This window comes from Pholis gunnellus (assembly GCF_910591455.1).
Source record: "Pholis gunnellus genome assembly, chromosome: 14".
In the NCBI taxonomy this organism is placed as follows: Eukaryota; Metazoa; Chordata; class Actinopteri; order Perciformes; family Pholidae; genus Pholis; species Pholis gunnellus.
In genome coordinates this window covers 10621690-10693778 of record NC_136541.1, presented here as the reverse complement: position 1 = coordinate 10693778, position 72089 = coordinate 10621690, and the positions used below count along the sequence as shown (strand labels likewise).

The 72089-nt window shown below is 40.3% G+C and overlaps 1 protein-coding gene across 1 annotated transcript; it reads left to right on the top strand.

The window, feature by feature from the left end:
* Nucleotides 1-11502: 11502 nt before the first annotated feature.
* On the top strand, nucleotides 11503-58103 carry tmtopsa (teleost multiple tissue opsin a; the record flags this gene model as incomplete). The annotated part of the gene is made up of 4 exons (XM_079173335.1): nucleotides 11503-11875; nucleotides 19551-19879; nucleotides 45206-45439; nucleotides 57822-58103. 4 exons carry the CDS (start codon nucleotides 11503-11505, stop codon nucleotides 58101-58103), a joined length of 1218 nt encoding a protein of 405 aa, XP_079029461.1.
* Nucleotides 58104-72089: the final 13986 nt, after the last annotated feature.

Genomic DNA, 72089 nt, shown 5'->3' with positions numbered 1-72089 from the left:
TGAGTGGGATATTCCTTTAACTTTTAACCTCAAGTAGTTTCTTCATTGGAACATTATGCTCTGTCAACATATTTCATGAGTTGCGAAACAGTGAGCAGACTCCCAATATCACCCCAATATGCTTTTGCCATCAAGTCGAATAACAACAGCGCTCATTCAGAGGCAACGTGTGGTGTTGACAGTGTCTGTGCAGTTAGTAAATTATACATCATCCAATTATGCGTATTGGGGTATAGTAGAAACAGTACTGGATGTATTTCAGTCAATAAATGTGTCAATCTCCCTCTTTTATTATTGATGTGGCGATGGGTGGTCTCCAATCCATTTTCTATTCATTTGTTCATATCTCCAAAAGCCATTTAAAATGCATAACCTCCAATGTCGATGGTACATATCTGGTGATGGAGGCTCTTGACCACTAGCTGCTCCAGTTGAGCTCCTCAGTGACTAACAGTGAAGACTGTGTTTCACGGATGTAAAATGTGTCTCACTCATATGACTTTTTGTATTACCTGGTCTGTTATGAGGGTGGGTGCATGAGAGGGGATATGTGATAAAGTCAAACATACCATAACACTACGTACAGCAGAGTTAGACATTCAACTTTTTGCTTTATACTTTGGCTGTTAAGCCTTCTGTTCAAGGCCCATGTGCAGTTTACAATGACAACGGGGGCAAATGAACCATCAGAAGGCTTAATAGAGGTCATGAAAAGTCACCGAAACTTGATAAAGGTATCACTTTTTATGTTTAACAAGTTTATATTGCATATACTTTGGACATGTTTAGAATATATTTATCCATTTATTTGATCTTTTATTTGAATCTCCCTCTCCCACTTTATCTTACTTATTAATTTATTCCTCATGAATTAAATTACGAGGTTTTACATTAGTGTTGTTGTTATTCCTTGTTTTAATGTCTGTACAGAGATGTGCGTACTGTATGTGTGTAAGGATTTTTAAGTTCTGTAAAATGACAATAGTAAAAAAAAAAATGCTTTGTACCTTTTAAAACAATGGTCCGTGACCAACAAGGATAGACTGTTTTTGGCTTTTAACAAAACAAAGCCGAGCGTTGTTATGATATGATTATTAATCTCGGCACCCAGCTGGATTCACATCTCCCCTGACAAATCACTTCATCCCTTCACTGCCAAATAACAGAACAGCACTGTCAGTAATTTCACACTCCTCAGTAACCCTCGTGTTTATTAAATGCCATAGCAGCTCCCTCTGGTAAAATTATGAATAAAAGCGTCACATGGACGCATCACAGATTTGTGCATTCTAAGCTTGTTGTGTTAATAACTGCTGTTGATCGGTGATGTTTGCAGGCACAAACTGAGAGGGAGCCCTCACTGCGCATCCATTTCATTACTTGGCGTCTCATATTGCCAGTGACAAAGAGTAATGACTGTCAGATGAAAAGATGATGCTCCAGGAGCGACACAGCTCCCATGAGGGTGTAACTGAAACATGTGCTCCTTCATGCCAGAAGGCTCACTTCACACACACACATACACACATATATCCCTGATGAGAAATTGAGCGCTTTGTAGCATTTTTATCGATTTACTGGTTCCACAATAGTAACATTTCATTTAAATGTAAAGTATGATTGCGTTCAGTTGTGGTGTGTATAGTGCTGACCCAGCACAGGCACGGAGGCCATCCTGCTGCCAGGTTATTGAAGGAGACAAAAAACACATCCTGTAATCACTCCAGTTTTAACTTGTCTGTTTGTGTCAGCTTTATACGTTTGACAATAAACTGACATATTGCAGCCTGTGTGAGGTTTACGGCTTAAACAAACTCCACCTGCTTTCTAAGTTCATTGCTTTCTCTGAATATTTTCTGCTACTCAACAATGTACGAAGCCACCAGGGAGCGACCAGGATCACAACGTCTTTTGTCCTCGAGCAATGAAAGCAGACAACAAAGCATTATTGTACAGTGTTGAGCACTTAGTAAGATGATAAATCTCCTCTGAGATCTTTACGCCTTTACATCTCTGCAGTAATTAGCGAGCGTACACTCAGCTTTATTGTGAAAAAGTAAACTGTAATGTTTGCCATTCAACACACATCCATCTAGTTTGCAAGCATGTGATGCATGCTTTTTGCTTATTTCCTTTGTAAAGCATTTTTCTTACTTTAAAAAATAATGTATTCTAACATAACTCTCCATCTTACACACACACACACACACACACACAAATGCACGCAACCTATTGAGCTTATTGAAAAGATGCAATCACACAGATCTCAGTGTTCCTTGATTTACTTGCTGTAGATTGTCACTTTATAGCACACGTGACAGATCATTTGAACTGAAAATATGTAATACTCATTGGTCATTAGTTATTATTTATTGATCATTCTAACAACTCTGTACCTCAATAACAATGGAGAAGCAAAAGAATGGCGGCAGCATTCCACAGTTATCATCAATCCAGCTGTCGATTATCTATCTATTTGTCAAAAATATCATAAAACCTGAAATGCTGGATTACTTTAAAAGCAAATCTTCCTTTAAACATCTATACAACATTATGAAATGTAAAAACAGATGGACCGATAATGTACTGAACTGATGAAGACAGATGTAATAAATCAATTTTACATCAGTCAGCTGGACAACAGGAGGTTGAGTGATTGGGAAACGGGCAAAGCAGAGCTTTTTGTGTCCTTGCATCACTCACAGTTTCTAAAGGACATCACTATAATAAGTCAGGTGGTCACATTTCACAATCCAGATCTATAATTTACATGCCAGACCGTTCTTCAACAGCTAACACTCATCAGGAATAAGCATTTAAAGGCCACGTTTGTATTTCGTACCTCGTCCATAACGTCTTGAGACACTTGCCCCCGGGTGTCAGTAGGTTGTGGGTGCAGGAATAATGCTGCTGCTCCACAGAAAATAAAAAAAAAAATTGATTTAAAAGATTATTAAACAATCTGATTCTAAATATGATTCTTGAAAAATGTCAGAACGATACCGAGTCAACATGAGTCGGCTTTCTTTGAATTTAACAAGACTCACTTGTTGGATTATTATGGGGTTATGCAACATACGAGGACAATGAGGCTCGATGGAGGTGTTGGTTTGGATTTTGAACAAACGATAGGTGAAAAGAAATCTATGACAATTAGGGGCTCTTATTTAAGATCCTGCATGCGTTGTGTTACTTCCTCAATGTTGCATAAACAACATAATACAGACAGGAGTTTCTAATCTAATGGAGGGATCAATCCTCAAACTGCTCCCTAATAAGTAAGCTCACAGCTTATGAGTTGATAGGTGGACCAAGAAAGGGTTACAGGGTTCAAACCTGGTTAATAAATGGCAACGGCTCCAAAGGGTTTATGTTTTTTCAAAGCGTCCTTTGAAAATATTCTAGCTGACTTTGGTGGTAACAAGATTGGCTTGTATATCTACTGCTGCTGCTGTAAAACAGCTATACAAAGGTCCCCAGTGTGGCATTTCTGACATTATCACTGCTGACACCATACTTTCATTTTTACCCAGAGAGGCTCAACTGTTAATAAATAGGAAAAGCAGTGACCTGTGGACCAATGAGGCTGTGCAGACAATGCAATGGTGCTTTGAAAACACTGATAAGGGGAAAACAGCAATTATTCTGGACCCTTTTTCAATTTGCATACAGACACAGCAGAAGAGCAGAGGATGCTACTCTAACACTACTAAGTTTTGTAAATATCTGGGACTGGGTAAAACACATGCCCTCCTTCTATTTGAGGAATTTGCCACCGGATTGGCATTTAGCTTGTATAGCAAGTCTAACTTTTGTGAGAATAAATAACATTATTCCTTTATAGTGTTATAAACTTTTCATCCTTTTACAGATGAAAAGTTGAATTTATAAGCAATAAAATGCACCATTGCATGAATACATGAAGGGGTTTTGCTGCAATACTTTCAGCACTGGAGCTGAGAGCATCGGAGCAGCCAACAGGACCGCTGCCCTCCATTTCCACCATGCTTCTTTATTTCTGTTACAGTCAGTGTTGCCGTTCAGTGGTGTTGGTCACTTTGCAACAAGATACTGTTATTAAATGCTAACAGCCTGCCATGCTGTAATAATCCTGTGTTGCTCTATGATGCAGGAAAAACATCACTTTTACCCAAAGATTTTAGGCGCTAAAATGCTAAATGACTATTTGGCATGTGGCATTATCCCTAACTGTCTTTTGTACCTCCAGTGGACACTATTACGTGAAATTGTCCCGCTTTAATGCAAGGTCACAGCATCGACAAGCTGACTGAGCAACAGGTGAGTGGCTGTGCCGACCTACGTCTCAACAGAAAATATTATTGATTTGGAGAAGCTTCATGAAATAAAAGTTGGCTAATAATAAAAAGTAGTTCAATATATATTCAAACAGGTCATCTGTTTATTTGAAAGATTACAGCTACATTGCCAGAAATACAGTGTCACATTTGAATACAAAGCTTTTCTTTTGCTCACACTTTACATGAAATAAGTAAGGCAGAGAACATCGGAAACTTCAACAGCATGCAGGTTATAATCATAGTGTGAGAAGGGAAGAGTGGGTTCCTCGCTTTCATTTGTTGTGTAGTGTCCAGTGGAGCCATATAAAGCGAAATGTTTTTTGCCTTGGTCTCTGGCTATAAATGGCTACAATTATCCCACAATGCACTCCTCATGTTACGGGATGGTTTTGAATGGAGCAGTTATTTCCTTTTCCACATTCACTATATTATAGATAAATGCATAGATGTATCTGCAATGGTTAGACAGCATTAGTGTGAAAAAGACTAAAAGTGCCGTCATAAAAAGGTGGTGAAGTCTAATTATGTCTTTTATACATTTGACTAGTAGTTACACATACATACGTTTCATTTTGACATAGTTCCATATCGTAAAATCTCTAGAAAAAGCACTGAAAGAAATATGTTTTGATGAAGCATGAAAAGACGTTTTCCTACGATTATCATCCAAAGAGGCACTCAGCGCCGAGTGCTTTTAGCACCTGGTCCCTCGCAGACTGTAAAGCAAGCAGCCTTTCCTCATTTAGTTGTTGGCGACCTGAAAATGGGTTTCATTGACAGGATCTATTTGACACTTCAGAGGGGTGATCTCTAAAAAGGTTTTGATGACAGAAAACACAATGTGCCGTCTCGTGGGGTGAAAGGTGAGAGGATTATAATTAAGACACAAAAAAACCACAGATATTTAAAAGTGAGAGAAAATCAAACGGTGTACTTTTTCATTTGTATCATCAAAAACATGCTCAAAAACAACTTTTATGTCATGCATGAGAGTGGATTGAATTCTCCTATTACTTTTAAAAAAGTGTGGGAATAACACTAATAATCACTATTATCTATTTCCCTCCCCCAAAACATGTCCTTAAGGACATTTGAGATTCAATTGGACTCACTGAAAGTAAAATGTTTTTCACTGGCAGAGTCACTAGAGCCTGTCCAAACAAAGACCCAGTGACCCAGTTAATGTCCCAGTGATGCCGCCACCCATGACATGATACAGCAGAGATACATATACTTAAGTGACCATTACCAAGACAATGCCTTGTTTTTTTCCCCCAGGCATTCTGACCTGTGACCTCTGTGAAGAGTGGAAAAGGTTCACACCAACATTTTTATACAAACACTGGGCGATGCTGTTGATGGAGGATAATCAGCCGCTCATCAGTAAACCTTTAATTATCTGTCCGATTAATCTGCCAGGTTTGTCCTTAAGACGAAATCACAGGTGTACTTTGATCTTCCTTGTGTTGGTGTTCTTACATTTCTAGAAACAATAATCAAAGTGCCTGCTTTATATACTGAGGAGGCTTTTGTTCCCAGTTTCATTAAGCATGAAGACTTCTCCATGCTGCTCTCCCTTATCCTTCAGTCAAACGTATTTGACATTGAAATAGATCGTATCATTTTTCAAGATGAAACTGCCAATACTTTGTTTTGCCAAGCCACATTGACCCATGGCTCAGTCTTGAATCCTGAATTAAAATTCTTGTTTTCTGTGAAATATGTACCACTGGTTTTCAGAAAACTAAAATTCTAGTCTTCCACAACTTATACTCTGCTTTCAACAGGGTACAGTTCACAAAACCAACCAGACAGTCTGATAATGATCAATGAACAACTCTAAGAATGAAGGGGACAAGATGAAGGTCTCATGTGCCTTACCAGCAGACCAATACATATGTTAAAATAGATTTATTAAAAGATCTTTATCATAAACTATTAAAATGTTAACACAAGCTAATCGGCATCAGCTGTTTTATACAAACGATACCAGCTTTTGCAGCAAGTTGATATAAAATTGATGATGTTTTTATCCCAGTGTGCAGAGTGCCGCTTGTGCCCCTCAGGGGTTCACCCTCTGGCAGGTGTGACCGTGCCAAGACACTCCTTACTCCAGGGAGTGAGATGCACTTTAACGGCAAGAGGAAAGGGTCAACATTCTGTTTAACTTCTATTTTTACGACTAACCCTGTTAGAAAATCAATGAATCCACAAAGAAATCCAATAACGTGGACGCATACACGCCGTATGTCCTTGTCTTCTTTTACTGATAGTCTTGAGCCCCGAGAGGGGTGAGGAAAAAGAAGGGCTGCACTTGCCATTGATATGAGCACACATCAATTGACCGGCAGAAATACATATAGTGAAGTCACATTTGAACATTTAATAGTTAAATAGTCAAATATTTCTCTCAGGAGTTGGTGGAGACCGAAAATAGAGAGTGAATATTGGATTTACATTTGTCAGGTACTCACAAACACAATACCTTATATCAAATATGGCAAATACGTATTAGACCATTAGAACTCAAGGTCCACTATATAGCATTCTGTGGCTCTTTTTAAATGCATCTCACAGTCTACTTTAGCGACTTGAGTTTGCTCATTTGTCATAGTGGAGTTAAGATTTCTTTTTTTTTTGTCAAACTACTGTTTTCCAAAGTCAAGAATGAACTTTTACACTCTACCATTAAATCATTGCTCTACAGTAAAACTAGTCAAAATACCCCCCAGAGTTCATTTAAAGACTTCTTCATATTCTAAATATTCTAAACCTGGAGTTGGGGAGAGACGTGCGGGGATTCATGCACTGGATTCGACACCTGCCAGTCTGCCACAAGATGCTGTGTGGCATTTTGAATCAACTCTCACCTGCCTCTCACAATTTATTCTCAGACAGCTTTTTCCTCAGCACCCCTCCCCACGACTCAGCTAAGATATATTCTTTCCATGTCATGACCGGCTGTGTGTGGAGCATTTAAAGCATGGGGGCTCGAGTGTCACACGTGTCCTGATAGGGGCTGTGGCGGAGCCGCCTACTAAATCTGTGGACAATAAATCTATATGATGCATGGCACCGCACCTCATCTCATCTGAGCTTTCTTTAAAGCCTCGGGCATATTATTAAGAAGCAGAGCGGCAGTGGCCCCGCTCCCAAGGTCAATGTCAGAGGGGAGGGCAGCGGTGATGGAGGAGGAAGGGGGGGGGGGTCGGGGGTAGTGGAGGATGCAAATGTGACTGGGGTTTTAATTACACTTTCACGAGAGAAAAATGTTGAATAACAAAAACATGCTGTAGCAAACCCTTTGACATGGCGGTAAAACCCTTCATGTTTGTTGACCTTTCGTTCCTCTTCCCACATCTCTCTCTCTCTCTCTCTCTCTCTCTCTCTCTCTCTCTCTCTCTCTCGCTCTCTCTCTCTTCTTGACTCTGTGAGATGTCATTGTGTTTTCCGTCTCTGACAACATTGCAGTTATTGGAGCACTTGCATACAAAGATCTACTGTACACACTCTCCCTGCGTATTATTTAAATGCACGGTCGCAATACCTGCTGGTGACACGTTAACCTTGAGTTGTCTACTCAGCATAATGTCGACACACAAACAAAGCACCGACCAAGGCCTCCAAAATCCTTCTGTGATGCACACATCAATTGTACTGATTCCAGGCCTGGTACTCAAACAGTGACAGTCTGGAAGAGGAAATATAAAGATTTATAGAATCATACAGATACAACAACGAATTGAGCCCAAAAAAAAAGAAAACAAACATCACCTGAAGTCAATAACTAATCCTGCTCACAAAAGAGCTGCACTTACCAGCGATCATTAAAGTTAGTGCGTAGTCGTATCAGGTTGGAAGAACTCAATGGCTGTGGTAGACGATGTAGCATGTTTGCAACTTGCAGCTTTGCTTCCAACATACCAACCTGATTCTATTTCCCCAATTACATAACCATCCGTATCAAGAAATGGTTTATTAGGCAGACTATACATTAAAGTTCGTATGTGTGAATAGCAGATGTACATTTTCTTTAAAAAGCCAAATGTAATGTGCACTAAAGCATAGACATCTAGCAGCTCTGACCAAAGTGCATGTACAGTTGTTATGTACTGACTTTTATGACTAACATGTCAGCAGCAGGTTTGTTGTATTGTTGATGTATATTCTTAAATCTATTGATGCTACTGTATGTTGGGTTAGTGGATGTGAGTGCCTCTGACTTATATCTAACTAGGGGTTGGATGGGGATTAAACATGTCCATTTCTGTGTTGAGCCTCCTTGGGGATACATTCTTTCAAAATACAGTAAAATGACAACGTTTGCTTTGCACGACCACCATACGTGACACAGTACCACCACTTGCACATGTGCAGCTATCAACAGTAAATACTGCTTGCTGGGCTACAACTTTTTATAACGATCAAGTCTAATAAAAGACACAACTTGTCTGAGAGACGAGGAAAAGTTTGGAGCAACAGGGTAACTAGTGATATCCCCAACAGAGAAACAACGAGCTGTGGAGATGGGGAGCCACTGCTGGAGGTAGTGAAGCGAGGAGGATATGACATTATGAAGTCCAAAAGCTGCTGCAGCCACATCTCAGAGAGTATTATAAAGTGAAAGAGTCTCACGTAAAGGATGATAGCTGAGCAGAGACTCCACATGTTTGAAAATATAGAGTCAAGGCTTAATGAGATGTAACTGGGGGCTGAATCTATGGCTATAGCAGAGGAGACTTCATAGAGTAATCGCAATAAACAGGGTAAGAAATGCAGAAACACAATACATTTTAGTGAAAGAAAATTGGCACACTGACGGCTTGTGAGTCATCCATCCATTATCCTTATCTGCTTATCCTATTCAGGGTCATTATTGTTTGTGAGTTCATTCTAGCACATGTTGTAAGTTGGACCAGATGGGACCTCACTGTGCACATGGAGGGCAGATCTGGGTCGAATGAACCAAGTTAACAGGAAGAGGAATACATTGGATAATAACCATAAAACAGTATTCTGGTTGCACATTTTCTCTGATTTACATGTAACATAGATTCTCTGTGTTGCCCTGCTAACCCCATTTGTATTTTCCTGAACATCTCCCCAGAGTGCAGCCACTGAATTGACCTAGAAACCCAACGAAAATACCAACTGCCCGGTCCCACTGAGATGATTGCATGGAGGTGGTATTCACAATAGAACCCAAGTGTCTTAATTCAGCCCAATTACAGGTACGACTGTATATGGGGAAGATGTCAGAGTAAATGTCACTGGACAGTTTCTACGGGTAATTACCTCGCTTCGGTGGGACAAGGGGGTTATTTGGTGGGAAGGGATTAGAACAGACCATAAGGGTAGGAGTTCGCCACGCATAATTAAGAACACTGCTTTAACACCAAATGCCAGTGTTTGATACAAGGAATTGCATTTTAATACAGACTAATTTCTGACATTTTGAACCCTTTTCTTTCTTGTTTTTGTCGGATCCTATTGTGGGTGTCTGTGCTGCATTGCACAAGTATGGCAGCAGCAGACATATACACAGAAAGCATCTAAAAGAGACTTGAACTTCTAAGGTTCAGCACAGGGTGAGCTATGTGCAAAGAGATAACTTCTCTCAGCCTGTGCTGGAATATATGGACACCATGAGGGTAGATGCCTGACACTCATCATGTTTTAGCAGTTCGCTGCTCCTCATTATTCCAGTCCGGAAATGCCATACCCTGAGTATATCTTTTCAGTGGTGGCAGATGGAAAAAATGATGATTCTATTTCACAGATAGAATCATCCAAAACAGAAAAGAAAAGCGCCATCGGAAAGCAGAAAGCCTATTTAAAATTGATTTCCTCTGTGGAAAAAAAGCAGCTTACATGTCAAATATCCACACCTCTATATCCATCTATGACAGATTGCAAAGTCCCTTGAGGCAGATTTGTGATATTGGGCTATGTAAATACAGTTGACTTGACAGCCCAGAGTTGTGCTGAGTTTACCAAGTGTTACCCAATGCTCTAAAATGACCTCATCCCCATCTTCTGGTCGAACCAACACCAAATTTAGTCTCCTGGAAGTCTCATCATTCCTTGAGGCTAAATCCAGACAATGAGTCAACACCTCATTTCCTTGAGCCTATAGAAACACAGCAGCACATTCTTAGGACTTCCCTCTGTGCCAAATAATGACCACTGGACTTCCTATTAATCTAAACTTCAGACAGGTGTGGAGGCTATAACTCAGAACTCTTCATATATTTTGACCTGTGAGCATCGTTAACTCACTTGGTGAATTGTATTAGTTGACTTGTTTGCATATTTATTGCTATATTTAGGGCTTGAAACGAAGAAGTTCATTTCTGCACGCAGCAATTTAAATGCAGACGAACTATACATTTGATTAGTGGAGCAGCCACTGCTGGTGACTCGCTCCTCAGAGAATGTGTTCAGCACCAAGGACAGCGCCACGCATCAATACGTGCTCAGTGGACTCTAAAGCAGGACTAGGAGAGAGACTCTGAAACTTTGAGGTGGACTTTCTTCTTCTTTTTTTTTTTTTTTTTTTTAAATGGAGCTCTGAGCACAGCGGGTTGACTTTAGCGTAGTACATTAATTGAGCCACATGATAATCGTCCGATTGGTGTGCCGCAAGATTTACATGCTGCTCTCTTCCCCACGGAACCACCAAGGTGCTCCGCCCCCCTCCCCCACCCCCGCAGCCCAGACGTCAGCTGCTGGAGAGCGGGCTACAGTGATTTAAATACGGACAGAGAGGAAAGGTGCCTGTGTGAGAGACAGGAGCTTCTCTGGGAAGAGTGTGAGTGTGACATACAGTGGAGCAAAGACAAACTAAAAGTGTCTCTTTTCTTTTTCTTCCTTTACATTTCTAACAGCCCCCCCCCCCCCCCCCCCCCCTCTCTCCCTGAACTGAACAAAGTTTTGACATCCTCACAAACACGCTTTTTATTGTCCCACATTCCTTCAGCTCTGCTTTTTTCCCCACTTGACATCTCTTACAGCAACAAGTGTTGCTGGCTACCGGCGACCGGTTTTCTTTACATTGTTTTTTTTCCACACACGCACACACAAACACACACACACACACACACAGGAAAAAAGAGAGACATGTCAACGACATATTAGCTGCCGTTCTGTGCGCCGCGGCCACCCAGTGTGGCACAGGACTGCGATGATCGTGTCCAACGTGAGCCTGAGCGGCTGCGCAGGGGTCAACAGTGCTCTGTGTGCCGCAGCCGGGGAAGGGCACCCGAGGGGAGGCTCATACCGGGCCACCCTCACCCCGACAGGGAACCTGGTCGTGGCTGTGTGCCTGGGCTTCATCGGCACTTTGGGACTAATGAACAACTTGCTGGTGCTCGTGCTCTTCTGCCGCTACAAGATGCTGCGGTCGCCCATCAACCTGCTCCTGATTAACATTTCCATCAGCGACCTGCTGGTGTGCGTACTGGGGACACCGTTCAGCTTCGCCGCCAGCACGCAGGGAAGGTGGCTCATAGGAGAAGGCGGATGCGTGTGGTACGGCTTTGCCAACTCCCTCTTTGGTGAGTAGAAATGCGGAACCTATAGGAGGCGATGATCATACGTTTTGATTTTGTTACATTTGTAGATTATTGTATTTAAAAAAAAATGTATTTCAGATGTGGTTGTGAGTGATGGTGCGCGTTGTATGTGTGGCTCCTTCCCGGAGCACGCTTGTCAGAGTACATGATGTTAAGCTTCATTTCTAAAGTGGGAATTAAAGATTTAGAAAAATGAGGGGAAAAACCATTTAATAGATATTTCCTTATCACGCCTGTTGCGATGTGCACGCTGCGTCTTTATGGTCTCATTAAACTTTCAGAGAAACGCATGAAAACCATTGTAGCCAATACAAATCGAACAGCAGATTCGGAAACATCAAACCTATTATTCAGTCAACTGATTAGGTTTTTATCTCTCTGCATAATTGAACAATGCCTTTTCTTCCCCTCAAGCTTTCTCTCTTTCTTTCTCTTGATTTTGGATGTGCACATCGTGCAGTCGGTCATTACAGAGATCGTTAAGGTCTTGGTGAAGGCGCGGAGTGTCTTTTTATCCCGTTTGCGAAAAAACGTACGAGGTTCAGTGTAGAGCGATGTTGCGGATCACATACTTACATCGATCCCATAATAAATCATGCACGTGTAGGTTTTGTCCGAGTTGTAAAAAAAAAAAAATCAATCTTGTGTGGCTGAATTCATGGTGCGGTACAGGTCATTATCTCCGGTTGGGGCTGCATGACAGACTGTTGAATCCTTTCCAACACAGCAGCACGTGCATGCATTTTAATGGCATACAATTGCGTATTTAGGGAAGCATACTGTGTGCTTAGCGCTCCACTCAGTTAGTCATTTGTTCAAATATCAGTATAGGAGCTCTGGAAACCTGTCATGCAGGACTGTCAGTGTGATTTGGCTGCTGCACGTATACTGTAAATGAAGCAATGTGCAGCCCGCTATTAAATGACCACTAAACGCTTGTTACCATAGTTGAGTGTCTGTGCTCGAGGCAAGGGAAGCCTCATCACTGTTCATTTATGTGGGGATACGACCTCAGTCCACGAGCAGGCGATGGCAGGTGCAGCAGCAGCGTTTGTTGCAGAATAAAATCACCCGGGGAACATCTGTAATGAGGGAGGGGACTCTGGTCTACATTGGCTCAGCAGTGCTGATATCGATGCAAATGGGGCAGAATGATGCAACTGAGAATAAGGCACTCACTCTTTCAGCAGGAACGGGCCAGGCTGGGATGCTGAGGGGGGGAAAAAAGCTTTGTGTCCATTTTTGGAAGGCCCAGGGTGCTACGTAAAAGTTGCAATTAAGGAATTTTTTTATTAAAAGGAAAATTAAAAAAACATTTGTTCCCCCTAAGAACTGCATCCATCAAAGCTTCAAATGAGTAGTTTGGATGGAATAAGTTTGATGCTAAACTCAAAAGAAGACTAATTTGCAGAATGAACATGAAATGCTCTTCTATCATCAGGAGCAATCGGCCCGATGCCTGATTTAAAGTTATTTAATGAACAGGCTTTCTTGTTAGTCCCATTAAGTGCTTTAAAGCTTTCTAAAGCATCAAAAACCTTTGAAGGCCAGGCAGCCAACAGTCCAGATTCAATCAAAGTGCTTTTTAGAGTCAAATCAAGATTTCAAACTAAACACTTTTAATAATTGTTGCAGAATTTCAGACAAAAAAAAAAATACAGACAGGAAAAGAGATGTAGTTGGTATTTTGACGTCAAAATTCATTGTCATAGTCATTGTTTGGTCGCAGTCAGATTCATAAGCCCTCAGAGTTCTCCCTGTTCATACTGAACAGCATGCTTGACTGAGATCAGATGTCAAAAGATTCAATCTATATGCATATCATATCAATTTCCCTGCATCAGAAGTGATTCTATTTGTATAGATAGTCAAATTATAACTGACAACAGACAGCACATTTTAATACTCTCTCACGCTGTCATTACTTTATAGCAATAGAGCCCACATGAAACATAAGCACTGGTATCCATGTCAGCTTCTTTTAAAAATGAATTCCTAAAGTTCACTGGTCATTGGAATGAAAATATGACAACTTTGTAAATGGCTTTAACAGGATAGAAATACAGCATCTTATGAAATGTTTTCAGCTTTTCAGAAACAGAGACTTCCACCTGCCGCTACAGCTGCACAGTGACTGCACATTGCACGCTGGATGCCTGCAGTCAGCAGCCGTAGCTTTTGTCTGAAGTTTGTATAAAGGGCTCATGAATCCTACAAAAGGTTACCTCTCACTCACTTTATCTCTCCCTCACTTCACTGCATCTGTTTAAAGCCTTGCTGGAGCACTTTTTGGTAGCCATGCACCCACAATCATAGTACACAAACTAAGCATCAGGGCTTCTGATACCTGTTGTAACTAAAGATTTTGAGCATTTTGGCCTTGTCTACAGGTTCAATATCACCTGTTGAGCCATCTCCAACTGATGTAAAAGTGACAGTTCACCCCAAAAATTAAAAATACATATTTTTCTTCTTCTTACCTGTGGTGCTATTTATCAATCTAGATTGATTTGGTGAGAGTTGTAGAGTATGGAGATATTGTCCTTCGAGATGTCTGTCTTCTCTCCAATATAATGATGGCACTAGTCTCTTTTCGGAATTTAAGACACGGTTACTCAAGATAATCCACAGACCTTGAAATAGTTCCTATGAAACTGCCATGTAGTCCCATTATATTGGAGAGAAGGCAGATATTTCTATGGGCAATATCTCTAAAACTAGGCAACTCACACCAAAACAATCTAGTTTGATAAATAGCACAGGTAAGGGGAAAAATATGTTTTTTTGATTTTTGGGTGAATTGTCCTTTCTAGAGAAAGACATGCATATTCATATTTCCTGGTTTATGGGTATTTTCATGCAGGCAGAGTGGAGCTGTCTCTGTCTAAAATCAATCAATCAATCAATCCACACAGACCTTGTTGTGAGCAGTTTCATGTTCATAGGGACTATTTTCTTTAAAACAACTCAACCTCAAGCAACTGGCAGCCCAGCGGGGCTCCCGGCCCCTTGGGCCCCTATAGGCCTATGTCTGTTAGGCCAGTTAAGTAATCCATGCAGCAAAGGAAAGTAATAAACACTTTGACATTACAATCAGCTAGTCAGATTACTGCAGCATACAAGTCCCCCCCCCCCCCCTGCTTTCCTTGATTTACTGCTACAATTTTCACACAGTATCTTCAACTTAACTGAATTTAATTTTCCTTTTCTTAAGAGCGTCTTGAAAATGTCATACTTTTAAATTGAAAACAGACTCACAAAAGCTACTTCCACTTCCTCTGGGATAAGTTGACAATTTCCAAAACAGGATTACTTTATTTCAGTCACATGGCGGAAAATAAAGCGACGGTTTCTCAGTATCTCAATGTACTCTGATTGTATCCCTTGTCTCGTTAACCCGAGTGTTATGTCGAGATTTAGCACCATCTGAAGATGAACACTGACATCCACAAGGAGCCAATTTATTAAAATCTGTCAGACAGGACTTTGGCTTCTACCAGCCAAAAAAAGAGCAGGAGGAGAGACAGAGTGAGAGTGTGCGAACAAGAGATCGAGACAGAGAGAAAGAGAGAGAAAGAGAGAGAGAGAGAGATGGCTCGAAGACATCATTAGAACCTCCATTGGTTATGGAGGAGTAATTCCTCAATGGGCTCATAAAAGCAGAGTAGAAGAAAGAGTATAAGGGAGGGTCATGGAAAGGAAAAGTGCTGGGTGCAGCTATGACAAAGTGAAAGTGTCAGTCTTCACCAAATCTCTAAAAAGCTTTTCTGAATGATCGATGTTCCTTCAAATTAGAGGGTATAACTGTCAATGACAAAAGACGTTGTTGGCTTGGTGTCGGGACATTGTATTCCTGCTCCCTCATGACATTGCTTTAAACTTTTTGCTTTTAGCACATGACGTCTTAGATATTTGAATGACTGAACAATTGACGATCCACTGCTTTGACTTTATGCCAAGAGCACAAACTGAAGACAATTTGTGCAGACGCGTGTGTGTGTGTGTGTGTGTGTGCGCACCATTACAACTCAGCCTGTATTTTGTCCTATGCCATCAGCCTCCTGGCATCCATTTAGCCGCTTCACCTCTTCTGCCCGCCTCTTTGCATTTTCCTCACTATCTCACTGAACTTTTATTGTCTTCTCATAACGTGGAAGGAACAGGAGAAGATCTTTATTCTGTCTTTATTTAACATCGGGTCTACGTGTTCCTGCATACTGTTGGCTGCCTCCTCCTGCCTCAAGTGGACTTTGCACACAGTCACTGGATTAACCTTGCACTGCTGGGCCCACTCGCTGCATACTTAAGTTAGATTGCCCTCCTGCACGTATGCTCACACACGACCTCAGCGCAGATGCGGGCACAGAAATGGATGAACAAACACAAGGGAGAGGAAATGCATTTTCGTCCATGTGCATCATGCAGGCACAGGCAACACCTGGCCTGTTTGATGTTGATTTGTTGCGACGGTAAGAAGAAGTCTCAGTGGGGGCAAAGCAAGCAGAACAATGCTGCTCCACCATAAAGGTCAGAGTGAGCAGGCCAGCTAATGAGTCAGAGTAATTCATAGTCTTAGAGCAGAGACAAGAATATGTTGTGGGTGATGGGTGTCTGTTTAAGTCGGACATCAGTGTGAATGATCAGCTTAGTACGTGTGGATAGTACTTTCCGAAGCAGTCATCCTTACTGTTGGTCAGACATTTGCAATCTGATCTCTTTTTTTCACCTGTTGGTGTTGTCACAGTGGTGCTGTATCCCTGTGATGACTGAGGATTTGTAGAGCTAACACAGCTTCATTTGATCCTGCGTTTTTCATTCAAACTGTCTTTTCTTGGATGTACGATATCAGTGATACCGATCAGGATGCTTTCAAACAGACGACAGACAGAAACAGTGATCGGACATCACAGAGACAGCAGAGCAAAGATGTTCCTTTTTTTTTCAATTTCAGACATTATCAGATCATATTTTTCATTTTAGAATATTGGATTCAGCTGCTGCCTTTGATACTGCCTGAGGACTAGAAGATGGATGGAAGGTGATGCGTGATTTTAAATGGTATGAAGCTGTAAAGTTGTTCGGGTGTCTTTCCCTAGATTACATTGCCTCTAATAAAGACATTCACTATTTAACAAGGGAAATAAGAGGGTGGACATGTAATGGGATGAGCCGATATCAAGTGATAATCAAGTTTTCAAATCAAAGGCGATAAATCATAATCAACGACAACATTTATGCAGAGCCTAATGGCAAAAGGTTGTTGTCAATTGGCGCAGCAACGATGATTGCCAGAATTGAATTTGTATGCCTCTGTGCGTGCGTCATTGAGGAGAGAGGCTAATTTGCTTTTGCAGTTTTGAGAAAGTGTGATTTGATTTGGCTCTGTTTATACTATATCTTATCAGTCTGTCATCTCAAAGAAGAGCTACACCACATGCTCCCAATGTGGGTTTTAGGATGGAACTTACTTATATTTGATACATCAGGATATTTAGGGGTGTATTATCTTGCTCACATCATTAGTGATGCACCAATCCGATCCACTAGAAAGGATCGGTGGATCCGATACTGACCTTATTAAGTGGTCCCAGTATTGGCCAGATGTGGCCGGTCCACACTAAATCCGTTTTCTTTGTCAATATCACTTACAAATTGAGTGTCTTTGCTGTAGTTACATTCATACTGCCTCGCCAGACTGTTGACTCTTAGTACAGGTGCAATCCTTGCCGTCACGTTACCTCACATACAAAATTACCCCAGTGAGTACAACGCAGTGAGGTACATAGATCTTGCATTTGGAAAATAAAAACCCTGGAATCAAAGCTATTCTTTGTATCACTGTATATGGTTGACGTATATTGGAATTATTGATTGAAAGTATTACCTGCACATAAAGTTTGCTTAGTTGTCATTGAACTGTAGATGGTGAAACGTTCCATTATTCTGAGCACTTTTAGGACTAGTTGGCTTTGATCTGCAGATGAAAACCATGTGATGTGGTCAAAAGCTCCAGAGTGAGTGGGTAGACCTTGATGAGACTTTGTTTTGTTTTTTTCTTGTGAGAAAAGTCTGTTTTTAAAAGTTTGTTTTTAGTCCCTTTACTCAGTGGTTAGGTCCATTTCACCAGTGAAAGTTAGCTATAGCAGCCGCAGGGCAGTGTCTACGGATTCCTGCAGCTTAATATAACTGATACAGAATGTTGAGTGAAACATTGATTGGTACTATACTGGAGATGTCCTGTTTTCTGTGGCCATGGTTTAAATGTATTAACCTATCAGAAGTAATCACAAATCAGTAAAAATATGTCTGCTCTAAAACATACTGGAGTAAAGGCAGCTTTTATTAGATTGTGGTTCAAGTTAATAAGCGTTGCTATTGCACAACACCCGTGTTTAATGATACCTTGCTGTAAAATATCACTAGGATTTTAGCTTGACATCTGCCAGGCCACCTGTTGTGAGAAGAGGGTCCTCCTGAGTGCAGACACAGAATAACTCGGTTGAGATAGGGCAGCAATGAGTAGGGTTAAACGCGCCCTTTTTGTCAAATGATCTGAGAATTATGTTTGGGATGGTTGCTATGAGTCAGTCAGCTGAGATCAAACAGAAACACAAGAGGGTTGTTGTAAAACTGTGTTGACTTTGAAATATTGCAGCGACGGAGCTAATAAAAGCTAATAATGAGCAAAGCAACCTGAGCGCAATATCTGGAGGCTACAGACAAGCATGCCGGGCTGTGCCAAAGAGACTCAGTCAGGGGTACGTGCAGTGGGTTCAATGCATTTGCACACCGACCGACACAAAAACATTCTGCAGAACCATCATCTTCAATCACAGAGCTGAATTAGTTTACAGCATGTCTTACTGGCTATAACTACCCCCCCCCCTCCTACATTTCCTCTCAAATCCTCACCTTTTCTCTTTACCCATTGATCGTGCTGGGTGGCCATGGTATTGGCACATTGAAAGGCCTGGATCGTCTACTTAAAAAGAGCGTCCAGCTCAGCTTCGCTTCATTGCAGCTGAAAATCAATGGGCATGAAGCACTGCCTCGTGGCTCGTAATGGCTTCGAAACCAAATAGCAAACAGGATAAAAGACTGAGGGGTCAACATGAACACTGAGTCATTGAGCTCCAGGTTCTTGCTGCCGCGCCTCTGACCTACTGAGAAAGAAAAGGAATGAAAGATAAGAAAGCTTCTCAAAATATTCTGTGTTGTGTGTTTCACCGCATTGCTTCTGTCGTGCAGAGACACTACAGGTATTGCATGACTTACAGCAGTGTGTATCTGCTGCAAGCGCCGGCGGCTGAAATACTTGATGATTTCACAACCACTTTTGCTGTAGTGATCATTTTATGAAATCATAACATGTCCTTTGGTTTAAGTTAAATTAAGCTCCTTTTAGCTGCAATTTTCTTTTCAGAAAGCGCTTCATATCACAGTTGTTCCTCGCTAGAATAGATAAACATTTAGACAGGCAGCGCATTTTTGTCTCTATTTGATGGCCCCGTTAAATGTGAAGTACAGTAGTCAGGGTATAAAAAGAAAGAACACACCTGCACAGTGTTGTGTATTGAATTGAACTCCTGTTTCTACATGCTGTGTGACTGAATCTATACATACCTCTGTATGTGTGTGTGCCCTGTCTACCCTGTAGGCATCGTCTCCCTGATCTCCCTGGCTGTCCTCTCCTATGAGCGCTACAGCACCATGGTGGCGCCTACAGAGGCGGACTCCTCCAACTACCATAAGATCTCCATAGGGATCACTTTGTCCTGGGTCTACTCCCTCGTCTGGACCATTCCGCCTCTCTTTGGCTGGAGCCAATATGGCCCAGAGGGTCCCGGGACCACCTGCTCTGTCGACTGGACGGCCAAGACGGCGAATAGCATATCTTACATCATCTGCCTGTTTGTCTTCTGCCTCATTGTGCCGTTCCTGGTGATCGTGTTCTGCTACGGGAAGCTTCTGTGTGCCATCAGACAGGTGAGGAAATATGGGGACGGGGAAGGACTCCACGAAACCTTCAGTACTTGCACAAACAAGTCTAGTTCCTAAAAAAACTAAATAGAGCTAAAAGGAGAGTAAATATTGGCTGAAAATAAACAGCTTTGCCAAATCAACTTAATATGTTGTAATAAGTCAGTGTTGTGTTTAACATTCACTCTTGTTGTTGAGCAAATGCATCTAAAAACTTACAGTGCTCTGTCCACTCTGTTCTTTGGTAGTTAAACCTTTTTTTTTGACAGCTGTGAAGCAGTGAACCAAAACCTGCAGCTGCATTCAAACGGCTGTTTTATAGCAAAGGCAATTACGGTTATGAACCATAAACTGTGGTTTTATCGCACTACAATTATCATCTGTGCTGTCACTGCAAGTCTATCAATTCAGACTCTGGGAGCTGCATTTTGATGGTTCACATCACACATTACATTTGGTTCACACATTTATTTAAATGACTAGATTTAAATGAACTTGTCTCAAAGAGAGCATGCGCCGACTTTGTATGAAACAATGTGCTCACGAGCTCACAGTGACAGGGAAAATATTGCTTTGAAACAGTCATGATTTGATTCCGTCAAATCCTTTCTTCGATTCTGCCATCAATCAACTTTGGTCGGTTGTACACCTCTTCAGATAATTAATTCCCACCACTCTGCATCCAATTATGGAGAAACAAGCGGCATTCATGCAAATCTTGGGTTTATTCATCTAATCGTTCATTCATGCCCTTGTTAAATAAGCAATGTCAGAGCCATCTTTTAAAAATGTGTTTTTTTCCACAAATGTTTGCATTTATAATTAGATAATTCTTTGACCCAGAGTATAATATTTGTCTATACACACATGAGGCCTACACATACAAAATGTGGTGCTTTTTTTTCTGCATTTAGAATTTTACCACAACTTAAAAGTCACACATGTGAAAAATGAACACACGCCTCCCAATTCGCGAAGGGGCGTAAAAACATTCGCTTTTGGTAGCGAAGCATGCATCTTCGGCAGCCGGTGGGTGCTCACCTGCATTCACGGATGTGTGACTCTGCCTTGATATGTCAAAACCACAACAGTCAGAAAACTACAAAATGCCATCATAATAAAAAAAATCTATGCCACACTGTGCTTTGCTAATAGTAAGTGTAGGAAACGTTATAAAGTCCTATAGGTTCACCGTGATTCCTACAAATTCTGAGATGCAAAATAAATACATATGTATATGTTCATTAAATATTAAGCAGTAGATGTCTTCTTCAAGTGAGGATAAGAGATTATATACTGAATTTTTTGGAGGATTTGCCCTTTCCACCATGGCTGTGAACTGTGGCATGAGGTAACCAATGTTTGGTTTTTCGCACAATGTCCCACACTTAACGACTGGATGAATATGAGGGCAGACAGTGTGGAAGGCAGTGCTCTCTCTCTCTCTCTCTCTCTCTCTCTCTCCAGGGAAGCCTCACATACACACACATACATAAACAAAAACACTTTCACACAGTTTGCATGAACAGGTCCCAGAGCATTATTTATTTTTCCAGGATTACAACTCGCTCAGACTGTGATCCTCCTGTCTTCGGCCTTTTGTACGGTTTTCTTCCTTTTTCTTTATAACTTTGCATCAGTTTGTTTCACTTTGTTCTTCTTCTTTTGTCCCCTCTCACACTTTATCTATTTGCTGTTTCCTCATCAGAAAACACACACACACACTTCTTGTATAGATTAAGAAGAGGCGAGGGAAAGTAATAGTGTTCAGTACTCTTTCTCTCTCTGTCATTGTCAGCCTTTACCAGCCTTTTTTTTCAACTCCTTCCAAACTCTCTTATACATCTATTATACGTCTGCTTCAGCTTCGTTGCCCCCTTTTTCGTCCTTTATCCCTTCTTTGTTCAGGAGTACAAGTGCATCCCTTATCTTTGCTCATTTTAATGACTGGCCGTGCTCTTCGGAGTTGTTCTTCTCCTACTGACAATGCTGTGTAATGTAAAGGCTACAGTTCTCCTGTCACATTATGTAAAAGAAGTTGAGCAACTTGTCCATAGAAAAAGTTAAACTCCCCTATCTAATAATGTGCTGCTCAATGGAGCAGTTCACATGGGGAAGACTAAATCAACTTTGTGTTTGTTAATTGATGTGCTTCACGTGATTCACTAAACATCTGACCATCAGAGGCAAGACACAGAGAGAAGGTATGACGTTCAGTTTGATGTGGCTCTCTTCATCATATGTGACGTCAATGAGAACATGAGGGCATTAAAAAATGGTTATTATTATTATTATTATTATTATGACAATGGTTTGATTTAACTCATAAATAAATATTGTGTTGGAGCAATTCCCTGGCACTTAAACTGGAACATGCACATGTATCAAGAAAACAGTGACCTACAAACACAATCAAAATTGCTATATTTATGTGTTAAATTAACAATGAATTAATTAAACAACAGCTGTTATCTTCAGGATGTGTAAAATTGGCTACACCTTATTAAATGCTTTGTGTCCAGCACATAATTAACTTGTTTAACAAAAGCAGTTATAAACTGCAGGGAGTTGTGATGGAGTCTTCGTATGTAGGTATAAGGGACAGCATGTTGTGGTGTAGGTGGTTATGGCCTGGGTTGGGATTAGGAGGAATACGTTACACGTCCTCTTTTTCCTTTTAAAAAGAGAGAAACAGGACCATGTCACTCCATCAGTTTGCTTTACCAAGGCAACAGCTGAATTTGGTTTTGTGCAATTTCTGTGACTTCAATTGCTGGCAGACCACCAAATTACACACCATCCAAATCACCATCTGTTATGCATACTGTTTGATTTAATACTGGAATACAAATCTGGAATATAAATCTGGAAAAGTAGTTTCTGGCATTTTATCAGCGATTATAGATGTCTCAACCAAAGCAGATGTGCAGCACAATTTAGTGTAAAGATATCTCCACATACTGTATTATTCCTCATTCCTCAAAAGGCTAACTGATTTGTGTGCGAGAACATCTGACTGATCGTCCCTGAGAGGTAAGCACAACATACTGTATATAAGAGGATTTCATTCGTCGTTATGAAGTCTAATCAGGTGCAACATCCTTGTTTTAAGTGACACAAATTGCGCAACAAATGGGCGTAATTTGCAGTGCAAAAACACAAAGACATATTATACAAAACTAGGCTATATTTTTTGTATGATGTCCTTTGAATTGCCTTTACCCACTTTTATATAATTTGGTTACCTCACTTTATATTTCAGATGATATCAAGATAATAAATTGCTTAATTCATTGTGTTGTTGACAGAGGTCAGAAAGCATAATTCAGTGGTTGAAGTGATGACCCATGGGTTTGATAAACTGGGTTGGATCGAATCATGAATCATCAGAGCCATTAGATTTTAGCCTCTTGTCCAGAATCTTTCCTTCAATTAGCCCTTGGTTAAAAGTCTTTGGTTTGATAACCAGCAGCTCCCTCACTTGTCTCAACATCTTTACCCTTGGTCGGAATTCATTATATGACTCATATATCCCTGCAGATATCTAGCGATACTCTCAACTGCTACCATATTTCCCCAACATACCGTTGGCTCTGTGACACAGATATAGAGCTGGAGAGAGGGAGAGCGATGAAGATATCAAGGGGAAGTGAAGGAGGCAGAGAGATGAAAGGAGGAAAAGGAGGGGAGGAGGGGGAGAGAAACAGACTGTGACTGCTGGGGTCCTAATTTTGTTCGGGCCCACATCAGATGCACCGACCTTGCACCGGTCATGAGGTAATTTCATTGGTCACGAGCAGAGTTTTTTTTGCCCAACTTCCACACCTGCTATCATACTTTGCAAAAATAGGCAGGGAGTGCACTAGAGGGGGAATTCAATGCATATTAGGTGGTGCAGTTTGGATTAGGAAATTACACTTGTGCCTCCACCTACTTTGCTGGCATCCACAAAAGTACAAGGGGTATAAATCACGGGAGTTTTATCACGATACCATATTATATCGATTCTTGGGACAACGATACGATATTTTTTTAAATCACAAAGTCTGCCACAATGCGATTTTGATACGATTCAATTCAGGAACCTGCGATCATCATGAGACGATATCTGCCCATTTAACACAAACGGATACATCAACTCACAAAAAGCAATTGCAATTGTTTACTACTGGGCTCTTCCAGACTTTGTTAAAAAAAGAATAAAAATAAACCTTTTTTTTGGAGCTCTTGTTGCTGGTCGATAATGGTGAGGGGCTTGACTCTACAGTGAGAATATCTGGTCCACCCTAAAAGGTCAGCCCACCTTAAGTAAGTCTGAACTGATGTCGTGGCTTATGTCGGGGCAGGCGGCAACTTCCGGCTCTGAAAAGTGAAGCCAATGTGGAAGTGTCTTAAAACCTGCATTCTCTCTACTGGCCTTCAGGGGGCGACACCTCTGGTTGCAAAAAGAACTCTGATTGTATGGAAGTCAATGATAAAATGACTACCTCTCACCTGATTTATTTCCTCAGTAAACATTGCGAACACAAGTTTATAGTCGTAGTTGTTCAATACAGCATGATGTTATTTAGGAAGTTATGGTCCCATTTAGTGAACAATAGATCATAAAGCAGAATACGCTTCAGGGTGGGCTTACTGCGATTGACAGTATTAGGGATACCTCTTAGTATAACACAGGAAGGGTTTATGGTCGGGTATAAGAGTGCATCAGTTTTAGCAAGGTGTACCTAAGAAACTGGCATAAGTGTATAAGCGCTCACACTGGTTGGTCTTTGTGCCTTTTCGACGGGGAGCGAGATCTGAGGCAAATGACAGCATGAACCTCAGCATGTGTTACAAACCTGCTTGGCTACATGTGTATCTGGAAGGCACACTACTGTCTACACTGTTTCCGACATTTCACAAAGAGTGATGTCTTCCTGGCAGATTCTTTCATTTTAATTGTTTTAATTACGTTACCAAATTGCCACAGTGAAAGGCTCGTCAGTATAACACCAGATCTGTCTCTCCGATAACGTATTACAAAAGAAATCTGTCGCTCACGTCCAAATGTGCCGCTTCAAAAGATTATTGTCTTTGTTTATTTCTTTTTTCACATTAGGCCTGATGTTCCTCACCACAAAAATGTGTGACTAAAACACACACCACACACACACACACACACACATACGCCAGAAACATGACAGCAACGAGAAGGAGATACAGCTGTGAAAACACTTCTTAGCAACCCTTGGGATGAAAATTGCCATCATGCTTGCTTGATACGAGCTCGGTGGGCGAGTGGCGAGATGCTAGAGGTTACAGCTGCTATTCTGCAAAGGGAGCTGAGCGCTTAAAACACAAATTAGTTCTCAGTCAGACTGGCTGCAGGATGAGGCCCTTGTTCTCTTTGTATTACAAGTGCCTTGTCTCTGCTCATTGTCTTGCTGGGTCCTTGGTTTTTCTACTTGTTTTTCTTCTTCTCTACATTCCCTTTGCCCTCGGAGCATCCATCTCCAACTCTGTTTCCCACTTTTGACAAGTCTCTGGGCTATTATGCTAATCTTACTTGTGCGTGTTCTTCATACTCACTCACATCTCCACACATTCTTATCTGATTGTCCATATCAGTGGCTTATTATTCTGAATCGGTGCGTAACACACAGTACAATGGCTCATTTCACTGTCTGCAGCGACTGCTTCAAGCTTTTTTATTTGCCTTTTTACTCTTTTCTAAGCCCTCTTCCTCCAATTCTCTTTCTCCATCTCGCTCTCTGTGTTCCCTCTTCCTATTTCTCTCGTTATTTGTGCAAATACAACAAGCAAAACAAAACGAGGTGGGAAGCCTTTGTTAGGAATGCTGTGTAAATCATCAAATGCTCCATTTGGTCGTGGGTTCACAACTGAAAGAAAAGCTGAATTTCCAGTAGAGTTAATTTGTCTGCTAGGCTACAGAGCAAAGAAAGCAAACCACCAGTGAGTGTTACATTCTTTGGAGATTGTATGGGATGAACCTCGTTTGTACCCATGTGTCTCAGATTGACCTGCTCAGTGAAATGGGTGGACAATACGACCAAATTCTTCTATTACGGTACATGCAATTTTACAATTTTACATTTCAAGTACTTGATCTCTGACATCTGCCAACCCCTCACTACCAATCCGTGGACATGATACAACCACACTCAGCCTGCACTTAATCCAAGCTGTGAAACTCCATCAACTAGACCTTGCTGATACTTTAAATGATAACTTTAAATGTTTTCTATCCCCAGATGTTACATTACAATTTTAGTTAAGTATATATATCATTCACATGAATACTTATTAGTAAACATAGGAAGGACTTTCATCTAATTACACGTCATGTTTGCCGTGTATTTGCCCAGCGAAACCACAAAGTGTGTTGCACTACACTTGCACTAATTTACACTGAAAGCACGTGCTGCCTTTTAGCGAGCAAACCTTTAAAAAGCAAGGTTAAACGAAACGCCTTCAAAGTTGCAAGACCCCTCTTAATGCAGCTGGAGGATGCATCGTTAGTTTAATTCATAATTCAGGTGTGCTCATTTGATGCCAGCCCCAGAACCACTACTTTTACATAATTTATGAAACCTGGAAATTGGGTGATATTAAAGTGTAGAAGTAATATACTATAACCCGTTTTTATCTCTAGTTCAGAGAGAATGTCCCTCATTGACCTTTTGCTGAAACAGGAGCAAGATAATCACTCACAGTGGTAATATTTGAGACACCGTATTGTTCACTGCACTGTTCCCATGGTTTTAAAATATATAATTCAACATCTTAACCCATATATTGACTCTACAGGACAAAAGGCAAAAGGGTGAACGTTTTGAAAGAGAGGAAGAGCTACTTTAATGATCCATACATCTCAAATGTCCATATTGTTTTAAATGAAACAAAGGCTTTCCTGTGTGCATTATTGACCCAGTAACGTTAGTTACATGTTGTAATTCTATGAGTATATAGACGTGCAGACTCTCGTACGTCTGCACGTGCAACATATAAACTCTGTGCAACCATAGTTGCGCTCCCAATTTAGATTAGCATGTCTTTAGCATTTCATGAAAGAGGGCCTTGGCTAGTGGTGTAAAGGACCATCGTCGAGGGAGGATCTGTGATTCGTACAGATCCTCCCTCACGGTTCGGCACGCATGTGAACTGCGGATTAATTACACAGTTTAACGTTAACCATCACAGTGTGAAATAAAGTTTTACTGACGATATATTTAATAAAATATATGCGATCAGGACATCGGCGTTTGTGCTTTTCTAGTTGCCATCTCTGATAATGTTACATAACAAACAACCAATCCGTGTTTAAATTGACAGGAGGAGAGCTAACCAGCAGCACCGCTAACTGACAACGAACGAAGGTTCCGTTTAATTACATTATGATGCGTTCAGGCTCTGTTCAGTGAAAATGAGTATTGGGCAATGTTAAGATGTGTTTATGTGTAGACTCGTAACATGTTGTGTTGAATAAATCCAGTTGTTTGAAGGAGATGTTTTCACAACATAAATAGATATTAGAGGGGGAATTATGACTGGTTTACATTAGCTCTAATAATATATTATTACAACTTTAATCAATACAAATACAATCTTTTATTTTCATTTGAATGAAAAACAAAACACTATAAATTACTTTAACAAAGTAAAAGGATACGATTTAGAATTTTTTGATGTTTACACTGTATTCAGAGCTGTTAAAATGATTTTGGGGACGGTGGTAAGAACAATATTCTGGAGCCTTGTAGACCAGCTGTATAATCAAAGAACAAAGGGATCTGTATCTGCCAATATGGATCTTCAATGATCTGCAATTAATATCGGCATCAAACATTTATATTTGCTCCCTTTTTTTCTTTTGTGCGGATTTGATCTGTGATGCAATCAATGACTCTGATCTGTGATATGATCCGAACTGTAAGTTGTATGATCCGTTGCACCACTAGCCTTGGCGGTGGGTAAATCATCCTGAGAAGGAGAAAGTCACTGATGCAGGGCTCCTGGCCACTGTGAGGACGGAGAAAGCCACAAACTCGGGGCTTAGTATCCCTCATTATCTGCCTCCAGTGCTCCCAAAGTGGAGGAAGGAGAGCCCCGTCACAGTGGTCTTCATCCTTGCTGTCTGGGAAATCACTGGGGAAGATGTCCAGCTCATCGGCTGTTAAGGTATCCTGACGGTCAACACACAAAAGCGCCCTGAAAGCCTCTTCCTGTCGCCGCAGCTCCTAGTTAAAGAACTCGCAAGCGGACTGTTGGGTAAGCCCGATGTGGACATCACCGAGACAGCTCTCCCAGCTGGGATGAGGGTCTATAAGGAGGATGTAGCCAACCCGGCATGCCGGTACAGAGACGGACACGACTGGACGTTGTCATCTTCACTTGTTGACCGCTTGACACTATAAAGAAGAAATGAGAGCAGAACTGTGGTCGCACAGCGTTTATATGTTGCCAGTGCTGTTGTAAGAGAGGCCTGTGCACAAGGACACCAAAAACATATTTACGAATGCACATGTGCGCGGGATGAACCTGATATCAACAGCTTTAAGAGGGCGAAGCCTATACAAAAAATAACTTAAACCACATCTATGGGCAAACATTATTAAATTATTCATTGTTGCCATGTTAATTATTTATATTTGAGTCATAACCCTCGGTTAGGAGTTTTGATGGCTCTCGTCAACATGTAATATACTGTACAGCAAATGTGCATCTCCTAATTCCCATTGCATTTGCTTCCAGAGCAAACTGGCACAGAAAGATCGGAAAATATCAATCCCAGTCTTTCCACTTGTAAGCCTTCATGTTGGCATCCCAAGAGGAAATCAAAGTGCAGGCATCAAAGTTACTTACAAACTGTAAACCACAGGACGAAAACACTCACAACATAGCTGGTTATCATAGAATGCAAAGTGTGGCTGCATCATACAACTAAATAGATCTCTGAATAATTGTGTGCGTTAGTGTCCTACAATACTACCGTGTCCGCCCAGTATTCTTGAGTTGAATGTATTAGTCTGATTCTGGAGGACGTTTCATTCAGAGCCAGGCTGGTGTGTGTCAGTCGTCTTTGACATTGTTCCTTTTCACGTAAATTGGAAACTAAACCAGTGAGTGATTATCACCCGTACCATATTTATGGTCATCTTCTTAAATATGACTCGGTCAACTGATACATTTTCTCTCTAATGGATTTTAAATGGCTGCCAGAACACAACAGTTAACAAGTTATCAGTGTCCGATAGATTTAACTGAAAGCTGCAAACAATACAAAGCAGTGTTAATTTTGTTAATAAAATCTATGATGACAAACATTTTTTGACATATGTCAAAAACAAGACTAATCTAAATGCTATGCTAATGAGAACTACATTTGTTTGATACAAGTGTATCAGATAAAAAAAAGAAAAGAGAGTTTGGACAGAACAGGAAATCGCGCAGTTGAAGTAATATTAACATTACTTTCAGTTGGCTATCTTTCATGTTGGAATGAATGAGTAAATTGAAGGATTAATATCAACAGTGAACCAAATCTTCCTCTAGAAGTTCGCTTCATGTTGCAAGATGAAAAAGTAAGAGTATAGAGGTTGTGGTAGTGAATGGGCGTGTAGCATATCTGGCTCTAAAGTGGAAGACCTGAGTTTGGGGCCAGTCATCAACCATCAATAATGTTGAATTTAATCTTGAAGCTCTAAATTGGGACACGGCTTAAGGCTGCCTTATTATAGCAAGCCTGTAAATGACTGACGTGATCTGATTAAATCAAAACATGATACCTCATTTTCTTGTGTTGTTTCAAAGCAGAGCCAAGGGCACACGCTGTTTGTCTGTCTGGAAACACAGTCAGCTTTTGGTCTTTTTAAGATGATGTGTTGGTTTAACCTAAATTGCACCGACACAGAGCAAGACCAACATTTGAATTTGTTCGACTCAAGTAATTAATTCAATATAGACAATAACAACCATCAGGTAATAGTTATCATCCGACAAAACGAATATCTGCCAATAGTTGGCTTGAAAATGTGTGTTTGTGAGAAAAGGGACTGCTCTGTATACGGTAGCCATCGTTTCTCTCTTTGCTCACATACTGGGCTCTCCGCCTGTCCTGACCCAATAAGCAATGGCCTAATTGAGGTATTTGGATGCGAGACCGCCTCTCATCTGGCACTGCCAGCCTCTGCAGCCATCTGTCTGTGGAGTGTAGCAGCATTTCTCTGTTGGCTGAGACGCATGCATTTACACTTATTGGTCCAGACAAGCAGTGATGAACAGCGTTCCTTGAAATGATAGCAGTCAACCACATTTTACAGGACGCAGGTTTATTGAGGACGGATGCCCGCTGTTATGAGAGTGTGTGCTTGCCCTGTCTCCTCCCCGTCTGTGTTCCTCCTCGGGATAAAAATCTAACACACCTCTTGAGGATTCTGTATTGGAAATGGGCCAGCGCCCATAGAGATACAACTGCTTTGAGCTCGGCTCCTGCCCTATTTTCACATGTTCACTTGTTCCCCGGCCCTCCCTACTACATGTTGTATGCTTAAAGAAATTATGACTTTTGCTGGAGATTCCCATTTCGAACTAATTATTATTTCAAGCACTCAATTTGTCCTCTGCTTTCGTAGTTTCTTGAGATCAAATTGCCACTTGTAACAGTATAAAGATGCTGTATAAATGTTTTTTACTTACTTACTCCTCCTTTTCCTCAATTTATATTTGCTTGTGGTAAGTTGTATGTAGTTTAGCTAGTTTTTAATTGGGAGCTAGGTTAGCCAATATGCTGCTTATATATATATATCTATGGGGTCATATTCACAAAACAGCCCAAGGCTTAAAGTAGCTCCTAACTGCATGAGTTAGGAGAAACTAAATGGAAGGTGAGTCATTTGTTGCTTTAAGACTCTTTGGTTTTGGGTCTTAGAGGATCTCACAAAGCATTTTAGTTCTAAAACTCCCAGCTCCTAAGTCCGACAGAAGTTAAAGGACTCCTAAGTCACTAAAATGTGCTTTGTGTAGCGCCTGCCATGTGTCAGCCTTTTGGAAAATCCAGAGATAAAGCACTCTTGTGTACTGATGAATATTTCATTTCACATTCACTGACACAGCTAGGTCACCTTTGCACCGATCACTAGCTGCAAGGTCTAGCTGGGCCCCTCTCGTAGCTTTAGAGTTCAATCAGTTCAATTACTAAAAGTGGCCCTCAGGAGCTTTGTAAATACGTCTTAAGAGGAAACTCTCAGTAACGCTCAACTCCATTTAGGAGGAGTCTCACTGTAAGACTAGCTGCTATGTGAATACGGCCCTTGATGCGACTGTCTACCTTGCAGCACTTCTGCAAAATAATTTAACTTTCAAAGATTCCACTCTTTGCAAGTTGTACCTCATGATTGATCATGACCAAGTGATACAAGACACAACACAATAAAGGAACATGCAGGGTCGCCTTTGCAGTAGAGAGGGCATTAAATTAAAATACACCGTTGGAACACTGAAAATCTTTTGTAACCCTCCGGCTGGAGAAAATGCAAATCTTCACATCTCTAATCTTCACATCTCTAGGATTGCACCTTGGCTAATTGCCTTTCTTCCTCACCATATCAGATCAAATATTCATGGGGATAATGAATTTGCTGTTGGAATGTTAAACTGGAGCCATACTGGGACAATCAATTAAATTCATACTGAATGTGTTTATAACTATATGGAGGGGAATCCTCCTGGTAAGGTGTGTATGTGCGTGTGTGTGTGTGTGTATGTGTTAGTATTTTAGGCAGATCTAGGACACACTGAGTAATGAGCCGTTAGCCCCTGCCGTTAACTGATGAAACACAAATACATAATGAAACAGTCTTACTCTGCATCCATGTGCGCTTGAATACACACAGTATACAGCCTCTGGTACATGGAAGTCTGTAAGGGTGTTAAAGGGGAAACTCCCGCTATTATATACCTGAAGTCCATGAGAGTACTCATGTAAATAATGTCTGCTTGCTTTTCAAAGTCTGAGAAAATAGAATAGATAATAAAGTCTAAGGTATATCTGATGTCACCAGGATATACTGCTGAACTGCAATTTGAGAATTATAGGTGTCCAGTATTTCCTGAGCTTGACCCAAACTACAGATGAGGATATCAGGACATCTCAGCCGTTGCTGCTTGGATTTTGAGCGTCTGTCAAAACAATGAAGCTCATTTGAAGAAGAAGAATTGTGGAAAAGGCTATTGCAATTCTGCACCAGTAGGTAACATAATTGAATGAATTGCCTATTTCACAATTATAATTTTTTCAAATGAGCTTTATTATTTTGACAGGCGCTCCGCAGTTTCTTGCTAAAACAATTAGGCTGCGCGCTCACATAAATTTGACAGAATAATTCTCAACGAAAAGTGACTTTGCATTATCAGAAAATACATCACCTGGGGCGTAAAAAGTACTCAGAAATTATATTCAAGTTGAAGCAGTTTCTGATCAGGCCCCTCTTTAAAACTAGAACACCTATGATTGGATCCCCCATCATAATATATGGGGGTGCAATTGAGTAAAAGTAAAAGAAATGTACTTACGGTCAACTTTTTTTTTCCATCTCAAATTTGATTTGAAACCCTTTTTAAATGCATACATTTCACAAGCACAGCTGACACAAAGGATTCAATAAGGATCACTGTCAACATTGATGAAAAAGAACATTTTATAGAGATTGAATGGACTGTTTTGCCTTCATCGATGGCGTGTGTGCTGTTAGCCATCTTCTGCAGCTTTTCTCATCTTCTCGTCTAATCTAGGATCCACTCTTAGCATTTTCTTAGCATGTCTAACGTGACAATAATAGTATTGCTGTTTACATTTTTGTATACTTACACATTTAAAATTTCAGAGGAAATAAAACACACTTTTTCTTAAATTATTACATTATCTGTCAAAATGATTGCATCATCAGAGACCCACTTGAAAGCTATTACATCATCAGTAAACATTTTATTACAATATCCGTCAGGACATTTCATTTCATTATTGGGCAAGTTATCATTGGATTTTATTACATTTTCTGATCGCGTTAAATGCTAATTGTAGTACAATTTTAGGTGTTATTACATTTTTTAGGAAGTTATCATTAAAATGGACTCCTGGAAAGCTCACTGAGGTCATTTAGTCTTCTCTGTTTGCAAGGTGCTGCCAAACTTCTCTGTACTTTGGCAATTTGTGTGAATATAAATGAAACAAGTCATCAAACGAAGCCTGTCAGAGAAAACTTGAACTTTGCAGAGAACCCTCACTGATGCCACTTTTCTCATTTACACATTTCACATCACAGGTGCCAACATTTAAGGTGCATGCTGTAGAAAAAGGCTTGGTGCCATTTAAGGCATTAACTGCTGAGCAATTTCTCTAGTTTATTCAATTAACCATTGAAGCTCTGATCTAGTGAAAGTGTCCAGATGATCAGATGCATCATTTTAAATCCGTCTTTGTGCGACTTTACATGCCTGTGTCAGTCTACTTGTGTTTGAATGAGCCAACCAGCTAGCAAGTCTAACTCAAACCCTTTAAATGAGAAGTGGAACTGGAATAAAACCTTTTCAACAAAGCCCGTCACACAAATAAAAGTCTGCAAAGGCTCAATTTAGTTCAATGAAGTGACATTTTTCCCCACACATTTCCACCTTATGTAAAAATGTCGGTGTTCTTTTCTTCAATTTAAAGATTCATGCAGAATATTTTGGAATCAGGATGTGATGACGAATGTCACTGGTATCTGACGAAAGCTGGCACGTGTAAGGGCTGCTATGAACTCATTTTTGACAAGTAGCTCACAGCCAACGGGTATATTTAATTTGGTTCTCTATATTTGGTGAACTCTATAAGGACCTCTGGCATTGGATGAAAACACTGGTCTCCTGATTTTTTTTCCCCCTCTTCAATCTTGAGTCCATTTAGAGCTGCAGGAGGAAGAATCTTCAGATGTTACCAAAAGCAATCCGACAGGAAAAAAAAGCCCTTTACGTCTACAGTTCAACAAGTCAATTCCACATTGCCTCTGCACTGCTCTCCTCTCCCTCAGGAACTCGGAGTGTTGTTATTCCAAATGAAAATGAATGTCCTGGCACTCGATCTGAGCGTACCCAAACGCACCCGCACCAACCTTACATTCACAGCGTCCGCTCTTGAATTCCCCCCGGCAGCCCGACAGAGCCTCACCCTCAATTTGATAACCGATTCCCTCCCTTACAAGTTGTTTGTCTGTAGAAAGCAGCTGGTAATGCTTATTCCCCAGCGCTCGACAGATTTACTTGACTCTCCCTCATTCAATAAAAAGTAACAATCATGCTCCTTTTCGGCGCGACCTTGCAGACACCTCGATGTGGCGGCGAGGGGGGGGGGGGGGGGGGGGGGGGGGGGGATGGGGAAGGTGGAGGTAAGGCACGGCGGGGATATGGAAAGGTTGGGAGGAAGGGGGACAGTGAGTGTTTGCAAAGCGACCCAGCGAAGCGTTGAGGATTCTTGCTGAGAGAGGTCCTTTGATGGGCGACAGGCAGGCACAGTGTTCGGCAGGCCACAGGAGGCTGGTGGTGTACAGGACTAATGTGGCAGACAAAAATCCTGTGATCAATCATGCTTAGCGGCCAACAACTGCGCTGGCAGAACACCCGGGGCGACTCAGGAGCTGGAATGCTGAGACAAAACAAGTCAGTCGAAAGTGCTGTTCCTGTCTTTTCCCTTGTGGGCGATGTGTGTTTGTACCGTGTGACTATTTGTCTGGGTGCCCAGAATGAAGAAATCCTCTCTTTGAGTTGACTACTATGTTTGTTTTTACATCTGGGTGTCTATTTTGATAAAAAAAAAATAGTTCTTGAGACTGCTTTTGCGTGCAGAGGGAAAGTATACATCTGAGTGTATTTCTGTACAGTATGTGTGTGTATCTGTGTGTGTGTGTGCAAGCCCCAAAGCACCGTCAGCAAAAGACTGGAGTTGTGTACAGCCGATAGGCTTCAAGAACCATTTCCCCCCTCTCTCAACCACTTCAAGTAAGTCATTTCAGAGGAGAGATGTCACTCGTACAATCGCTGACATGTTTTAATATGACTCTCAGCATTAGTTGAACGTCTTGTCTCGGTGACTGCACTCCCCCCCCCTCTGGCAGAGTGGGGGGAGATGATGGAAGGGTGAAAAGTGCGATCAGATTGGTGAGGATGTAGCTCTCTGAGGCGTTCATGTTCTGGTGCCAGGATCCAACTTCGCTTTGATATTGTGTTGCAGCTTCAGCTGTCACCGCCCCGCCGACGGGAGAAAAATCATACAGAGGAACCTTCCAAATGGACACCAACAAGGTTTTGCTTTTTAAACTTCAGCAATTACGGCGACGCTTGAAACAAAATGAGACCCTTTTATTACAGTTACAATCCCTGTAGGTCTTCAAAAGCACTCGCTTTCAGTCAGAAGCCAGATATCAGGGTTGTTTTGATGGCGACACATGAAATGCTTGTGTTTAATAAATGATCAGATAAAGAAGTCAGTTAGAAGGAATCCGTTTTTATGAGGGTTAGTGAGCTGTCGCATTAGAAGTTTGGAAGTTTCCACCTCATTAAATTAACTTTAAGAGAAAATTGCCCGCAACAGAACATATACCTCTTATTTTGTTCCTCTCCACATAACTTTAGTCACATCCAACAGTCACAAGATAAGTTTATGGCTCGCAGCTTTTCAAATTTAGATGCAGCCGACTTAAAGACTTGAAAATGAGAAAAACTTTCAGTAAAAGATTGGAGATACGGAGTCAGAATTTACAGTAAATGCACTTAGAACGTTACTTCTAATCTTTCTTTCTTGGCTGAGGAAGTGTAGTGTAGTCTCCCAGGAGTTTCACGAGTGTTGAGTGGTGCATTCTCGCAAAAAAATGATCCTGGACTCTTAACACAAATGTGAAACATTGGTTCAATGCCAAAGTCTTAATATGGTTGGGAAATCCCTGCGGTTTATTCTGGCATCATGTTGACTAACTGTTGTCTTATGTAAACTAACACACATGTAAAAATAACAGCCGATATCAGCAAACATGATATGCGTTGTATTTGAAGTTTGTGAGCATGTTTGTCTAGCTGGTTTCTCTTCAGCCAGATCAATGCTGGCCAAGCTGGAAGGCTTACATGCTGATTACAACTTGGGGCAAACTCCCACAACAACTGGCCAAAATGAGGACAGAAAGTCAAAAGCAGGAGAGGGGGAACTTAAGAGGCTCTGCTGATTGCCATCGACTATAACAGGACTCTCCATCCACAGCAGTCCGTTTATATCTGCCTGCATGCAGCTCTTCCCCATCGGCCTCCATTTCTCTCCTTTGCGATTTACAATCTCCCACCTATCTTTTCTCATTTCTCTCTGCTGCACCAGTCCCACTCCTTCCTCCTGTGCACTTTCACTTCTCAAACTATAAAACTATCTTCCCCTGAATGTTCTCACCCCTATGTCTGGCTCATAATGCCTGCTTTCTGTCGCATCGCCGCCACCACCAATCTCACATCGTAATAGTCTGTGTCTGGTGCAGGCAGCAGCTGGGGGAGGCGCAGAAGGTACCAACTGCCTCCTGCTTCCCAGGGCTGAGGTGATTTTTAGCAGCCGGTCTGGCAACCGCCCACTACATCCATGTAATCCAGTTAGCCGGTCCGAAGACTCAAAATGAAGAGATTATGTGGATTAATTAAGAATACTTAAGAGTGTGAGGGGGGGAAGGGGGGTTGGGGGCATCTGGTGTGATGGTGGTGTAAAATCGGAGACACTGGCAGTCGTTATTGATCGTTGTTTTCTGTTATACGTGTGTAGCTCCCTGACTAAGAAGTACTTTTTTTGTGTTGAATGCTATTATTGTTTTGCAATCTGCTTTTTCATGATATTAGTGAATGAACAGAAATAAAAGACTTTCCAGACATTAGCGCTGTGCAAAAATATCAATAGCTTACTATCGCAACATTTCTTTAGCGACAATAGTGTATCTATTGATCCATTTTTAATTTGTTTCTTAAAATCATGTTTGAAACAGATTTAAAATGTCCTTTACATTGCCTCGAAACGCTAGATGTTGCTGCTGCCTATTGCCTTCTATAAGGCCAGTGACCTTTCCGGCCTGTCACATGATCCGACCAATATCACAACATGACGTCTCACAAGAAAGCGGCCGTATACTATATGTGATACCGAATCATTTCTGCCGACACATGATGGATGTGGCAGTGTGTAGTGCCCAGGATTCAGGAAGAGGTGACGAAACGTGTCAACACATCGCTCCCACCTGCAGAGAGAATGGCCCCGAAGTGCGATGTGTGGACGACTAGACCCCCGTGTCATATGTTACGATTACGTCACATATCTCTGAGGAGTCGGAAATAGTTTCACGTGCTTTACTTCATGTACTTTATTTAATATGATGTTCATAGCAAGCATCTACAAAATAAGAAAATAATACAGGATGTATTTTATTTTCGAATGAAGTTGTGACAAGTGCATTTTGGTAATAAAGTGTTCAGTGACACAATGACAATACAATATGCACTTTATTTTGATATAACCTTTTTTATGACAAGTGCATTTCAGTTTAGTGTGTTCAATGCTGAGTAACTATGTGCAATGCAAATACCTTTTGAAGTAGTTTTGATTCAATTTGTCCGCTGAGTGAGTCCTCAGGTGGTACACAGCAAGTTGTATTTTCAGCTCTAATTTTCGTGATGTGCTTGCCAATACACAGCCCTACACAATCTGATTTGATAAAGTGAGAGTGAGAGTGAGAGAGAGAGAGAGAGAGAGAGAGAGAAAGAAACTGTCTGATAACAAAGCAGAGGGTGTGGGGAAATACAGTTTAGTACATGGTGACTCTACAGTTCTTGACTGAACAGTTTCTGAAATATAAACAGTTAAGACTTGTCTTGCCTTATTTCTGCCGTACTTGAGCCCTGCTGTGAGTCTATCTCCTCCATCCACCAGCAGAACCATTTTCTGTGTGTTTGGAACATGCTGAAGGTGACTTGTCCTCCACACTGGGGACTTCACTATGCCTGCTGGCCTGGTATCAAATATCCAACAAAACTCTAAACTTCAGCTAAGAAAGTTGAAAAGATACCCTCTCAACCAAGGTTATTAGATTAGATCATCAGATTATTAACATGTCATCATCATCATCATCAATCATAATAGCATCATATAATGCAATTACAATCTCAAAATCCATCTTGGACAACAACTATTTCACTGGAAGAAAACAATGCTGGTTCAGATTCTATTCAACCGCTTGCAGCTCTATCACCAATATTAAGCTGCTGAGACTATTTGATTACACTGCTAGAACTTGAATTACCGCCTTGGGGTTGTATGCCTCCGCCAACCGGTCAAGTTGCTGTTTACATCACCATCATCTTTTGTGCAAAATTTGAAGAGATCACTTCCAGGCATTCCTGAGACATCACGTTCATCCGGACAACCCGTAAACATAATGTCATAAAAAGCAGCTAATCTCATACAGCTTCAGAGACGACTTCCACATAAACACAAATGCTTACTGAGCCTGAAGGTCCACAATGTTAAGTACACTAAAGCCCATATTTGGAGTTGTTCATGCTTTTAAATAAACTGCTGTTTTCCCTTTTGCCAGCTGCTTACAAATAAGGATTATCTGGTGCTCAAACATGATCATTTCTTTAAACCATAACAGGATATTGTGACCGAAATACATTTTTTGTAGCTAATCATGTCATGTAACACAGTATTTTGTTCTTTTTTATTTTGAGGAAAAATGCTAGAATTGTTGAAATTCTGAAATAAGTTGTAGTTGAAGTGGCAGTCAAAATACAATGACATGTTGCCTCGTCTATGTATTTCAGCTCACCTCTTCTGTCGGACTAAAATACACAATGTTGTCATATAGAGTGCTGCGGGGATGGCGTGTTTTTGTTCTCCAACCCTCGGAGTTAGCATTGCAGTGGTTCCCTCGACAAAAAGCCAAAGGGATTTACCATTGGGTTTTGGATTATTGCAGAAAAGAAGCTATGTGGCAATCACAGGTTTATTGTACTTACAAGTTCAGTTCAGCAAGATAATCTTCCCAAATGAACACCACTTCCATGATTCTTTAAGCCTAGATACAATCGGCCGAAGCAAAAAGTTAACGTTACAATATAAACTAACTACACCATGGTCAGATGACTTTATGTCACCAACACTAAGCGGAAGGCAGACTAGTGTTAGTAAATTCACGAGTGGGATTTACTGACGTACTCCTGCACCACTCTGTTGACACGGTTTTACTTTTCATTGACAAATGTCGGTTTGCATAAAGTCAAACCGGTTTAAGCTCATTAACTGAACCGGCAAAGCCTGAAATCAACCCAACTCTATTTTGAACTATACTCTTTGAAAACTAACAATACGGATAGAATGGATCTTAGGACTCTGCAGCACTTTCCCCCTCCACTAGACCTTTCCATCTCCACTGACAACTCCTGCCTGAAGCCTGCAGGAGCTCTAACTTTATTCTGTCATACAAAGCTCACAATGCAGCCACAACACAAGCATGGGGGTTTGCCCTCCCAAAAAAACCCCCCCATCAAATCTGAGCTTTCCTCACCCAGAGCTATGCGCGACTCTTTGCTCAAACTTTAATCATCCCCTGCCTTGACCACTGCAGCGCCAACTGTAGTCAGGCTGCTGAAGTATTCTCTTAAACTGAAACTCATCAATTATTCCCCCAATTCTTGCATGTCCTTCTACTATTCCCTCCTTGAAAAGGGTTATTAATAATGGAGCTGCAGCCTGAACCATGCAGCCCATCCAGAGCTCTAAAATCTGCCACAACAGGCTACATTCGCCTCCTTGAGACGACCCAGTCATCACATCTTTTGGCTCCGCTTCTGTTGTGGGTGGATTAACCTTCCGTCTCCATTCGGCAGAGGAAAATAAAACATTTTTGTTCTTAAATCTCTTCAAAAGTGCTTAACTGTGAACTGATTTCAACGTTCACTCGTTGTACGTTCCTCTTCTGAGCATGACATGAACAGCTAAATGCCTCCAGTTAAGTGTAACTGTCAGATTTCTCAAGTGAGACAGCGCACAGTTTACCCGTCTCCCTCGCTTCACACGCCATTATTCATCCTCTTACATGTGACATGCTGTGATTAGAATAGATGGCTTTGCCTACAGACAGCGAATTTCAACAGTAGATGTCAGTGTGACAGTTTTCTCCCTTAGAGACAACATGACAGACACATATTGGAAGCAGGTTCTTAATGTCAACTTCAGTGTCATCTGGAAACAAGACAGTGTAGCAGAAAACACACACATTCATGCTTTTAGGCAGAACACGAAACACACTATCACTGTTGGTCACATGGCCTTATAAATACGGCAGTCTATACAGTAAACACAAGGCGTTAGCAGGTGACACTGGCCGTGGTAACACCGGTCTTTTCAATGTGACTTTTGTCATCGGACGCGCCAGATCGGAACTCAACTGCGTCCGCATAGTGTTCACACTTGAAACTTCAATGCAACCCGTCTGATCGGATATAATTTGTGGTCAGAGGAGCAGCTGTAAAACTGTGGATAAACGCATTTAATTTCCTTTAAATTAATCACAATAAAATTCCCCTGTTGAATTGAAGAAAAGCCGGCGTTGCAGGACGAGGGATGAGAGGATCATAGAAGACCTCAATCAATTCAACAGACTGTTCTGTCTGCCGCTGGTAGGGAGAGACTTCTGCTGCCTGAAGGCCAAAACAAGGGATGAGGAGTTTCTACCCTAAGGCCAGCGAACTTCAATCACCTGCCATACATTTTATAGAGTATTCGGTATGGACAGGTGGTTATGTTTTTTTATGTCACTGTTTCATTTTTCTGAAACGTACCGATTATTGTTTTATCGTTTCTTTTGTTGTATTCTGGTCTATTCTTTTTTATTTTTAGTTGCTTTATCACGAGGACCAAAAGCATTTCACTACACGTTGTTTAAAGATAAGCAACAAGCAGACATGATCATAGTCAAATTTGTGATATACAAAATAAATTGAATTGAAAATCTAAAAACAACAACATAGACTTAGTAGGACCAAACGTAAACAACTGACCCTGTTGTCAATGTAAGACCCACCCAACCATCCACCCCCAACCTAAAAAAAAAAAGCCATTTCATGTACCTACAGCATTAACAAGCTTTATTCTATTTTGGTTTAAAACTCACTTTAACATTGCAGCCCACTGGTCAGATGATCGGTCTAAATAACTGACAGCCCGCCAGGGACCCAAGAGGAGACAATGCTCCTTCTGTCGGGGAGGAAAAATAGCTATGGGATATTTGATTAAGTCTGTGAAGTGCTGTGAAGATATTCTCTCTTGTCAAACGGCTCTTGACAAGTTCTTTCCCTCTCTGTGTGCATCAGAGCTGCATTGGACTACTGCCCATCATTTACAACTCTATTTCAAACTGTCATTATGCAAAGCTAAAAAGAAAGGGTCTGCTGTTTTTCAGTTCACTGTCTGCTTAGTGAAACACATCATGTCATCAAAAACCTCCTGTTATTTTGATGCTCATTACCAAGCTCGTAGTCTTGTCGTCTTGACAAAAGGCTGCAACAGATTTGTGCCGTCACATGGACACAACACATAAATATGAATTACACGGCTTCAGGGAATGGCTGCTTAGCATATGAAACGGCTTCTCTGGTAGGGCAGTCAATTAGTAAGCTAGCTCCCTTCACCAGCTACCCAGCCTTTGATTGCAATCATTCAGCACTTACTCTCCATTTCCTCAATTTGTCTGTGATCTCTGCCACTTCATTCATTTAATCAGAGCCAAGATTGAAGCCATTAGCCGCCTATTCTCCAGAGCTGACAGAGTCCACAGGCTGGGAACAGAACCAAACTGGAAGTAGAACTGAAACTGTCCAAAGCCAGAAAGACAACTGACCAAACTGGCAACAAGGATGAATTCCAAAAACTATCAATGTATAAGCGTACCCAATAAATTAGGAGAGCTATATACACAAGGCATTGAACTGTCACTAAGCTCTTGGCAGGATATGTAGCAGTTTATAGACTGATTGGCTGAATCTGAACTTATTTTTTGTTTTTGTTGTTGTTTGAGTTTATACCGGCCTCAAACTATCCAAGATAAGCGTTTTCACAGGAGCTTGTTTATTGAACTTTTTGCCATGCTGTTATCCTGCCAAGTTAGGGATTTGATGGCAGAGGGAGTCAAAACTAATTCAGTTGGTCCCACTGGCGTCAGTGTGATGGACTTATCTCTCTTTGCCGTAATTGGCTGGTCATAAAACCCCTCCCCAATTAGTGATTGTGTAATCACAGCGTGGCAATAGGCACAGCAGGTCTGTCTAGCTTTTGATTTTTTTTGGAAGCATTGTGCATGAGGGCAAGAGAGATACCTTGTTTATAAAGAGTTTCTTTACAAAACCGAAAGCACAAAAGCAAAAGTGCATGGAATGGATTAAACAGTGCATTTTGGGCTCTAACATAAGTCCAGCTAACAAGCCGACTAGCCTCAGTGGTAATGCTAATGTGGTTTTATTTGCAAAGCTGAGGAGCATGTATACTACATTATTTTGTAATGTTATAGGTTTCACGGGTCGGGGCAGAGCTATCAGCACTACGTATGAGCGCAGTGCAGAATGGCGGCCATTAGCAAGCCATTGGGGCCCAGACACACATGCACGGCCGGACCAGCTACGTTACAAACAAAGCACAGAGATGCTCGTATTTCAACACAAACAGCGAGAGAGAGATTTCATTCTCTGATCAAGTAAACGCTACTCCACTATATCTTTGTATAGTATCTTTGTATAGTACAAATAATTGTTTGCTGCTATATTTATGCACTGAATTTCGAGTTACGCACCGTTAAAATACATCCATTGTGTAGTATTTCCTCACTGTGTGGAAACTGGTCCTAGATGCTAATGTTAGTGGCTCAGTCCTGCTCTTTAATGGTTTGGTCGTCATTCTTAATGCCTTTTCCCCTGCAACATTAAAAGAAAAATAAACAATTTGAAACATATTTGAAACATAAATCCATCTAGCCCAAGAAAGCTAAGCAGTCAAACTGGGTTATGTTTGAACAAAAAAAAAAGTCAGATTTTCTTAATCAAAATAAAATCTATTTGTCATTTAAGCCGTCAAAATTGCTTTTCGTTGGTTAGAAATGAAAAGCCTGCTTTGTTATACCTCTGTCTGCAATAAAGGATCCATTGTTTAAGAGAAAACATGACACAGTCTTGCTTGAAATAAACTAATCTGAGAACAAAAACGTTTGAATGAAAATGTTTAACATATTTTGTATTAACACACCCTAAATTCCCAGAGTTGTGGAAGCCTCCTCTTTAAAGTCTGTCAATCACTTTTGACACGCTTGATTAGCCCCAATGGAAAAGTATTTATTTGCTCTGTGTCATATTGTGGCAGTGATGCAAAGAATCTGCCTGTCTGGTGAAAGCCGAGTGCTATGTTAAGTGCTATGCTGCAATGTGAGTATTGTGGCATGTGTAAATGTAATGAGTGACAACACTGGAGTCTACAGGAATGCATGAGTTTACGGCATCGTCAGTATAATGTGCACTGAACAATGCAGGAAAAGAGCATCTTAACACACGGTGTATCATATATTATAGACCCTTACAACACAGATAAATATGTATACACCATATAGAATGTGCTAAAATGGAAATATCTGGAGGAGACCAATGCAAATATGGGGTTTCATTAAGGAGAGAGAGAGAGAACGAAGAGGGGGATGATGACTGATTTGTTGCTTTTTGCCTTCAGTAATGTACTTGTATACGTGTAACTATGTGAACAGTACTTTCTTAGAATACCATCACTTCACTTCACCACCCTTGTAAAACAGACGTTTTGTAAGTGTCTCCCTGTCGGTGTGTGCCTCCATGGAAAGTTGAGTGATAGCTGCAGACATGTGGCCACCAGGTAGAGATACACAAGTTTGTGGAGGATGAACGTTTTTGTCAGTTTGCAAGTTTGTCCATGTGAAGGTCACTGGCTGTACTTACAAGCAACAAGCACATATAAGCATAGTATTCATCTTCTCATCTAACATTCCGCAAGCATGCAAATAACTGTATTTTATACAAATGTCAATCTATTGCTTTAACTTGTTGAATAAATATTATTACTGAAAATCGAAGGGAATGATGGTCAAATTCCAGAAGAGGGACCAAGTGTGCTCACATCTTTAGCAAAAATACTAAACTGCAGCACAAAGCAAGTCTGCATACTGTTTGGCTCCAAATAAATTAGTTTTTTCTTTTCAAGGCAGCATCTTCATCTACAAGTGTGAAAGAGAAAAACAAGCATTTTTGTAGAGGCAGAAATCAAATCAAATCCTTATCACCTGCTGGTCAGCAAACAGCAGGGAATTAGAAATTAGAATTACTGCCTTGTCGTTGTTTGCCTCTGCCAACCAGTAAAGTTGCAGTTTTTATCATGTCTGTCCAAAAAAGTAGCACTTCATAATGTTATCCTTGAAATTGTCAAAGCATGAGCAACAAAGCATGAGTAATGGACAAAACGAGTTTTGAGAGGTCACTGACCACCAAATCAGTTCATCCTCGAATCCAAGTGGATGTTTGTGCTAGATGTAATACATGAGCCGACAGACATTCCTGAGACATCACATTCACGAGAAGGAGACATTCATGAGGTCACAGTGACCGTGACATTTGGAAACCAAAATCTAATCAGTTTCTTGAGTTCATGTGAAGGTTTTTGCCAAATTCGAAGAAGTTCCCTCAAGGCTTCGCTGAGAAGTTTCAACAACATAATGCTTCAGACCATGGCTGTCGCTGTAGTGGAAGCATAAAACTTAATGAAACCCAAGTTGTAATATAACCCAGAATTGTGAAAACACACATTGTATGAAAGCAATGTGTGTTTGTCTATATTTGCACAACCTAAATCCAATTTAGCAGGATTAACAACGTTATTTTCTTCTTCTACTGCTTCTGTCTCCTCATCTTCTGTAGAAATAGACAAAGAAAAGGCAGGGAAACATACCTCTGTGTCCTGCTCTCTGTTCTTCTATATACACACCTTTCAATCCCCCACTTCAACCTTTCTGGAATGCACTCTATATTCTGTCACTCACTGCATTGTATCTCCTCGATTCCTCTCCTCCTTTTCTAACTTCTATTCCCAATAGGGAAAAAATGGATGCCTTGTGGCAGCAAAAGTCAAAAACCTAGAGTGTCAGAGCACTTCGTGTCATTACCAGCTCATTAAAGTACGATTTCTTATCTTCGCTCTCTTTCCCTCGCTGTCTGCAGGTGAGCGGGATCAATCCGTCCATGAGCAGGAAACGTGAGCAGCGCGTGTTATTCATGGTGGTGATCATGGTGATCTGCTACCTCTTGTGCTGGCTGCCGTACGGCATCATGGCCCTGATGGCCACCTTCGGGCCGCCGGGACTGGTCACGCCCGTGGCGAGCATCATCCCCTCAGTCCTGGCCAAGACGAGCACGGTCATCAACCCAGTCATCTATGTCTTCATGAATAAACAGGTGAGAGTGGGGGGGGGGGGGGGGGGGGGGCTGCAGCAGGATGAGGTCATCTTGCCGACTGAGGCCAGTTGTCTCGATTGTTTTCACTGTGGTTTGATATAATGGAAATGAGTCATTGTTTCATTATTCACATCAGATGTTATTCCAGTGCCTTCTTGACACTGAATAGTCTAAATGATGTACCCGTGTATGAATGATGGATAACAAGATGTTTTTCCACATCTGAATCCAGCTATTTGTTACAGATTTGAGGCAAAGGTGTACCAAGTGGCATCACAAGGTCCAACATCCAGCTATTTAATGACATCGGCAATTCAATAAGACGACAGAGGCCACGTCGGGACAAATCAAATATATTCTGTAATCACCTAACTCAAGCCTTTCATGTGATTCTAACCAATTCCTAGTAACTGACTGTTTGTCAAACCAGAAGGGTTATTTGCAATGTCATGAAGGCACCCAGCGCCTGGAGTGTTGACAATTAGTCTCACAGTGCTCAATTAACCTTGACCCAGGCCCATCCTGATGAATCACTGAAGGAGTTATTATCTTTAATTTGGAGCTCCCATTTTGAGCGTGTTGTTATAAGTGGCCTGGGACTATTATTATAACTGCTCTATTACTTTGTTACATTTAATCTCTTAGTTCATTTCACATGAGGTTTATCACTACCATTAGCATTATAACTGCTGAACATATTTCATTTTCAAGTTGTGCATTTCCCTAATATACGACTTGAATAATATTAATATTTCAAAACTTGGCTTCAAATTAAGCATTTCAAGGGTAAAATAAAAGAAGGAATATACGCTTATTGGCGTTTTACGCCGTGTTAATGTGTTAATGCACTTTAGAGAAGCTTGTACGCAGATTTTGTGACCTGCAAACTGAGGAAGCCCAGCTGTTTCCCCCTTTGTGCAAAGCAAAGATTCTACTGGCTGTAGCTTTATATTTAGATATCTAGCTAAGACATCTCATCTAATTATCCGCCAGAAAGCAAAAAAGCTTATTTCCCAAAATGTCGAACTAAATAACAAACAAAAAAAATACATCTTTAGGTTTCATTTATTAAGAGTTTAACACTTAATGAAAACTCATCTAATCTGCTTCATCAGGACTGTGTGGGTCTGGTGGTTTGATCGGATTTGATCGATAGTGATTACTATTGGGACGTAGTGAGGATTTCAGCATATTTAATCAAAATGTTTTGGAAGAAAATTACCAACCCAAACTTTTCTGCTCCAACTTTTGCAGAATATGCTAAACTTTTTGGGCCATCAGCTTCTAAACTAGATAGCGCTGGTCCTGCTCAGGCTTGTTTGGCCGGAGGGCCAGAGAGACAGGATGAAAGTTAAAAGGCAGTCAGGGTTGGGACGTGAACTCCAACATCAGACATGTTTCATCAGTCATTCCTTAGTGGCCAACGTGTGGAGAACCACATCTGATTTTAAATGCGCTACATACATACCTAATTGTGGGACACAAAGCCTTTGTATGCAAATAATTAATCACAGCAGACCTTTAAAGTAGTGTCACATTATTGTGCGACTCAGGCTTTGCTTGCGTTATTAAATTTAATCCAGCAGAATGATGGAAACAAGCATGTCTTTTGTTTGAATCATTCAGTTGGAAGCTTTTTATTTGGCAATTTCAAGTTCAGGGAAGACGGAGCTTCAGAGTCCAGAACAATGGCTGAAACGGGTCAGAGATTCTTTTCCCTGAAAATTTGATGAGACTATTTTTCTAGCAAAGGACTTTGTTGAATTCAAATCAGATTTAATGTGACACATTGCTGAACCAATAGAAGTACAAATCAATCAATCGGGTTTAATTATACAGCGCGTTACATAAAACAGCGTAGGCTTGATGTGAAAAATAAAGTTTTGACACAAAAGGATATGCATAGAGTGTAGGTATTGTTTAATGGATAACTCCAGGTATTTTTCACTCGGTCTTTATTTAATGGTGTTTTTTATCACACTGATTAACTGTATTTAAATAACTTGCTTCACTGTAGAGCTTTAATTAAACATAGCTGCTACAGTTCACTGCTTAAGCAGCTACAACAATTGAGTCCTGAAAGTAATTTGAAACAAATGTGTTAATACCTTGATTGATTCATTATCACAAAAGTTTGATCACTCATTTACTACTTTATTAAAATTGTTTACCAAGGCTGGATTACCAACTGGGCCCTAGACCCTTATTTGATGTGGGGGATAACTGGTTGATTAAAAAAAATTATAATTACGTTCCATAAATTGCTTTTGTTTGTTTTCTTGTGAAATTATGGATAATTGTACCTCTTCCAGCCTCTAAAATCATTCAAATGAAACAATCAATTACAAAAAAAATTACTCTTTGGTGTTGAAAAATGAAGAACAAACTGAAGCTATAACCTGTGATTAAGTGCAGCACTTTGCCTCATTTGAAGGGGTCTCAAGCTAAAATGGAGCCTCTGACTTCGGGGGGCTGAAGGCTTCAGGTTCACTGTGTGGCAATTAGTTTGTGATAATCGGATTAACTCGCAGCGTGTTTGGGAACTCCACAAAAGCCATCGGCCAGAAGTCAGTAACTCCTCAAGACCCAAGCCATGTTACTATGTCTTGTGTGCCACGTGCTGACAATTCTTCTGCCGGGAACCCTGAAAACACGATATAAACTGCAACAATAATAGTGGACTGTTTAGTACCTCATATTGAGGACTTGTTTTGTAGATGGGCCCTATATTTTTTTCAGTTTTCACTGTACATGGTCTATAATCCTAAAAAAATCAAAGTCAAATTACCACAAAAGAATGCTCAGAATGGAGAGGCCCGGGGACCTCCTTGCAGGTTAATCCTTTGATTACACACTTCCTCATTAACTTTGCTTGCTGCCTTTGTGTTATATTCAGGTTGTTTCTTTCGTCTTAAAGCCTGCATTAATCATTGACACGCCAATACCCACAATCATTTATGAATATTAAACCAAACAAATGCACAAGAGCATTTATTTCTGTAATGGCTTGCCAACCTCCGTGAATATAGAACTGCTGTATGCTTTGCGTCTGTGTTTTCCCAAGTATGTGATAACAGCAGCTGCAAAAATGTCCACAGATCCTACTTGTTATTCCCACAGGGAAGTTGACGTGAACACATTTCCCTGTCGACAGATTGTATTTACAGAACATATGACATGCACGCAGCATCAGCATACTGAAGCAGTCAATACTTTTCAGCTACCTTATGCTGCAATACTGTAAGCGATAGCTCATCAAAAATTTGATTTGGGGTTTAACTGCTGGTTCTGGCTCTATGGGTGTGTCCATCCACATTATAGAAAAACTAGCAAAATAAGGGCCTAGTGGAACATTTAGTTGAACTTTCTTCATGTCCAACTTATAAAAGAGTACATAAGCTTATAACTGCATTCACTGATATTAACTTTTTGTTGTGTGTACCTGGTGTATTGAGTTTTTAAGCGTAACTCCTCAGTAAAGGAGGCCAAAGTTGTTGAAAGAACTTAAAACCATTAAAAAAAATGTAATATCAAATCCAAAGCAAACTGCAGGTGACTTTTGTCCTTGGATGACAGATGACAATATAACTTTCACCGACTGAACGCCTTATTGTTTAAGACATTTAATGCCTGTTTCTTAGATTTAGGATTCATATTTTGGTCTGGAACTTAACTTGTCAAACTTTGTACTTTATTTTTCCAGTTCCTCTCTCTAGCTAAAGTCTTTGTACAGAACCGTACATTCACACTTTCGATTTAAGATATTCTTTCCCGCAACTCAGTTCATCATGGTGAGAAAAAGAAATAACATAGATAACCAGCGGATTGTCTTCCATTCCCACCGCGGCAGACTGATAACACTTTCCTTCTCAATGTAATCTTTATCATCCCATTCGGTTCTTTTAAGTAAAGCACAAAACGCCATCTAAGGTTTTAGAAAATATTCTCCTCAGACTCAGAATTTCATCCAGAGAATTATATACAGTACCGTGTATTGCAGAGGAAATGTTATCACAGCTTCCAAAGCAAATCAAGTGTTATACTTTCAAGTTTAAACTTTCCTCAGAGAGTTACCGTCAGAAGTTATTATATTGTGAAGTTGGAAATCAACACAAAACTACACCCTGTTCCAGATGTTGCAACGTCTGCTGGAGGTATACGAGAGCCTCCGTTGCACTCCCATCTGTTCCATCTCACACTGCCTTCCCACTCGAGCCCACGCCGCAGCGATCCGACCTTACGGCGACACCGTGACAGCATGAGAGAGCGAACGCGGGAGAGAGGGACGACGAATGTCCTGTATGTCATTTTCAGTCTTCAATTCCTCCCAGCCCGTTACTATGGAAACTGTGAGTTGAGGCGAGTTGAAGACTAAAAATGCTGTACAGATACAAGTAGCAGCTGGTGTGTGTTTGTCCCATCCACGAGGAACGGCGCTCACAGACAAGAGGCCTGAGGTGCATGTCAGGGACGTGCACAGAAAAATGCAGGAATTATGGGTAAGTTTACACTGAATCATCTTTTTATTTCATGTGAATACATTATGGTTTGTACTGTATGCTCGCCGAGTGTAGTCACACAAAATAGTGTACACGGGAGAGGACTTAAGAAGGAATAGCTCAACATTTTTTTTGGAGATGGGTCTATTCACTTTTCTTTGAGAGTTAGATGAGAAATTTGATGTGCCTCTTACATCTGTCATATAGACATGAAGCTATACCCACTAGCGGGTTAGCTTAGCTTAGCATAGAGTGGAAAAAGGGGGGAAACGGCTAACTTTGCTCTGGCCAAAGGTAGCAAAATCCACCTACCAGCACCTTTAATGCTCACTAACTGCTATTTGGAACTTTGAATTGAATTAGAAAACCCTCGATAGCAGCGTCAATATCACCTATAGCGGTCTCATTTGTTGTCATTATTACTCCTCTGCTCCAGCACAAAGCTGACAACAGCTTGACAATGGCTTGAGTCCCGCACCTGGCACTGATTGGCTAATCATTAGTCCCCCCCCCCCGCTGGACTTAATGGTCGATTTACTTTTAAATCAAGAAATTGCTGATGCCAAAACAATCAGTTGACCCGAGCTCGGTGGAGTGGGCAGATTCAAAAGGTCTGAACCCAGACAAGTCATTTTCAGCTGTGGAGCTTTTCAACACAGCATGAGCCTGGCTGAGCTCCAAAGTAAGCTCTTGATGCACCCGCAATTTGTGTGTCATTCCTGAATATAAATGACTTATTGTCAAGAGGATCATTCTCCTAAATAGCATGTCAAACCGAACTGACGGGTGGTATAACATCAACATCCCATTTCATCGCTGCATTGCCTCATCACAACTGACAGTTTGACAGGCTCTGTGATCTTCTGAGTGATCTACTCCATCACTGCTGAAATAGTCTTCTTCTCACGTGCATTCACATATCGATATTAACTTGTATTTAGTTTGCCGTTTAGAGTTATTTGAATAATTCATTATCTTGGAGTTCAACAAGGCATCGAAAAAACACACATTGCTAGTAAATAAGAATTCATATTTTGTGTGTGTGCTTCGTTGTGTTTGAGCGTGACAGAAATAGATAACAGTTTAGTGTAGTCAATGTGTGGTTTCAAAACTGTTCTGCTAATCTCAGCAAAAGGCAAGAGCCAGCAATACTACCGATTTGATTCATACTGTAGTGAACTTGTTGGCAGTGAGGATGATATTTTCTGTTCCTTGTAAAATCTTGTTTATTGATAAAGTCAGATTCGTGGCCTTCTTTCTTTAATCTCTAGACATGTAAATAGCGCTTTAATCAGTTAACTATTTGTAAAAGTTACGTCATAAAAGCGAGCTACGGGGTGAGCTACTTGTTGTTTCTGTCCAGCATCATCTATTCAAACCTATTAAACAAATGATAAATCATAAAGTTCTTAAAAAAGAAATTCCAACAGAGCACTCAACAGTGTAGCGAGTCCATGGCAGGCAGAAATCCCATTTAGTTTTATTGCACTCAGCCCCTTGATAATGAAAACTTTCAAATTGAATTACTGTAGTTTATATGTAAATGCATAGTTACTTAAGCACGATGCCTCTGTAACGAACATCATCAAAAAGAACCAAAGTTTTGGTTTCAGGGGAGCTGCTTATTTAATCATTTCAAAATCATCTCAATCCTCAGGCCACTTTAAACAGGAACTTGGATAGATTTGTCTCATGTTTGAGACTGGGAACTGATCTGTTGGGATGGATTAAGTCACTTGCTCTTCTTCATCACAGAAATTAGAAGTTGTAGAAAATCTTAACTTTGATATTTAAAAGTTCCAGCGACCGTGTGTGTGGAAATGATTAATACACACAATATAAAAACTCACCGCAGCCCTTTGCTGAATTGGGAATTTGCCAGGAAATCGGATGATTGTCATTCTGTTCACACGCTCCTGTCTTGACACTCATTATTTTTCCGGGCTTCATAATCTGTGATCTGCAGGATTCTGCACAACACCGGGAAGTTTATTGGATCAAATTAAGTCACGTAAATGTTGAAGTAGTGGGTTACACTGCACTGACAGGTTTTTGATAGCAGTGTCACAAAGAACTCTTTAAAAAGAAGTGAGATCTATTCATTTATGGAGATATGTAACCAATGATTGAACATGAAATATTGCCTCAAATATTACATGCACAGATTATGTTTATGTTGGACTTGATGTCTCCTCTTGCAGAGCCGTGTGAGAACTGGTAATAATGAAATCTGTGTATAGTCACGTAGAAACCTAAAAATGTGAGAAAACTTCCCATGCTTTAAACAATAGATGAGCACCTTATTGCCTTAGAAGATGCCCGATATTTGACCCTCTTGTTGTCATGCTCTATTCGTAGAGAATCAGATCCACTCATAGAAAGCATCACCCAAACCAGAAGAGACCAGTCTGAGATAAACCTTCCTGTGTCATCTCCAAACCAGTGCATCAGTGCATGTCGCTCCTTCCATCTCCCCGTCATACTTCATCTATTTATCCGTCATTGCCTTCACCTTTCTCTTGACCTTAGCTTTGATGCCCCTGTGTCTGAACTATCTTCATCCTCTACCTTTTTTCGGTTGTCTCCCATCTCCCTCTCTTCCATCTGTCTGCTACTACTCGTATATTCTTTGGACAGCTGAGGGGAGCAGGGAGTGTGCATCAGCACCACAGAGAGCTGTGGATTCTCTTGCTTCTTTACATCTCTGTGCTATAGACCTCACTCTGAGTTGACCTATATGTTAGAAACAAACAGACAAAGGGGACGCATGTGTTGCTCATATCGTGAGGAGTATTTTCTGGTGATGTCCTGAGGCATTTCTCTCTCGGTCTCTAAAAAGCAGAGTTTGTGGTGCTGTTAAAATTCATGTTTGAGAGATGTTCCCAACTGAAAAGTACTTAGTTTTGTCATTTATAGGGAAAGTTCATCCCCGTCCAAAGCAGTACATTGCTTGACTATATGGCTGCTACTTTTGTCTGCTTCTCCAAACTGGGGGGCTTGCCAACCGCAGTGTTCGGTAGGTAATACTTATGGATAAGTACCTCATACACCCCACTTCAAAGACCATAACTATCCTTTTAAAGGATATGACTGGCAATATTCTCTATTTCTGTTTTTGTTTACGAATCCAATGAAAATACCAAAATCAGCAACGCGTTAGTCCGTCTATCAATACTTTACTTTCCCCAGTCTCAGCCCCCCATTGATTATTACTGAAGATGTAAATATTGAAAACGTACAAAAGGTATATACTTTTATCAACAACAACAAAAAAAGTCAAGAGTCATTTCCCTAAACAGCCGGGCACTGTAGTTTCTAACAAACATTTCTCAAACCGGAGTAAAGTGTGTGTTTATTGAAGACTCTTCTCAGCTGTGCTAGAGAGTATTTACAGCAAACAGAACGGGGATTGATTGCAGTGCACCTGCTCATCGTAACGATGTAGCATCACCCAGCGCAGCTGTGGAGCTCTATGGCACAGATTAATAAACTATATTCGGCTTTGACTACACGGGCACTACTTGTTAGTAGGAGTATGACAGCATATTACATTTTTTCCAGGTTATAATTTTGGTACGGTTTTTCAGCACACGCCCACATTTACATCACATTTCTTTATTGTTAAAGTTTACTGAGCATCTTCCTGTTACTTGTATACATTGTATTTCATTAAAGTGTTTGGATTAATTAACGTATCCATCAACCCACTATTTTATCTCTCTCTCCACATCTGTCACAACATATCATTTTGTTCACAGTTGAAATGTTTTTAATGTGCACATTTGAATTTTCTGGTATCTTCCCTCCAACATAGATGCAAGTTGCTTTCATCATATTTTGTCCTCGTGAGAAAATGTAGTAGACTATAAGTATACCTGAAACTGTAAGTATACTAAGTATACTACGTTTACTCAAGAGTGGCGTCTTCAGAGTCCTGATTTAACAGGAACTGAGTAAGGACTTGAAAATTGTCTAAATTGTGACTGCCCGTGTTGTGAACATGCCCTGGATTTGGTTGGAAATGCCTAGAATTTTAACTACAGCCAAATACCCTGAATGCAATGCTTTCAACCTGCTTCTGGGGTCCTCAATTATTCAGAATCTTCCTACCTGTCCATCAGCAGATACCTGGACTTTGAGCTGGGTAATACCGGGGCTCTGTGATGTGCAAAGGTTGTTGTTGAACAGGAAGATCTGCATTAAATCATAATCCTGAGACTTCCAGATCTGTTTCTTGGATTGAAACATTTATCCAGAGGTACACTCATCATACCCTGACAGATGGTGTATACATTTCAATGCCTTTCCTCTGTGCCTTGGAGACAGTCCACTGTCCACAAAATATCTTCATGTGTTCGGACTCTTGGCACTGGTTAGAATACAGCATTTGTGGAGGTGTAACCCTGAAAAGGTTTATGTGAAATTACTGAATTAATGTCAACAGTTTGAAGAAATACATTATGGTATTATATCTTAGGCTTAAAATCAATTGCAACTTAAATTTCTATTTTTCCAAAAGAGATTAAAGGGTAAGGCCCCGATCACACCGAAACACTTCACTGGAAACGCATAGTCTGCAAATTTTTTTTTCCTTTCTTATGATATAACACCTAGCGTGCGCTCCTCAGTTGTACCGCGCACCGTGTTTTTCTAGCAGTTTTTAGATGTGCATAGAAGTTTAAATATTCTCAACTTTTCAGTACCAGGTGCGAAGTAGCGCCGCTCGTCAATGTCATAGTTGCCCCAGGCAGCAAATTCGATCAAGCAAGAAGCGGGCTTCACTACTTCACCACTGCCTTCCTGTTGTCTCACCGTTCGATGTGGTAAGGCTACCTAGCTAGTTAGCTAGGTAGTATGTGAAACGGAAGGGGGAATTCATATATCATGTTGTGATAGTTTCATGTGTGGGCTACATTGAGCAGCCAAGTATGATGGGTTGCCCACGCTCCAAAGGCGCACCACGCCATTTTGTCTGACCTTTGCCAATGCGTTTAAGCGGGAAGGTGCGATCAGCCCCTAAGAACTTAACCTGCAGTAGGCTATCATTTATAATATGAAATGCATTTCTTTTCATTATAACTGTAGTTGCCTCTTTTTTTTTTTTATTTACAAAACTCCCTAATATTACTCTACATTATGCTGTGGCTCCAAAATGAACTAGAGCGGTAAACAACTCATTTTAGTAGAGGGGAAAACAGAACAGTGTGCAGAAACACACTTTCAAGTCACAGTGGAAAGAGAGAGAGAGAGAGACAGAAAGACAGCAGATGATGGAGGGAGAGAGAAGAGAGTGAGACAGCAGCAGATGATTGAGAGGTGAACACTGCATGAACTGTATCTGAAAATTGTGTGTGAGTTTATATTTCTATAAGCTAATGTTAACATGCAGTGGTGGAGGATAGTCAGATCTCTACTTTTAGGGTAAAGTAGTACTACCACAGTGTGAAATACTCTGTTACAACTTAGTAAAAGTCATGCATACATGATGAAGTGCAGAAGGACTCTTATCTTTGTTTCCTTTTTCATTAGGTTGATACAATGCAAATCCAGAGTGGCACAGAGTGGGCCTGCTCTCTCAGCCTCTTTAAAGATGAGTCAGTGAATGCTAGTCATAGCTAGTGATGTTACCTTTTTTTGCAAATCTCACAAGGCAATTATACTGCTCGCACAAAATACAGTAGCCTCGATCACAAATTACATGGTTGAGATCATCTCTAATAGATCTGCTTTACATCCTTGGCAACAAGGTGGTTGTGTGTGTGCATGAGTAATTAACCCTTTTGCGAACCAATCTGCTGGAAAGCTTCAATGCTGAATGAAGCTTCATCTCGCCGTCACTACTTTTAGCTGCCCCCCTTCTTTCTGTGTAACCACAGGGTTGTTATGTCCAGCCATGTCTGCCTTGTAGCAGTGTGAAGAACCATGGAGACACAGAAACCTGCTTCCTGAGTACCCTCTGGAAAGTTATGAAGAGAGAGCAAGAGAGCTCCCAATGCACTTCACTAGGGTTCATTTCATTTTTATTATCAGCGTTTCCCACACAAAGACTTTATGACATAATATGCTATGACATTATACTATATACACTATACCCCCCCACACACACACCACCACTTGTATGGTTGAAACAAATCCATTGTACAGCTACAGTCTCGTAGAAAAAGTTAATATTAAGACAAAGGAAAAAAAGAATAAAAACGGATGTCATGCTGTTTGAATGTTGCTAGCAACAGGGCTCAAGACTGTGACCAACATGGTCACAGATGCAGATTATTTTTGCATTGTGCGAGTTAAAATTTGACTTGGTCGCATGACGATCATTATGGATCAGAGATATCAGCCACAGTCTTTTTCATCCTCGCCTCCAAAGTCTCCAAAGTCACCTTGAAGAGCGATCATTGAGCAGCTGCCAGCTCGTACAGGGAGGGTCGAGCTCCCGCTCATTGCAGACCCGCGCTTAAGGGACAGTATTTGTGCACGCTGAGCAGAGATGCTCTGTTGCGAGGTTTTTCCCCGCGCTGTGTGCTGGTTTCCTGGTTTTCAGTGCGCAGGTTGAGACTAAACGCCATACGCAGCTTTGCACAGTGTGGGATGCGCATGTACGTATTGCCGGAGCACTTTACGATACAATTCATGTTCGAAAAATGAAGCAGTCTACCGCAGATTATATCAAAAGCAAAATAATGAGAAAGGAGGAGGCCGGTGGGGAGCGAGAGACAATGAGAGGTTCCGACTCACTCGCCACTGATGATGACAGTGCAGGCAGGGAGAGACAAACTAAGACAATGGCATTGATTAATAGCAGTGGTGGAAGAAGTAAGCCACAGCAAGATCGATTAATTTAGTAAATGTACTAATACCACGATTAAAGAAAACTCATTATCAAAGTATAAAAATCAAGAAAATGTACTTAAAGCATGAAAGTAAAAGTACTCACTAATGGGCTCTTAAGTTGTAATGTTAGGCTATATATTACAATATTAGATTATTATATGCAAGATGCATTTTAACGTTGCAGCTGGCTTCAATAGAGCTAATTTTCATCATTTTTTGGAGTGTTTTAATTTATACATCTACTGTATAACAATGCATTGTATTTCATATTATAAATAAATGTACTGAAGTAAAAAGTACAGTATTTCCTTCAGAAATGTAGGGGAGTAGAATATTGGGATGCATTGAAGTGATGTTTTCAGTCCCGATACCGATACCTGGGCTTTATGCAGATACCGAGTAAAGCACTGATACCAGTGTTTAATCAAGAAGATGTATGCCTCACTGTGACGAAGTGACTGGGATCTATCTCGTAAGGCAACAGGCTTGACTTACACATTGCTTTCCTAACTTTGAAACACAACATCTAACAAATACTTTAACAGATAAATTCACAGATTTATTATTAAAATATGAAATCATGCAGCAGCAAATGCAACATTGACAGAAATTGCAATTCAAGTGTAAACCTTTTCAATGCAGCAGCAAAGGCCCTTAACCTGCGTACTGCTCAAATAGAGTGGCACAGGATAGTCGCCAGTAGAAAATGCAGGAACGGTTCACACTGATTGAGAATGTAAATTAGTTGAACATTTAATTTACTAATAAATAAATAATTTGTGTCCCATGGAACATTGTTCCAAATGAGAGAGAGAGAGCGTGAGGAGAGAAATTAACTTTCCATTGGTAGAAACGGCAGCTTGAATGAGATTCATGTTTGAGCAATATATATTATGGATGTAACATTTATATGTATTGCATTCCGGTAACGTATGTCCAACGACATACTACAAACATTTTCGTTGGCTGGGCTTACATCCCTGTTTCTTCACGTATTTTGCATTACGGTACATTTCTGATCACGTGTTTGTGTTGTATGCTTGCCCCAGTTCTACAGATGTTTCAAAGCCCTACTGCGTTGTCAGGCTCCTCCACGAGGCTCCAGTATGAAGAGCTCCTCCAAGGTTGTCACCAAGGTCATGAGGGGTCCAGCAGTTACTGGTCCCCGCCGCACCAACGACTTCCTATACATGGCAGCCTTCCTGGGTCAACCGGATGCCACCATTCCCCAACTGGGCCCCTCAGTGGAACCAACCATCGATGTCACCAGAGGCCCCTCTTCAGACATCAACAAACCTGTCGTATCACTAGAGGCCCACTTTGATGGATGATGATTGGCTATAACCATGAAATCCCAAAGTACCCAGCAAGGAAGTCATTATGTATGAGAGTGGTGGTGTAACTGAGGCATGGAGAGCAGCAGCCTGAAAGTCTTGGTGGATTTAAAGCATCAGCTTTACCCTGGCTAGTAGACATGATGGACCGGTGGCAAATCTTGGACTGCCTCTGAATAATATAAACCCCAGCTGCGTTTCCCTACAAAGAAAAAGCATATATCTCTCCTAGTAGGAACAGGCATTTAAATGATGTTCTTATCGCGGGTTTTGGAGAAAGCACAGTCAGACTGTTATTGTAATAGAAGAGGAATTGTAGGGCTTATTTATGTTGTGCAATGTATGATGTTCAGTAAAGCATTCACTTTGGCATAACAGAAATGTGTCTGGAGTGCAGGAAGAGGGTTAAGATGTATTTTTGTATTGATTGCTTACTGAATGTGAGGTTGAAGAGGTTTATTACTCTCAGCATTTTGAAGTCTTTTCTAGAGTGGATAAGATTAAAAAGATGTAAGAGACTAGAGTAATGGGAATGTACTGATAATGATTTTTTACGGATCAGTCTTTTTAGCGTTTATTCCCTGCCAGTCATTTCATTCATTTAAAAACTCGTCACTTTTAAAATGCATAAGTAGTGTTCAATTAAGTGGTTCGTCAGTTGTAGCATTGCTAGCATGCTAGCTCCATTAAAGTTTTGTCAAGAATAGTGACTTAGGAATAGTGAAATAAGTAAATGTTCCTTCAATAACGTTGTGCATGTGCACTCTTGCAGTATCATATGCAAATGAGGTTGGATAAAACACCGTATCTGGTCATTTTCAGTCCATACTAATGATACAGATACTTGGTATCTGCAAAAATCCTGAAAATGTATGCCTCTCTGGAATGTTTTTTCAGACAGACATTTCCACATGTACGTAAAGCTGTGTAATCTGTTTTTTAACTGTGCTGTATTTTATTAAACCCGTAAGCGCAGGGCGTACTATGCGTTAAAAAGAAACTGATGTCAAAGCCCTTTTAATGTGTAAGTGATCGTCAAACATCCTTAACAATGATTAGCAGTTCAGTGCCTTGCTCATAGGCACATAGTAGTCAGCAGTTTACGCAGACAGGCATCAGCTACAGTATTCAAACTATTTGCTTCCACAAAAGTCAGCCTACTGTGTTCAACAGTCTTTGAACAACTGGTATTATCAAAGGAAATCCTGACAAGAAACGGAATTTTTCCAGCGTCTCACGGGACATCACAAAAAGACTTTATTCAAGGGAACAAATGTCTTTTTGATGGAATATGTTTATTCTGTATATATTGATTGCCATGTGCTCGTCTGCATTTTGTTACATTTTTTGATAACTGATTTGACACTTTCTCTTTCTTGCAATACGAAGATAACTGCGAAGTTTCTAAAAGCAGTGCATCGATGCTGTGTTCAGTGAATGTCTAAGCTATAAGTGGTGTGGTACTACTGCATAGATCACAGTGTGTTTGATTTTTTTGTAATTCACTTTTAGCCACTGTTTTCTATGTGCTGTCAAGATCGTGTATACATTGATGTACATCAGTTGATACCAAAGCAAAATAAATTTAAATATTTTTTAAGTTCAATAAACGTTTTTTTTTTTTTAAATCTAAATCATTGTGCAGTGCTTTCTTTTGATGACGACTTGTTTAAAAACTGGAGGGGTCAATATTAAGTAGGTTTAAAGTGTGATATGCCGTATACAGATGAATGGTAGAGATATGTAATACATGTATGTAACAGCATTGTCATAACTGACAAATCTGTTGCTTCTTCACCGCAGGATGCAACTAAATTCTACAACTGGTCCTTTAATTTGTACGTTTGTTTGCTTTAACGACTAATTATGTTAGAATGAAACAAAAGTCTGTTCTTAGATTTTTCTTATTCATACACTGCAATGTAAGAACAATGCCGTTTCTTTGTTCTCGTGTCCTCTACATGGATGACGATGCCGTCTTATTGTCTGGACTTTTAGCTTCAGTCTCAGACTTTGAGCATGATATCATGTATGTAGCCATCAAGTGCATATTGAAGGACCTTTTACAGGGCTCTTGTTTTAAAACAAGTCCCCTTGAAACCTGAGAAAGTAATCCAGGGCGGATATTCTCAACCAACTCACAGAGCTAAAGTTAGCTTAATTGGCCAGCTGGCTACAGCTGATGAAGTCAGTTTGCAGCAGATGTCTCTTCATCCTGCTTCTGTTTAACTCTCTGAAATCAGGGACCAGTCATCTAATAGCAGACCACCTCAAGGTCTCACTCTGAAATAACCAGGATATTCTGATGTAGCATTCTAACATTAAAGCCCTTCAGAATCTCATTCATGAGACAATTTGTCTCATTTCAAATTAGATTTTAGAGGAATTGGTGCATTGTTACAAAATAATTACACAACAGGCTAAAAGAATAGCAAGCATTTTGAGGGATACATCTGCCACTATTGTAACTGTAAACTGCATTATGTGCCATCCAAGAAAGGCAGGCTTGATGGACAATAAAAAAGGTATTTAAAAGGGGGACTAGGCTTTTTAAGAACATCACCATTCAGAGTGCAGTTGGGTGAAAAATTAAATAAAAAGTACAGATGTTGAACAATTCCATTGACAACATTATATACAAACAGGCTTTAAATAACGGTTACCTGGAGTGAACCTAGTAAGCAGCTAATGAAGTTACTGTCTACTAATTGTATAATGTAATAAACTATGTAATAAATAGATTTTCCGGGGGGGATATTAAATGTCAGGGTATACTTCCAACCTGGTCACAAGATTTGTTTTATTCACTGGAGATCCTGAAAATACCACTAAGCCATCCCACGTTTTAAATTCACAGACGAATCAAAGGAGGAGTCCTATGACTATCTAATTGCCCGAATTGTCCAATATAACGATGCCAACTTTCCAAAGTCAAGAAGATTTGTTTTCATCTTCAATCTCTTCTCTTAAATCTTTTTAACCAGGTCAAAAAACACATTGTTCATCTGGCTACAGCAGGGGTGAAAGCAGGTTACACATCAACACAGAGATGAGAGCAGCCAAGTACAAATGGAGTTTGGTGTTTTTAACCACTGAGTGATTCCTCTGGCACAGAAGAAGTAGTTTTTGATTCATGTGTGGTGGACATCTTGACATGAATCCATGTGTACTACAATGACTGGATACCACAGTGGGTAGGTATGACTAAAACAGTTGACATACAGTAAAATAATCACAACACTGGATTGGAGTTTTGCCAGCCAGTTGTGTACATTGCAAATCAATGTAATTGACCCATTTATATAGTTTATTAATGGACTCATGACTTATATCCACAACATAAGGATTATAGCATATTGTATTACTGTTATATTATGAGCCGATGTTATATTATGGACTATGAGAGAAGTTGTCCTTATGTGAACCTTACATTATCAGTAGAAAACAACCAAGAACTGCACAATCCAACCCATCAGCGTATCCAATGGAGACTTACTTAAATCAGTAAAGGGACTTAAAGTTGAACAAATCTGTTTATCAGCACTCATTTTGAATATCTTTCAGGCTTCAGTGCACCTTTTGCAATGTTTTGCAAATTGTTTTTCTGAAATGTTTGGTCCTTACATTAATAGACAAGCACATTATCTTTTCCAGGATACACAACACGCGATCACATGATTGGTGACATCACCGTCATATTGCAATTGTATTTTATTTTTGTCAAATAATCATCACATCAAAAATGTATGACAGCCGTACCCTTCACACTACAAGATGTGGACCAGCTCTTCTGATCTATTGTTTAATTAAACCAATTCATACTCCAATTTAAATATTATCTTCACTCTATAATATCGACTTTAAATGTTGCAGTGTGTTCACACCTTAAAAGAGATGAGCTACCTCCCACCTGGAGAACGATGACAGAGAAAGCTACATGACGACAACTTGGCAACACACCCATCATAAAGAATACAGAAGTTATGTCCATACATACATCAAACAAAGACTTCTAAACACTTACTGAGTGATCTAAAAGCAGTGAAGCACTCAAACATTCTGTTTCTCTTGTACTGATAGTTATGGTTCCTGCACTACAGGAGTGTTTGTCTTTGACTCCTGCCAAACATGCCAGACTAAAGAGCTTGTAATGTCTGGCAAGCTGCCCTGTGACCACTGGGTCCAGCCAGCATTCTGATGAAACACATTGTAAATGAGTGCCGACAGCACATGGGATTCCACAGTCAATTCATTAATAAAGTCCACTGCCACCTGAAACTGCCCACCATGAATTTTCTCACAGACTTTTCCAATGCATATCTTGGACAAGGGCGATATGGCGAGGATCAAATATAAAAGATATTTTTGACCCGATACCTCGATATCGATATCGCGACAATATTGCAGAGTTGACTATGGGTGGTTTTACAAAATATTTACACAATAAGATTTTTAATAGATAATCACCAGTAATATGGATATAATGTAATGCAGACCCGGAAAGACAAAAGATCTATGCCATATTACAATACTCAAAATCTAATCTAACCATAACCAGGACTGAGCGGGGCAGACTGTAAGACCCTGCTGCAGTAAAATGAGGTTTTCTAAAGTGTGGTGAGATAAGTGATGATAAGAAAAGAGATCAAGCATAAAGGTAACAGAAGCAAATCAAGTCTTGCACTGGATGAGTTGTTTTAGAGGAAGTTGTTTTGTGGGATGTATCCTCTCTTGTCAGTGTCTGAGGCAGGGCTTGTGGCAAATGAACATTAAAACTGACTAGACAATTAATTGAGCAGTAAGACTAGTTGTTTTGTTTTTTCAAGCAAATCAATATTTTCAGTTGAAAATATCTATTTTTCTACTCAGTAACACTTATTTTACTGATACTCTCTAATTTGGTACTGATACTGCTACATATGTAGTAATTAGGGGTGTAGGAAAATATTGATTTACTTGAGTATCGCAATAGAATTTGATGTTCTATTGATGTTTAAACCCCCGACCGCTAGATAATAGCATTGTAATCCATCTTCAGCCTCGTCTTAAAAGCCTCGTCTTTATATGACAGTATTCCTGACATTTGACTTGAAAAATGGCAATATATTACCTTGCTTACAGTAACGCAATATATTGAATCCTAATCTCTGTATCGTGATAATAGCAGTACAATACATGAATCATTAACAGTGACAACGCCAGGATAAAATGGTGAGCCAGTCATATCGTTTGTGTTTTCGTTAGACTACCTTTGGTCGTTATTTTTCTTCTTTTTTGTCAGAGCATATGATTTATTGATTGGTGTTGGGATGTAAAGTGTAAAGAATTAAAAAAATATATAACGAAAGGTTTCTGAAGAACACTACCTACGTAGCTTTATAAAATACCGACATGTTCTGATGTGACACTCCATCTGCTGGTCCCTGAATGCTCCACTCTGCTTAGTGACACTTGACGTGACGGTAAAGGTTAACTACTGCATTCAACTTTGAAACTCGGGTGACAGTTTGGTCCAAATGAGATTCATTACAAAAATTGAATACTAAAAGAGTGGGAATTTCTCTTCCAAGGTGACCACAACTGCAACCCACCTTTGCGATAATTTGCTGTGGGAATTACTGGTAGATGCTGATTTGCTAGATTTGCTAGAAGGGCCCATGCTGGTTCGGGGGATTTGGGCCTGTAGTCAAGTCAACGACTGTTAAATACTGGCATCACGGCTGCAGTGTGCATTAAAAAAACATCTCTGTAGAAATGTAAAGCACTAAAGGTGTCAGCAATATGAAATATATATATATATATATATATCCACACAAGCAGATCTTCCCTCTTTCTACAGTCCCCCTGTCTTCCAAAATGCTCTTATGTTAAGTCTCTTTCTCTTTAATATTTTGCAATTGTAACCGGACGCAGTTTTGGTTACTGCTACCACAGAAACGGGCTTATTCCCTCTCTGGTCACATAAACCTTCCCTTGTTGCCAAAAGCTTTATTTAGAGAACATTAAAATGTTTTGCTGCCTCTCTGTTGTGTGTCACCTGTCTTGAGGTCATGGGCAATCATCTCTTTGCATTTGTTGAATTCTGCTTGTCAGTGCAATGCCAAGTGGTATTTTTCATGAAAAAGACACCAATTATATCAGACAGAATCACAAATAAATACAACATGACATGCCGTAAAGGAACTATATGCCCAAATGAGAATCACGTTTGCTCATCTGCCCACAGAAAGTAGTGAACTGAAGGGTGAAATACAAACTGTCTGTTGAACAGAAGCAAAAGGGCAGCCAACCAAGAAAATTCAACTCCCGTCTTTATGGCATAAAGAACCACAGAAAGGTTGTTCATGCTTTTTACTGCAACATCAGATGACTTTCCTTTTCTAAGTGTGTGAAATGACAATGCAATGGTTAATCCTGTTTAAAGTTATAATCCTCAGGATTTATATTAAATCGAATCCGTATTTATGATATTATTTATGGTTAGTGTTTTTCCAGCAATAGACATTTAATGAATCTTGCAAGATTGTAATCCAACGTCACTGTTATTTTATCTCATTGATATCAATAGTCTTTTCAAACTGTATCGCTGTGCTAACCAAACACTCTGCTGTTAGATCACATTAAAAGCTTTCAACTGGCAAAATGCATGGTGGCTTTTATCAGGAAGAAGTAACAAAAAAGCAATGAATTTGGCACTAAGGTAAGCATTAGCTGCTTAAAAATGTAACAAAATAAATATGTAATTTTAAACTTCTTTTGACAGTGGATCAGCTTTAAATATTGTAGAGTAATAGAACAACATACATCTCAGAGGCGACAAGGACAACGAAATTCAAGTTTTCTTTAAGAATTCAAGGTAACACGTGGTGAGTAATTGATAAACAAATGGTCATTTTGGAGGGTGACGTATTCCTTTACACAAAGTAGCTGCTAAAGTCGTGTTTTCTGCCTCCAGAATTGTGGTCCTGTAGTATTAAACCGGACTTGCTGTTACCACCAGTAGCCATGAGTGTCAACAAACCAACCAGGACTGAAACTTTGAGGATTACAACTAACTGTTGCGGTCTTCTAACATATTGGAAAACCCTGGAGTACATTTTCAGTAGAAGTCCAATGTAAACAAATGTGTCCATTAGATGGTAGTTGTGAGGCTTCCTCTACATTCTCTGAGGTCACGATAAAGATATCGTAAAAGAACAGAAACAAATTGTCTTTGGTTTCTAAGCTTTATCCTTCATTGTCATTATTGGTGTTAACCATCGAGCCATTATCATGTTTGCTTTGATCAGACTAATTGGCTATAGAGACCCATTTACTGAAGAAGCAAGCTGCTGAAAAGACTATTCTGTAATTTTTAGCCCACACATGACTTTTGACAAACCACTTGTCATCAGAGAGATACTGTGTGCGGTTAGTTAATTAGGCTTGCAGCACACTTAAGCCCAATCATAAAGCTTTAATTGGAGCCATGGGATTCTGTACGGAGACTAAGTGGACAGTATCAGGTCATCTTTCCTGTAAAGTCTAGGAGGACTATCGGCAAAGAGATCGCACACTGAGGTGTCTGTTCGGACAGGAAGCATGAATCACTCATGTCTTCATATCTTTTATGTTAATCATTGTATTTGTAGTAAAAAAAACAAATACCCTCTATCAAATTGAATAAAAACCAGAGACAGTTTCTGTCAATTCAAATTAATATATGTATGAAAGAACAAAGTTGCACAACAATTCACATTCAAATAATAATTGATGTCTTCTTCACAAGTGTTGTTTTCAACAGTCAGCTTGTTTAAAGCAAGAATAGGTCTGGCATTTGAATACAGAAACAAAATCCAGTTAGAGTGTGAAAGGGAAAATAAGTGAGTCATCTTCCTTTTTGTGCCGCTGTCACTGTTACACCAGCGTAACACCGTAGCTATAATCATCCACAAGCACGGGCCAAGCTCGGTTATAGGATTTAACTACTCAGGCGTCGGCTGATGGGGATTAACTGAGGAAAAGTGACAAAACTAGAAGGTTATTAAGGCTGGCCGTGGTAATTGTCCCATCTGGTATTATAGAAATCCACAAGTAAATCCAAGACTAAGGAGGGAAATAAAACATTTAAACTTAGGGGAAATAAGACTTTTCCCTAAAAACTCATGGACAGATGGATTGATGCAAACAGGGGAGCAGATGGATGGAAATGAATGATAGGGTGAAAAGAGACTACGATATTCCAGAAATTCAAAGAAATGTTTGAGTTCGATGTAACAGGATAAGAAATAAAACAGAGGGTGATACAGTGTGTGATGTATTATCTTTTGTGTCGTTACAGAAAGGTCGTACAGGTCACCAGAAAGATTAAATGTACTTGGGCCGAAAGTGAAACTTCACAGTATTTTAAAGTAGTTCTGCATTTTATGAATTATGAATATTTATTGAAGTTGTTATAAATGTACACACATACACAACTTCTACAATCTGAATGCAATAATTTCAGGGTTTATGACATTCAATTTCAAACATAACAGCTTTGCACACAAACACAAAACTTAATATGCAAGTGTTCTGCACCGTATATAATACTTTTAAGACTGTTCAAGGGAATTATTCAGGGTGGTAAAAGTATCCAACTATGGTGGCATTTCCACATGTCACATATTTAATATAGAGCACTAAAAGGGAAAGGTCCATGCTGTTGTTAAAGAGTAAAGAGGCCATATTGCTCATCTTTAGGTTCATACTTGTATCTTGGGTTTCTACTACAACATGTTTAGATGTTAAATGTTCAAACCGTCTGTGCAGGAAAACCTGTATTACATGTTTTGTTGTTGTTGGTGCAAAACGTAAGGTAACAGACGTTCACTTCTCAGGGCAAAAGTTAAGAGTGGCTCCAGTGTTGGTTTTGTCACTTTCCTGGTTATTCAGTGCCAAAATCCCCTATGAGAGTGTGATGAAAAACTGAATCCACGGTGCATCAGAGCAAGTCTGGTGTCTGTTTTGACTGTGTAGCCGCTCTGAGCTGCAAATTTAAGGCAAAGACATTTCAGAAAATCCAATGCATAAGGGATTCACAACAATGTATACACGTAATCTAGCACAATTTTACCTCATTTATTGCAGTCTGACGGTTTATTGTTCGCTCTCACAGTGTCAGTCACTCCTAATACGAATAGAAGATCCTGCTGCTGAACATTGAAAGCGTTTAACTGGCGAAACAGTGTTTTTATTTTTTTGTGAAGAAGCGACAGAAAACTAAATGTGCTCTGTCACCACAGTAATCAGTGAACATGTTTGTTCAAGAGAAACAAGTCTACAAAATAAAATAAAACAGTCACTCTCCATTACCATGGAATGGCAACTTATGCAAACATAAGCAGTGTTACAAGATCAGCCTTTTATTTTTAAATGATTAAAATTAGGCCCGGGGTGCCTAAATGAACAAGCCAAAAATTAAACAGGAATTCAGTGGAACACTTTAGTTTGGCCCTAAAACATTCAGCTGGAGCTTCACCAGCTGATTGCGCCAGTTTACTGTTATCAAACTAGAGGCAGGTGAGTTTCCCCTTGTGCATGAAAATGTGATAAAGAAAAGGTTGCCGTGCCTGCCCTAAAATACCTTGCCTGTTGGACAGCCACACCTCCAGAGGAATGAGACTGCACACCAGATGGTGGTCCATGCCCTGCTGCACAAACAACAGGTCACTTCGACAGTGGGGTTTCTGTCTTTTCTCTCATTATAAATGCAAAATGTTCTCCCTGGATAAACATTTTAAGACTTTGCTGCTCTGCAGTTACAAAGGACGTAGGCAGGGAGCTGGAAGGCCAAACAGCTATCTTCCCTGGAAACCTCAAAGTGCAATAAAACAACCGTACAAGCTTTTACAAAAGTATATATAAGACGGATGAACAGAAAGTGCATTTTGTTCAGGTCATAACAAGCTCATCCAATACGAAAGCAAGCAGTAGAGCAGCAATTTAATCTCTATTCCTGTAGTGATTCTAACAGGGCATCACACAGTGCCTCCGACATGTGCCAGGATTGCACTTGATGGATAGTCCAAGGCATGAGGTATGCCACATTATCAGCCCAAACTGTGATGTCATGATAGCCCACGACGCAAACTGAAAAAGTAGAAAAATGTACCTTTAAGCTGCCTTCAAATGATAAGAAATGTCGTCTTCGCTCACCATTGCACAGAGCAGACACTTGCAGAGGCAAAGCACAGCACAGGTATACGTCATCAAAAAGTGGCAAAGTCACAAACAGCTTTTATCTCATTGGTAGCACTTTAAAAAAGGTCAACGACAACCAGGTCAAAGTTAAAAAAATGTCAATTTTGAGCGCAGCTCTTACTGGCAATAGACTTCCGCCTAGTTGGCGCCACCACTCTCCCCATAGGAAAACAATGGTACAGCCAGCGCCAAGACGTTTTACCGCTGATCATGTGTAGGTGGCTTTGAGGTTGAATAAGCATTGCTTTGTCGAGCAATACATTCCTGAAGGAATGTGAGAATATCTGCAGCGAGCTATTGCAGAGGAGGTAGAGCAGGTCGTCCTCTAATCTAGAGATCTAAAGATCTACAGATCGATCCCAAGCCACATGTCTAAGTGGACTTCGGCAAGATACTGAACCCAAAATTGCTCCTGAAGTACGTTGTTTTATACATACACAAGAGTATCGGACGATATATCAACATTGGACATTTTTTTAATCCCCAATATCGGAATCGGCCCAAAACTGATCAAGTGGGATTAAGGGGATAATTTGGTCTCTTAATTTTACAGTCACTTTAAATCATCATTTTCCTTTAAATAAATAGAGTTTCAAAGAACCTACATCAAAATGATTTCTAAACCACAAGATAAATTCCCCAAATGTCCTTCATGGTGAAATAAATAACGGACTTGTTTTTATAATGTTCATCACAGTTCACTGCTCCAGTAATCCCTCTGGACGGTGATGGCAGTAATGTTTGTAACAAATAGCAATCTTACCAGCTCCTCCCTCGTGCCCCGTGGTCCTCAACCTTGTGTGATAACACTTCATCAACTGTCCCTCTTTACCTTAATAGCTTCTCTGCTCCTGTCCCCCAACACTCCAGTTTTCCTCTCTTCCTGCCACCTCCCTCCAGATTCACAGTGTCTGAAGTAAATTGGGCTTTTCAATATTAGCAAAAGGTGCCTCACAAGGTAGAGTGGAGATGGAGAAACACAGAGTCAATGGGAGCATCGGGAAGGGCAATCTCTGAGCCCGGAGAGGAGAAATTCCCAGGGAAAACAGATGGCATTCCATACTTCATTAATCACCAGCCAGGATGACAGCTAGACTAAATTGGAAAGGCAGGGACCCTGATTCGGTCTCCATCAGCCTCCCTCCCCCTTTTGTCAGCCCTTCTTCTTTTACACACCTTCCTCCGTCTTCATCAGTTGGACTTTCCACCACCTCTCTCATTCTTCTTTGTCCCCTCCCACACCCACCTTGTCATTACTTGTCTCTACTCTACTTTCACCCACAACACCTTGTCCCCTCGTGAATCTCAGGCAGAAATCTTTCTCCACCAAATAGCACGGGTCCATTGCAACTACAATCATCAACTATTTGTCTAGTTATGTATCTTTTTCTACAAATGCTAAAGTAAACCATATAAAAAAGGTGGAGTGACTGTTGCATTTCATTCATTTAATCTTCAATGAAGATTCTTCATGTAACCTAACCCTAACCCATCAATCACTGAGAGAAATGTACAATGTCAAGAATATACGGGACTTAATAAATACAAAACAAATACAAGAAAAGTCATTTAATTAAATAATTAAAAAGCAGCTGCAGACTGGGGTTTAATGGTTGGTTAAAAAGGATGAGAAGCGACCAATGGATGCTAGAGATGCGCCGATTGGACGTTTTCAGTCCCGATACTGATTACTATAGGCTCTGGGTAGGGCACTATGAAATCAGTTTTATACATTTTTTGCCATTTTATTTTTTCCCAAATTCTGTGTTTTCCGTTTACATTTTTCTGGATACGTTTAACCTGCTAACCCCGAGCACTTAGGAAAAAAAGCCTAAAATAACATACCCAAAATGAATGAAGAATCGCTACTCAACATAAAGCTCAAATGCATATTTCTTGTCACCTTTGATCGGCAATATATTTTCTCTTATTCTTTCTCCTTGCATGGTTTCTTTGCGTGACTTAAAACATTGCTTTCTTAACTTTGTACAACAACATATAGAATAATCTGAGACTGCTTTCGATTGTTACTATTTTTACAATTTGCACATGGAAAGCTGCACCAGATTGTCATTCTAACTTTAACATCCCCTCTCTGGTAAATCTCATCTTCTGACCCTCACATGCACAAATGCCCACAAGTGCCGGCTGTTTGATGGATTAAGTCAGGGCTTTTGGGAGACCCTTGAACCCGAGCTCCTTCATCATCCAGAGATCATTACTCTTGAAGAGACCCAGGAAACTGCATCACCCAAGTGTAGTTAGTTAGTGGTGTTCATGCAACAATGTTGTGCTCTTGCTCTAGCAGTGGCGTAATGCAACCAAGTACATATAGGCTACTCAAGTACTGTACTTAAGTACATTTTCAGGTACTTGGAATTAACTTTAGTTTTTCAATTTAATGTAACTTAATTATTTTACTCTACTTAAGAATGCCAGTTGTGGTTGATTAATAAGTCACATTTAAATATAGAAAATAAATGAACCTAGGTTATAGACCGTAAATTGATCATGCTTAACTGGTCAAAAACGTTTGTTTTTTTACCTTTGTTGGTATATTTTGATGGAAATAATTTTGTTCTTTTACTTAATTAACATTTTGAATGCAGGACTTTTACTTAGTGCTCTAGGAAATTATTTAATAATATACACAGTGGTTGTATAAATAAGAATAGGGATGACATGGCAAATAGTCAAACCCACATAGCATGGGAATCAGGAAGGGGTCTGTTAACTGTTAACCCGCCCCGGGTTAACGGTCGCACCAGGGACTCGCTCCGTCACTCTTTATATTATTACAGAATTAGCCTACCCAAACATTTTAAAACTAAATGGCCTCGATCAAGTGCACGCTATGCAGATAAGATACGTCAGTTCTAGATAAATTACCACCAAAAGCTAAACATTTGTCATTTTGCATTACCAAATTGTTTGGATTTGGCCAATTTAAGGGTTTGCCATTTCTAACATTAGATTTTTCTTTGAATTGGAATTAAAGTGTGATGAGCTGCTGATTACATTCTTCTCTCTTTTTCTGTCACTTTGCGTGTTGTGATAAATTACATGACATTGCGCACGAATGCTATCGTAGCCGAGAGCACAAAAGAGACAGAGCTTTACCTCAAGCTCTGAATGGCACTCAGCAAAGGAAGGGGAAGCGTGGCGCTCAGAAAACAGGGTCACAGATTTTGTAATGAGCCCACAATGTATTCAATTACACACTGACATGTTCTCTCCATCCTGACAACGGAAGCATGTGATGTGCAAGGTCCTCTCGGGGTCAGTGGGAGTTAATTAAAGAAACAAATGGTTAATTAAATGGTCTGTTTACCCCTGATATGGAAATGTGTGGATGAACGGCTTCAGCAAGTTGTTTAAAATTATTTTTGATGGATGTGGCATTTTGATGTGAAAAGTGTGTGAAGATCACAGTGGCACAGAACGGCAAATTAGTTTAAATCAAATTACATTAATTTAACGGCTGCAACTAGCGTTTTTCAGTTATGAACGGATTAGTTGATAAAATATCAGAAAATAGATTAAAAAAAAAGAAGTTCAACAACAACAAAGTTCCAAGAGCTCATTGTGATCAATTCAAAGTGTTGGCTTTGTTCAACGAACAGTTTAAAGCCCAAAGATATTCAAGAAAACTAAGACGCCCTCACATAACAGAAGCTGAACATTTTTTTTGTCAACACATCATTTCAGCAGAAACATATCTAGAAATGTTTCTGTTCACTCTACTCCTCAGGTGTATGTGGC